The 72,089-nt window shown below is 31.1% G+C and overlaps 8 protein-coding genes across 11 annotated transcripts in view; 4 read left to right on the forward strand and 4 right to left on the reverse strand.

The window, feature by feature from the left end:
* LOC109341314 (vesicle-associated membrane protein 711-like) lies at window positions 3,015-5,620 on the forward strand. The gene is made up of 4 exons (XM_019579194.1): window positions 3,015-3,371; window positions 3,454-3,644; window positions 3,758-3,921; window positions 5,172-5,620. The coding sequence occupies exons 1-4, from the start codon at window positions 3,155-3,157 to the stop codon at window positions 5,260-5,262; spliced, it is 663 nt and encodes a 220-aa protein (XP_019434739.1). The 5' UTR covers window positions 3,015-3,154; the 3' UTR covers window positions 5,263-5,620.
* LOC109341320 (vesicle transport protein GOT1-like) lies at window positions 6,320-9,551 on the reverse strand. 2 transcript variants are annotated; one of them, XM_019579207.1, is made up of 7 exons: window positions 9,425-9,551; window positions 8,969-9,037; window positions 7,747-7,838; window positions 7,558-7,638; window positions 7,364-7,461; window positions 7,203-7,284; window positions 6,320-6,712 (listed from the first exon to the last, which is right to left on the reverse strand). In XM_019579207.1, the coding sequence occupies exons 2-7, from the start codon at window positions 8,997-8,999 to the stop codon at window positions 6,674-6,676; spliced, it is 423 nt and encodes a 140-aa protein (XP_019434752.1). In that variant the 5' UTR covers window positions 9,000-9,037; window positions 9,425-9,551; the 3' UTR covers window positions 6,320-6,673. The 2 variants fall into 2 exon arrangements, with proteins under 2 accessions (XP_019434752.1, XP_019434762.1); XM_019579217.1 differs by lacking the exon at window positions 9,425-9,551 and adding an exon at window positions 9,139-9,167.
* On the forward strand, window positions 11,149-11,595 carry LOC109328416. The gene is made up of 3 exons (XM_019561877.1): window positions 11,149-11,209; window positions 11,306-11,384; window positions 11,493-11,595. Exons 1-3 carry the CDS (start codon window positions 11,149-11,151, stop codon window positions 11,593-11,595), a joined length of 243 nt encoding a protein of 80 aa, XP_019417422.1.
* On the forward strand, window positions 13,516-19,586 carry LOC109341330 (protein SMG7-like). Of its 2 annotated transcripts, none has more exons than XM_019579235.1 (8): window positions 13,516-13,625; window positions 14,278-14,374; window positions 14,929-15,531; window positions 15,658-15,780; window positions 16,258-16,496; window positions 16,590-18,508; window positions 18,604-18,739; window positions 19,015-19,586. In XM_019579235.1, the coding sequence occupies exons 2-6, from the start codon at window positions 14,303-14,305 to the stop codon at window positions 18,484-18,486; spliced, it is 2,934 nt and encodes a 977-aa protein (XP_019434780.1). In that variant the 5' UTR covers window positions 13,516-13,625; window positions 14,278-14,302; the 3' UTR covers window positions 18,487-18,508; window positions 18,604-18,739; window positions 19,015-19,586. The 2 variants fall into 2 exon arrangements, with proteins under 2 accessions (XP_019434780.1, XP_019434772.1); XM_019579227.1 differs by having other exon boundaries at window positions 13,517-13,625; window positions 18,613-18,739.
* LOC109328424 (AT-hook motif nuclear-localized protein 28-like) lies at window positions 25,782-26,807 on the reverse strand. The gene has a single exon (XM_019561890.1). It carries the CDS (start codon window positions 26,805-26,807, stop codon window positions 25,782-25,784), a length of 1,026 nt encoding a protein of 341 aa, XP_019417435.1.
* Window positions 34,581-37,195, reverse strand: LOC109341340 (protein LATERAL ROOT PRIMORDIUM 1-like). Its single transcript, XM_019579246.1, has 2 exons — window positions 35,475-37,195; window positions 34,581-35,126 (listed from the first exon to the last, which is right to left on the reverse strand). Exons 1-2 carry the CDS (start codon window positions 36,154-36,156, stop codon window positions 34,777-34,779), a joined length of 1,032 nt encoding a protein of 343 aa, XP_019434791.1. The 5' UTR covers window positions 36,157-37,195; the 3' UTR covers window positions 34,581-34,776.
* On the reverse strand, window positions 58,527-59,520 carry LOC109329293. Its single transcript, XM_019562974.1, has one exon. It carries the CDS (start codon window positions 59,449-59,451, stop codon window positions 58,786-58,788), a length of 666 nt encoding a protein of 221 aa, XP_019418519.1. The 5' UTR covers window positions 59,452-59,520; the 3' UTR covers window positions 58,527-58,785.
* Window positions 68,318-72,089, forward strand: part of LOC109341373 (homeobox-DDT domain protein RLT1-like) — a 4,787-nt gene continuing 1,015 nt past the window's right edge. The window contains exons 1-6 of one of the 2 annotated variants that reach the window (XM_019579281.1): window positions 68,318-68,615; window positions 69,696-69,800; window positions 69,887-70,546; window positions 71,088-71,167; window positions 71,331-71,813; window positions 71,917-72,000. In XM_019579281.1, the coding sequence (XP_019434826.1) occupies window positions 68,609-68,615; window positions 69,696-69,800; window positions 69,887-70,546; window positions 71,088-71,167; window positions 71,331-71,813; window positions 71,917-72,000 (1,419 nt within the window). In that variant the 5' untranslated portion in view covers window positions 68,318-68,608. Of the gene's footprint in view, window positions 68,616-68,748; window positions 68,854-69,695; window positions 69,801-69,886; window positions 70,547-71,087; window positions 71,168-71,330; window positions 71,814-71,916; window positions 72,001-72,089 lie in introns of those variants that run through there. The other variant, XM_019579277.1, reaches the window with a different exon arrangement.

A 72,089-nucleotide genomic window follows, 5' to 3' on the forward strand; every position in this document is an offset into this window, starting at 1 on the left:
AATTATCTACCATTGATTTGTTAATCATCGCTGACTTTTAAACAAAAGTAATATAAATCAATGGTGGATAATGGATTGATAGTATAAAAGAATTTACATTATCAGTGTACAGATTTTAAACTCTTAGATCAATGAGAACTTGTATTATTATTCCAACTCTAACATTTTTATTTAATTTTTGACATTCTGATATTATTTTTCTATGAACCATTTCTTACACTTGTTTTTCGCTTCTTATTATTCTAATCACACTTTCTTCTTATATTTCTATATCAAGAAACAAAGTAAGGCAGAGAAACAGTAACCTAATAATATTAAAATAGTAAAGTGGCTCTTTACATGCTCAAAGAATATTCACGACCAAAGAAAGGGTTTCCAATTTGAAATTGACTTGTTCACTATTTTTCATGAGAAAATGCGTGAAACCTACTAACAATAAAGTCATATTGTAATGTAGTGAGATTCTAAAGGTATAGTCATCATGAAATGCAATGTTTGTTCATATAACTATCTTATTATTTTAATATTCTCATACTAGAAAGTAAGTGGTGGCTATGTGCCCCTTTTATAGAATTTTAACTTTACATTCCCACGATGTGGCCCTATGAGGATATATTATTATATCCTATGATACATGCTTTGTATGGTTTAAGGGAGAAAATAAAAAAAGAGTATGAGGAGAGATAAATAAACGAAAAAAATGAGTTAATTATGAGAATTGTTTGGTATGAAAGAATTAGGAGAAAGAGAAATATATTTATATTAAATAGACAATTTTATCCCTTATAAATAATATTAAGCATATAATAAAGATAAGAGTATTATAATAAATGTAATAATTTTTTCTAAGCCTTTCTTCTCACTTTATAGAAGAAACAAAAAGTTAATAGATTCCACAACTTTTATTTTCTTTCTCTTCATACTCTCCTCTTACAAATGAGGGGAAAAAATACATTCTCTTCAAACTTTCTCTTTCCATTATGTTTCTCCTCTACCAAAGTCACCCTAACTATGTCTATTACTTCTCTACCTTTAGTTGTATATTTTTTATATAAAAGATAACTTTATCTCTTTAAGTATATTTATTATTTGATATGTGTTTTATTTCCTTTTTTTTATAAGTTTTTATTTTAAAATATATTATAAAAAATAAAATAAAACAAATATAATGAGTAAATTTAAGGAAATAAATTATCTCATAATATAAAACATACTTTATTCACTAATTTAAAATAAATGTAATTAGTTAAAAGAACTATTCCTAAAACATAACAACTTCTCTCAAGTAAGATTGTGCTTTTAGTACTCTGTAAGAACTTCAAAAGGTTCATGGTTTAATCTTAAGCGCGACACTTGTTAGAAGAAATGATTACATATTATAATTCCAACAAGAATTAGTTTCTTATACATAGAGTGAGTAAGACGATACTATTAATAATACTAACAAAAAAAAATTACAACAATTTCTTTCTTCCTCGAAGTTGATATCCTCTATCTTTTATTGACTAGTCATGACCTACTCAATAATTTTAAAATTTTGGAATTTAAAGAAACAGAAAACATAAGATGTAATTTAATTTTTTTAATAAATGTATAATATTTGTAAAATTTATATTAATAATGTAAATGTTTTTTACATTGTTAATGAATTAATTATTATTTATGTGTTAACTATAATTGGCTTTTGTACGAAAATGAATAAATCAATAATAAATAATATGCTAACAACATAAAAAATTTACAATGTGAGTGTATAGATTTTAAATTCATCTTATAGATATCCCTCTCATAACAATATAAAACAAGGAGTGTGACCTGTCATAAGTTTTTTAAATTCATCTTGAAGAATTTTGTTAGTTTTTTTTTATAACACATTAACCCTCCTAGTATCATAAGACTCTCCTTGCATTCAAAAAGTGATAAAATTACTTTTGGCTAAGTATGTACTTGAAGGAAGGGTAGCTTTTTATTACAAAAATAATGATTATTTTCTTCTTATTTATTAGCAATAGTTAGAGATGGATTATAGTTTTCTACGTGTATCCTCACATTGGAGGTAATTATGTATGAATCGGGAACATTCACAGATATGTGAGAATAATTCTCCCAATGAATATTTTTTCATCCACAACCTTACTTAATGAAAATCAAACATGTATTAGTTGAACTAATATTCGTCGGATTATAGTGCTAATACATATTAATTTTAATATTTATATACTTTTTTTACCATAGATATCCTCGCACTGGAGGCAATCATGTATGAGCCAAAAACATTCACATGTACGTGGGGCTAACTCTCTCAGCAGATATTTTTTCATGCACAAGACTTGAATCTGAGTAAGAAAAATCAAACATATACCACTTGAACCAACGTCCGTTAATTACTTTTATGTATACTTTTATTTAAGAGCAATTAACAATTGGAAGTGTAAAAAAATATTACACCCAAATTTAAATTGGGAGTTTGATATACCAATTGACTAGTACACAGAAGTGGGCTGAGGATGGCCCAAAACAATAAAAAGTCGTTTCCAAACTACTTATTAACAATAATTTATTACACTCCAAGTATAATAGTTATTTATTTTATTACATATTGACTTTTGAGGATAATACATTTTAAAACAATTAATGTATTCTATTAATAAAGAAATATTAATTTAGCCAAACAATATAATAATGAACTATTTTTTTTGGGTACATATATACTAATGAACTATGATACTATTAAGTTTGGGTTTTTGATATTTCTGTTGTTCAGCTTGATTTAAAGGAAGGATATTAACGTTTTTTATTAAGAAAAAATAGTTTAGATAAATAATATAATAAAGCATTATTCACTTGGATTTAAAACAAAGAGTTTAATGGTTTTGAGTATTAAAAAATATTTTATTATGAGATCAAATGAAATTTGAAAAGATTTGCAATTTCTCACCTTTCTCTAATATAAAAATATAATTATAACAAACAATTTAAAATAATGATAATAATAAAAAAGACAATGATGGATGAAGAAGGAGTAGATATAATATAAGGTTGATTATTATTGTTTCGTTTGACATTGGATTTGATTATAATTCAAATATTATCTCTCTTCACAATTCACAATTTCACATCACTTCAATTATTCGAAAATAATATATAATAATTAATGGGTATTTTGTATGCTCTGGTTGCTCGTGGAACGGTGGTTCTGGCGGAGTTCTCCGCCACTTCTTCCAACGCAAACACCATCGCTAAACAGATCCTCGATAAGATCCCTGGCACCAACGATACTCACGTTTCTTATTCTCAAGATCGTTACATTTTTCATGTTAAACGCACCGATGGCCTCACCGTTTTATGTATGGCTGATGATAACGCTGGAAGTAATTTTCTTCAACCCTAATTTATGCAATTTTTCGTAATTCTTATGATAGATCTGTGTCATTGATTTGTTTGATTTGATAGGAAGGGTTCCGTTTGCGTTTTTGGAAGAGATTCATCAGAGATTTGTTAGGACTTATGGTCGTGCTGTTCTTTCTGCTCAGCCTTATGGAATGAATGATGAGTTTTCTAGGGTTTTGAATCAGCAAATTGAGTATTTCTCTAATGATCCTAATGCTGATAGAATTCATCGTCTCAAAGGTGAAATGTCTCAGGTACCCTTTCAATTCGTTTTTTTCTAATTTTTTAGTCTTAGTTCAACATTTTTGTATGTTATGCTTGGTACAATTAGGTTTTCTGAAATGTATTTGGTTTTCTTTGTTTGGAGGTACGAAATGTGATGATTGAAAATATTGACAAAGTTTTAGATAGAGGTGATAGATTGGAATTGCTGGTGGACAAAACTGCTAATATGCAAGGAAATACCTTTCGCTTTAGGAAGCAAGCTCGCCGTTTCAGGAGCACTGTGTGGTGGAGAAATGTCAAGCTTACGTATGTTCTCGGTCTAAAGAGCAATCTTATTAGTCTGTTTTTTTTACTATTAGAGTGAATCTGAAAGCTTTTTCCATCCTTTTATTTATGGCATGCTAATTCCATTTGAATCCTTGACATTAAGCTTGGGTGCGTGGGGATTAGGGCAGAGGTTCTAAATTGAACTGTTTGGTAAAAACTTCTCAACAACAATAACCAAGCCTTTTCCAACTAGGTGGGGTTGGGCAAATGGATCAAACATGGCCACAATGTTCTATTGTACTTTATGTCTATAGACAAACCATTAACCTCTAAATCCTCTTTATAGCCTCATCATTAGTTTTTCATGTTTGTAAAACTTCCCAGTGGCTAGAAAAAATCAATAACACCACATAAATCTCCTCTACTTTGGCCTGACCTCTACATTATTGAGATTGCAGTGTCTTGTTCATGGTTGTCAAACTCGTGAGTTTACCTAAACTCAAGGTAAACTCAACCTGTGAACTCATATCAGTTTAACTATTTAAGAAATGTATACAAGCTTCAACTCGGGGAAGATTAGGTTGAGGACAACCAAGTAGAGACGAGACCCAGAGAAGAAATTGGTAAAGCCCAGAGAAAAGGCTAAGGAAAAGAGCTTCAAGACTTTGGGTTTTCTGGACCCTAGTTTCATATTGGTAAAAAGAGGTATTTTTACGATTAGTCGTGAAAAATTATCTTTGGAAACAACCTCTTCACTTGTGGCAACAAGACTACATACATTTACCCTTCTTAGACCCACTAGGTGGGAGACTCATGCCAGGGGCACCCTTTTTAGTTATGAAACATCATCTTTTTAGGTGTTTTGGTCACGAAACAATGCTGTTTTGGGTGTTTAAAGAATGTAAATTGAGTGGGTGAGTGAATTTGTAAATTCTGTGGTGAACTCATGAGTTTACCCGAGTTCATTCAGGTCCGAGTTTCCATACACTTTGGTTCATATCACCACCTAATATCTTAAGCTTGTATGATTTTTGAGATAAAACTAGAGTTCAACTACTGTTTGTTTATGATTTATATATCATAAATGTAAGTAAAGTGTTTGTCTGGCTGTAGTTCAACAAATATGAGTTGTCATTTGATAGTGATTATCTCTTCTAGTTTTAAAATAATTCAGAGTAGTGAACAACAAACTTGTTGCCTTCAACTTCCTAATTCATCGATCGTTGCTATAGTCAAGATGGTCAATATTTTGGGTTTTAGAGCACTGACATAACGCTTGTATTTTGCAGGATTGCACTTATAGTCATCCTACTTGTGATAGTTTATGTTGTGTTGGCTTTTGTTTGTCATGGGCCTGCACTACCATCTTGCCTAAAGTGAAGGATCTGCAAGAGATTTTATATTACTTGGTTGTCGTCTTCAGCTTGCAAAGGTCACTTCTTTTTCATCTTCCCTTGTTATGCAGATTCCCATTTGTTCAACTTCAATTGTTGGGCTATCTACAATGTGTGCTTGTGAATTCCTTGCAGTAAACTGGAAGTGTTTTGGATTGTATTTATTGTTCATTATGAAGCTTGAGGTAAAGAATTGTGTATTGTGCCTTTTATTGTATTCTCTCATACCACCCCTAAAATTGACTGAGATTTGAATTTATGTAAATTATTACATCACACTTGGATGTTGTCATGATATTTCCTTCCCCTCTTGATCATGAGGGGGAAGGTTAAATTTTTTAATTTCACGTTAATCCCTTCTATAGCGTATGAAGGGTTATTTAAACCTACCTAGTTATCAAATCAGTTCATGTCAGGTGTTTATTTCTTATTTATGGTAAATGAAAATAACACACGATAGTAGTAGTATAATAGACTTTCATTCAATAGGGAATTCAATCATGTAGAGGAGGGTGCAAGTGCAAAATTCTTTTTTTCTGGTACTAATAAGAGTATTCACTCACCCTTTGGATAATAAATTAATCTCTTTCAAGATGCGTAACTAACCTTTCCATTAAGTACAAAGTTATAATACTCGATAAGATCAATTAAGCAAATTACCATTTCTATTTTATGAGCATGTCAATTGTACATAATGAAGTTTACGGTTGTTTCAAATTTGCATAAATATAATTGTTCATGCCATGCTACCCATCTTGTCACCTTAATAAAAAGATTCTATTTTTTATTTTGTTTAAAGCAACAATGTTGAATTATACACCCAACTGATAACCAAAATATAACTAGCAAAATATATGAGCAACAAAGGTAGACTGATTTTTTTAAAAAAAATGGACATCAGTCTCAGAATCGGATAAGGCTACAAGATCCCAAAAGAACCAAAATGATATACGGGAATTCAGGACCAGAAATTTGTACTTCAATAAATTAAATACAGGAAAAGAATAAAAAAATTAAAGCAGTTTCATATTGCTGCATTAACATCACCAAAAAAAATCATTACACTCCTAATATGTGTGTCCAAATGCCACCATGATATTATTCTGCAGTGAAGCTTCCCAAAGGTGTCTGATTGGAACAGTAATGTAAACTGAGTAGCAGAACATGCAACACCCAAGATCAATTGATTTTCCCACTAACCATTAGAATCAAAATAAGTAGTAAATGACTATTCATTTTCCTTTGCACTAAATATGACTATCATGATCAAATGAAAACCATTTTCAACCATCAGAATGCAAACCCATTTCGGAGTTACTTCTCGAAACGATAGTATTTTCTTTACATATACAAATGCGCTCGCTAGCAGCTGCGTAATGCTTCCACGGATTCGTGTGTTACACGGGCACTCTCCTGCCTCTATAGCTGTCAAACAACTGCAAGTGGACAGAAAATTAGCAAGCTCAGCTTGGAATTCAGCATATTGTGTACATCAATATGAAAGCCTCCAACTTCTACAAAAGAGTGGGAAAACTTTTGCATCACATCATTCAACATTCTCTTAGGTAGAACTAACTACTAGCATCAGATTTTTCGTTCACTGTCCTACCAGGTCAAAAGTTGTATAAGAATACAAGTATTAGGACCTCTTCCTCAGGTATCAGGGAACTGGTGCATCATTTGTACCTCCACATAGGTCTTACTGAACAAGTGAAAATGTTTCTAACTAAAAGCTCTTTTTCCAGCTTCAGTAATATGAGACTATATTTTACATGCTATGTAATGGTTGGTTTTACTCGGAGTTCTTTGTCATTATATTTTACATCTATCAATGAAATTCAAGATACTGCAATCAACCAGAGCAAGTAATGATTTCTTCATGGAAGACATGAATGCGGGTAAAGTCATTTCATGACAAATACATACCGATCGAACAAATGGCTGTTGAAACAACCAACCAAGAACAGGAACCTTCTGTATGAAAACAGACAGTGTAGGCCAGAAACCACTGCACAGCATAACCCATTGTTAGTTTTAAGGATATAAACATGTGTAAAAACCAGAGTTTCATTCAAATTCCGTTACACCTGAAAAGCACGATGAATCCATAAGCCTCAATGATCATGCCTAGAATAGGCCATCCAATGATGAGAATAAAGAATCCAATACCAAATGAGATTGTTCCCTTCAAGAAAAGGTAAAAGGTGAGAGGGAAATATTTACCATAAAGAGAGCACAATACACTAAACGAAAGAGACAGTAAAACATGTAACAAATTTACCTTGAAATTACTTCGTTTCATGAAGAACTGCGTAGTCGATTTCAGCCCAATGGTTAAGGACACTCCAGAAACAAACAGGATCTGATTTGAGCCACATAAAGATAACATGGTGTCAGAAAAGATGCTATTAAGCATAACCAAATAAGAAACAACTACTTAAGCAAGAAGCCTCTAATAGCTGAAACTTACATTTCCCATGGCTAGTAATCCCTTATCAAAGAAGAAGATAATCCCAAGGAAAGAGAAAAATACACCAAAGCCAGTTAATCCTAATCCAATCTCTGTATAATGGGCCAACAACATACATTAAATATAATAAGGAAATAAATAGTACATAAGTTGACAAATTGGACAGAAGTATATACCAACTATGTAATGTGAAAAATAATTAATACGCACTTCAACCAAACAATACTTCTGCCGACCAGAATGACAGAACAACACAAAGGCAGTAAAACATGAAATCTCTATCATATTATTATGCAAATCTAACAGTATATACATTTTAACTCCCAAGAAAACTTTGTTCTTCCAAGAACCTCTAGAAAATATCTGTTGGAAAGCCATGGTGTACAATGCAAAAAGTAATTCCATTATAGGTAGATTTCAATTAGTTCTATTAGGTAATGTTATTACTTTTACAGAATCAATGTCACTACAGTACTCGGTAAAACCACTATCATTATTGAGACTGTTACTTTTGACAACAGAGTTGGATTATTACTTAAGTTATAAAAATGACTAACATGTCTACTATGCCTAGCTTCTTGCTTAAAAGCTTCGGCAGGAAATTATGTTCTTATTTCCTCTAAGTTCCCTTCGCATCAATTTGAACTGAGGCACACAGCATGCTCCACATCTTGACAATACATACAAGGCACAAATTGTCACATGGTTGAAAGAACCTTGCTGGACCAAGGCTACACAGAGAGGTGTTAACCACATACTCAACAAATTTAATGACTGTGGCAATGACAAAAATAGATGGCATCATTACGTGCACACATCTTATAAATTGAACCACCAATTTCTTTGAATGATGAAAAAAAAAAATAGGGCGACCCAATGCACGAGGCTTCCCACCTAGTAGGGACTTGAAGGATAGATGTAAGCAGTCTTACCTCAGCAAGCGGAGAGATAGTTTCGAGGATTTGAACATTTGACATCTTTGTCACTAAGCAACAATCTTAATGTTGCGCCGAGGCTAACCCTCAAGTGACCATCGAGAAATAAGCAAGGTAGGAAAAAGGAAAGTAGTATATGTAGCTATAGCTAACTGTGAATATATATTCTCAGACATGAGCACTAGAGACAAGTAAGATCTCTTTTCTATTATACAAAAAATAAATACGGTAGATCACTTATATAAATTAGCATTGATCTAAGAACAAAAATATCATATTCCACTTACTCTTTCTATCATTCATCTCAAACGAAACCATTTTACCAACAACTCAGATGCTCAATCACCTTGCTTTCTCTGAATCAAACGAAAAATAAAGAAACTCGGTTAATAAAACTAATAAGCATCATATTCTCTGTGCAGAAATTGATTCAAACATCATAACACAACATCACCACCTTAGAAAATCAAAATCCAATAAAATATCCTGGTAGAAGCAACTAGTAACAATTCAATACAGAAAATATATTAATCTCGAAGTTAACAACAGAGTAAGTGAATTGTAAAGATAAACGTTCAGAATATCTCGATTAGTGATCCAACTAAATAGCGCTAATAAATATCTCGATTAAAATCGAAGAAATAAAAACGAAACAAAAATGAGAATTAGTGAAATTATGAAGGGGAAAACAGAAGCAGAAAGTAGAATTGGTGAAAGGAATGATAGATCGTAAGAAAACGAACCTTAGTGTGTTAGGTTTCGCAAAATAATTCGGATCTGGTTTGGGGAAATTGAAAATGGCGAAATGGAAAGTGAGGTTTAACCGAAACTGTTGTGTTTATCTCTTAGATTCTAGTTTCCTCCTTTTATACGCAAAACAAATTTATATGTTGCATTGCTTGGGGCTCATACATTTAAGTGATTTTAAATGAATGCATTCCACATTGAAGGCAGCGTGTCGCTGTATCTTTGAAGTCGAAAGTTCGATTCCTGATAACAATATATATTGCGACTGACCATCACAAATGTCAAAAGGGTGTGTGAAGGATACCTTTAGTACTATCAAAACTAACTAAACTAGTAAACAAACCCAAAAATGATAATATCTTTTATCTCGATATATGATAATTAATTAAATATATTAGTTACTTAACTTTTTTTCCATTGTGTCTAAGATTTCAGTTGCTAAAATTTGATAAAAATGAAACAGTAATCAGAGAACTTATAATTTAGTAAAGGTACTTAAGGGAGTTGGTATATAGATTTCAAAAAATTTATTTTCAAATAATAGGCTACTTTTACTAGTTGTTCATGAAATTGCTCTTTGAGACAATAAGTTATAAGCTATTGAATTGGGAATAAGCTTGTCATACAAAAATTAATGAGAGGTTATTATTTTTTATAGTGAGGATAGTAGGTTTTAAAAGCAGATTTGTGGAAAACTGTTAAGTACATTTCCAAAAACTAAAAAAATATTTCTTTATGTTTGCTTTTTAATTTTTCACCAAATAATATTATTTGCCCCAATTAATTAGTTAGTTGTTAGATAAATAAATAGAAATAAATGATATTTAATCATAATAGTTCACAGAGATGTTTTTTAGATGATTAACAAATTTGAGTAAGTTTCACATATATTTTTGTAACAATTCCTATTGGATCACTTAAGTATAAAATTACAAGCTTTCAATTACAGTATTATGGCTTTTAATTAATCTCATACACACAAACTAGAATCTTAAAACTACATGGTATTTTTTTTCCTGAAATAAAGATTCTCTATCCATATTTGTGTCCTTAATGGTGTCCCCACTAATTAAAATGTGTCATTTAATTAAATAAAAAATTATAAAAATTAGGCATGGTAGTCTCTTTTCATTTTGCCAAACATACACTCTCTTGAGAGAAAAAAAGATTATAATTATGCGATTTTAAAATATAGTGGTGGCTTCTATTATTGTTGAGTGGCTTAATAAGCACATGTTTGTAGCTCCATATCGAATCTAGTTTGTTTAGAGTTATGATCCTCTCATCCATGCACCTACATATGAGGAATAGAACTTGAAGTCCTAACTTGCATGTATTTTTTTTGTTTCCCATATGTATTCTCACACTTAAAGCAATTATGTCCGAGTCGGGAACATTCACATGTCTGACTTGCATGTATGGTAGCATGTAATGTGAACAATTCCAAGATGTATTGATCCAATAGCATAGATATAATGTTAGATCCCATTCAATCTTACCAAACCACTCTTGGTATGGTTTTAGGGCAAGAATTGTGTCTTTTGCCCTAAACCTCTTCCACATGTTTGGTACCATACCCAAATGACATTGAACAATATGTGATTTTTGTTAGGCATAACCCATTGTTAGTTTTAAGGATATAAACATGTGTAAAAACCAGAGTTTCATTCAAATTCCGTTACACCTGAAAAGCACGATGAATCCATAAGCCTCAATGATCATGCCTAGAATAGGCCATCCAATGATGAGAATAAAGAATCCAATACCAAATGAGATTGTTCCCTTCAAGAAAAGGTAAAAGGTGAGAGGGAAATATTTACCATAAAGAGAGCACAATACACTAAACGAAAGAGACAGTAAAACATGTAACAAATTTACCTTGAAATTACTTCGTTTCATGAAGAACTGCGTAGTCGATTTCAGCCCAATGGTTAAGGACACTCCAGAAACAAACAGGATCTGATTTGAGCAACAGAGAGATATCAGAATGTCGGAAAATATGCTATTGAGCAGAACCAAATAAGAAGTGACTACTTAAGGAAGAAACCTCTAATAGCTGAAACTTACATTTCCCATAGCTAGCAATCCCTTGTCAAAGAAGAAGATAAGCCCAAGGAATGAGAAAAATACACCAAAGCCAGTTAATCCTAATCCAATCTCTGTATAACGGGATGATAGCGAACATTAAATATAATAATGAAATAACATGTCTTGAAAACTAAACTTCTGCATATCAGAATGACAGAACAAGAAGAAAAGGCACTAAAACATGTCTTGAAATTTATATCATGTTATAAATATGCAAACCTAGTGTACAATGTGAAAAGCAATTCCACTAAAGGTGGATTTCAATTAGTTCCATTAGGTGATGTTATTACTTCTACAGAATCAATTTCACTACAGTAATAGGTAAAACCAATATCTTAAATGAGATTGTTACTTTTGACAACAGAATTGGATTATAACTAAGTTATGAAATGACTAACATGTTTACTATGCCTATCTTGTTGCTTAAAGACTTCGGTCGGAAATTATGTTCTTATTCCTTCTAAGTTCCCTTTGCATCAATTTGAACCGAGGCACACAGCGTGCCCTGCATCTTCGCAATACATAAATGGCACACGAGGTGATATGGTTGAAGGAACCTTACTGGACTAAGGCTGAACAGAGGTGTTAATACTTAATCACCTACATAACAAATTTAATGACTGAAATAACAAAAAAACAGATGGTGTCATTAAGTACAAACTTTTTATAAACTCAACCATCAATTTCTTTGAAAGATGAAAACATTTATATACAGTTTCTTTAAAAAAAATCTTTCACATCCTTTCTAGTTTAATTCCTGTAGTTGATCATCAAGAAAACCCCGGAAATACGCAAGGTAGAGAAAAGGAAGGCACAAATAAAAAGTTGCAAGACCTTCACTAGATTAAAACCAGATACATTTTCAACCAAATAACTCAATATGATAAGTAGTTTATGGAACTATAGCTATCTGTGAAATAATATATCTTCAAACATAAGCACTAAAGACAAGTAAGAACACTTCTCTATCATAAAAAAAAGACAGTAAAACACTTCATATGATATCATTATCATTGATCTAAGAAAAATATCACATTCCACTTACTCTTTCTATCATTCATCTCAAACGAAACCATTTTGCCAATGATTCAGATGTTCAAGCACCTTGCCTACTCTGAAATAACAACAACCAAGTCTTAGTCTCATCGGGTTAATAAACGAATGAGACTCATATTCTCGGAAACATATAAACAAATAATCAAACTTAGTTAATAAACTAATGAGAATCATATTCAGTGTGAATAATTGAATTCAAATATCATACTGCAACATCATCACTTGTGAAAAAAATCATGGAAGAAGCAACTAGTAAGAATTCAGTAAAGAAAATATACTCATCTCCAACTGCACAAAGAAAGTGAATTCTAAACATACCCTATTACTAAAACCATTGTCACATTTCTAAAGTTGTGATCTTTTACAAAATTGACATTGTTACTAAATAATCCTTAAAATCTAAGAACAAGCTCACTGAATAAGAAAAGAAAATTGAAATTAATGATATTTATTATATAATGGAAACAGATTCGGGAAAAGAAAAAAACGAACCTTGGAAAAATAATTGAGATCTTGTTTGTTAGTGAGAAATTGATGAATTGAATGATGATGTTGTTCCATTGCCAAATGGAAAATACAAGTTTTTATTTAATATGCTTTTGAGTCTTGAGAAATTATAAGTCAATGACTCATTTATTTGATTAAAAATAATAAATGTGACTTTTAACCTTTAACTTGTAATCGTTATTTATTGATAGATTATAATATATTGATTTTTTTTGGCCAAACTAATCTATATTTGTGAGGTACTAGTTTATACTTTAGTGTTGAACTTATTTTTATATGATTAGTTAATTTAAGAGAATAAAGTATACTTTGATTTTAGGATATAAATTATATTATTCATCCATTAAAATTATGATAATAGAAATTGAGTGTATAAAAACGGCGTCGTTTGACATTGACGGCATGCATAGAAAGAAAACACATAATCCTTATTGCACCCCAAACCCAATACACAAAACACAATTCTTTTTCCCTCTTTATTCTCAATTCCCAAAACCCTAACCATTTATCTTCTCAATCCCTTTCTCTCTCTATCTCATCACACAGGTCAATTCTTCTCTTTCTCAATTTTTGTTTCTCGTTTTTTCAATTTCTTTTTCGTTTTTTTGTTGATTGATTTAACGGATCTGATCTTGTTTGTTTAATTGTATATTTGGTAATGTGATTTTTCGTCAAATTTTGTGTTTTTTATTTTTATTTTCTCTTTCAATTTTGCTTTCCTCGCAGGATTTTAGATTGGGAATAAACGGCAATTTTGGTTCCAAGGAAACAATTTTGTTGTGTATTTCAGATAATTTTTTTCTTTGTTTGGTTCAACATGATCTCTGAAATTGATTTTGATGAAGTAGACCTTTCAAGTATGGACCCAGTATTTTTTTCATGATAAATAAGCACAAGATGTAATATGAGAGAGAATGATGACTGTTTCTTTTGTCCTCTCCATAATCTTCATTAAGGGGCCAAATTGGCTTAAGTTTATTTTTTAAGGAGTACTAGTTATGAATTTCATTGTCAATGGGTATGGGTACAACTGAATTTGATAGGTAGGGCAGCGTTTTTAGGCTAATGATTGGTATATATCCATATTGTGCAACACAGATAGCACTTTTTTGTGAGGGGTGGATCCATCCTTTGGGCCTCTTTAGAAGAAAAAACTTTTTTAAATTCTCCATTAACTCGGCAGTTTTTGTCAATGCAGGGTTTAGTCAATGACCATTTGATGAATGATGATTGTAGAAAAGGATAAAATGTCTGCTCCTTCATCACGAGAGCGTGCACAACGCCTTTATGAGAAGGTACACATCTTTCCCTCTTTGTGGACCACTGATAATGTGATTAGGAACAATAGCTTATCTGTGTAAATCATTCACAATATGCCAAGTTTAATGTATAACAGAAATTTGTTCACCGTTACTTAACTTGATTGTGCTTTCTTGGTATGATACTATGATGTATATTTATATAGGAAGTTAAATTTTGAAGATGTAATTTTCTGGTGTCTAGAGAGGTTCATTCATGGTAATGTGTTTTATTCATTGATCTTAATTTTTCTTCTGATGGGGAAGTTAATTCCATTATATCATACTGGGTTGGTGGGTTTACACTCTTCTGGTTCCATTTTGGAATTTGTGCTAGATCTTGGTATCAGTGCCCTCTGGTGTAAACTATTGTTGCCAAGAACTGCTGTATATTTTCGTTTATAGGGAGCTTTAGTTATAAGAATTATAATTTGCTGTTCTCTGCCATGGCAAACCATATAGAATACATGACCTGTTATTTTGTGAACAGCACTTTGACTTGTCTTTCTAACCTGTTTTCGTAACATATCATTATTTGTTTTCTGATTTAGAACCTTGAATTGGAGAATAAGCGTCGGAGATCTGCTCAGGCTCAGGTCCCATCAGATCCAAATGCTTGGTCGCAGATGCGTGAGAATTATGAAGCAATAATTCTTGAGGATCATGCTTTTTCCGAGCAGCATAGTATTGAGTATGCTCTTTGGCAGTTACATCATAAGAGGATCGAGGAATTGAGGGCATACTTACATGCTGCTCTCACTTCTGCAAGCTCCAAATCATCTCAGGGAGGGAAAGTTCCTGTAAGACCTGATCGGATAACTAAAATAAAGCTGCAATTTAAGACATTCCTTTCAGAAGCAACTGGATTCTACCACGGTCTTATTATGAAAATCAGAGCTAAGTATGGGCTTCCTCTTGGTTACTTCGAGGATTCGGAGAATCGGATTGTGATGGAGAAAGATGGAAAGAAATCTGGCGAAATGAAGAAAGGTTTGATATCTTGTCATCGTTGTCTGATATACTTGGGTGATCTCGCTCGCTACAAAGGATTGTATGGTAAGGGCGATTCAATAAAGCGTGAGTTCGCAGCAGCTTCTAGCTACTATTTACAAGCTGCATCTCTTTGGCCTTCAAGTGGGAATCCCCATCACCAGGTTTTTATTTATTTTGATATTCTGCATCTTTTGTTGTTTTGCTTTTAGCTGCTTGACATCTCACATGTGTAATTGTGGTTCATAGCTATTACTCCATTTTGGATTTGATCATTCTGTTCTTTTCAGCTTGCGTTATTGGCTTCATATTCTGGGGATGAATTGGGAACAATCTATCGTTACTTTCGAAGTCTGGCTGTGGATAGTCCATTTACAACTGCCAGAGATAATTTGATAGTTGCATTTGAGAAGGTAATACAAACATAAATTTGATGTTGAAATGCTAAACATATTTCTTATTTAGAAGTCTCAATTGTTTTTTATGCATTATCTTGTTCTTTTTGTGTGTGTTATTCAACCTTGTTTCTTTATTATTGCTTGCAAACTGAAGTGCAATTGTGATGCTCATGTTAAGTCATTTCTAGTTTTCTGCTACTACTACTAGTGTTGATACTGAAAGCTAAAATCATTAAAAGTTTGCAAGTTGTGAATTTTTGACTGGCTTGCAAGTTTGTCATCGTGCATTGGTTTGTATGTAATGTGGGCATGTGTGAGATTGATATTGTGCATGTATTTATAATATGTAATCATATTTGGCATTGGTCCTTTTGGAATGAATAATATGTCCCTGAGCTTGATTTTTGCTTCTTTTCTCGCTGTCGTGTGTAGTGTTGATATCAGCAATACTTAGTTGTTCCCTAACTACCTATTTTTATAATACATTGACAGAATCGTCAAAGTTACTCCCAGCTCTGTGGTGATGTTAAAGCTCTTGCGGCCAAGGAATCTTCTGGTCAATTAACCAGCAAAGGAAGGGGGAAAGTGGAAGCAAAATTTGCAACAGGGGGTACTGGTGTGGAAGCCTGTCCTAGAAAGGAAGGAGCATCCAACATGGATATACAAGAGACTTTCAAATCCTTCTGTACCTGTTTTGTCCGTCTAAATGGAATCTTATTCACTCGTACAAGGCATATATTCTTATTGAACACTTTGTTTTTTTATGCATTGCACCATTAAGGATTAATATGTTGACTTTGTTTTTCATTTTTCCATGTTTGTAGCCTTGAAACCTTCAGCGAAGTTCTCTCTCTTGTTAGCACTGGCATCTGTAAGCTTCTGTCTTCAGGGCAAGATGAAGAGCTGAATTTTGGAATGGATACTCTTGAGAATGAACTTGCCATTGTTAAACTGGTTTCAATTACCATATTTACAGTTCATAGTGTGAATAAGGAATCTGAAAGTCAAACTTATGCAGAAATTGTGCAGCGTGCTGTTCTACTTCAGAATGCATTCACTGCTGCTTTTGAGTTGATGGGTTTCATAATCGAGAGGTGTGTTCAGCTGCAGGACCCTTCTTCTAGTTATTTTTTACCTGGCATTTTGGTTTTTGTAGAGTGGTTGGCATGTCATCCAGATTTTGCTGCTGGCAATGATATGGACGAGAATCAGGCAACTGTTAGATCAAAATTTTGGGTCCATTGTATATCCTTCTTGAATAAGCTACTTTCAGTTGGGCCTACCTCTATTGAGGACAATGAAGATGAGACTTGCTTTAATAATATGAGCTGGTATGATGAAGAAGAAACTGAAAACCGGCTTGCTTTATGGGAGGACATTGAGTTACGTGGATTTGTTCCCCTTCTTCCTGCACAAACCATCTTGGATTTTTCAAGGAAGCATTTCCTTGGAAGTGGTGGTGAAAAGGAAATAAAAGCTCGTGTCAAAAGGGTTCTAGCTGCTGGAAAAGCTCTAGCAAATGTTGTTAGGATTGATCAGAAAATGATATATTTTGACTCAAAGGGAAAGAAATTTACTATTGGTGTTGAGAAGCCTCAAGTCTCAGATGATTTTGTCTTTGCCTCCTATTCAGGCATACCTGACGCAGAAGAATTGTTGAAAGAAAATACAGCAGACAAGAACGAAGTAGGAATTGTTCAGCCAGACAAAGACCAGCATATGGAAGAAGAGGATGATGATGAGGTTATTGTTTTTAAACCTATTGTAGCTGCGAAACAATCTGATGTAGTGGCTGTCTCATCATGGGCACCCTATGAAGGCTTGGAGTCAGTACCAACAGCCTCTGGAGGGGATATGAAATTTCATATAAACTCTGCCTCCAACCCTCTCAACAATGTGCACCATCAAACTTATTTGCCTCCTGTTAGTGGTATGTTGCCTCAACACCTGCAATCAGTTCAGCCACATTCTTTGAGGTGGTTAGATGAGGAAACCTCTCTAGCCAAAAGTTTAGAAAGTCTCAGATTCTCCGGTAATGGGCACGTAATGAAACCTGACCAGTCACTACAAGAAGCTGTAGCAATCCACAACTATACTGCACTTCCAGTTCCTACCCAGCAACCTGGTGCCAGTGTGCTTCACAGTCTCTCCAAAGCTGAAGACTTTGTGATATCATCCAAAGTTGATGCTGTCATACCATCTGGGGTTATTAGTGATAATTATGTTAACGTGTCATCAGCGATGCAAGTTGGTTTGAAAAAATCTCCAGTGAGCCGACCTTCTAGGTACCTTGGACCCCCTCCTGGTTTCAGTTGTGTTCCTCTTAAACAAGATATTGAACCAGCTGTTTCAGATTTGATTAGGGCAAATTCAAATATGGATGATTACAGTTGGTTGGATGGGTATCAGCTGCCTTCATCAACCAAAGGTTTAGGCCCCAATGGTTCTCTTGCTTACCCTCAGTCGAATCCTCATCAAATCAGTAACAATGGCTTGAGTGTGACAGACAACTTTCCCTTTCCTGGAAAAAATGTCCCATCCACACTTCAGGTGGAGAAACAGAATGGTTGGCAAGATTATCAGAGTTCCGAGCTGTTAAAAACACACCATGATCAGCAGCTGCAGCCACAGAAACAGGCCACAGCTGGAAATCAGCATTTTACTACACTGCCTAAGCAATTTCAAGGACAGCCAATCTGGACAGGTCGTTACTTTGTGTGATGTCTGTATTGGAGTATTGCTGGTATGATCTCGTCTGGATTTTTTGCTCTTTGTTCGATGAATACCTTTTAATTTGTTGATTTTTTGGGATCACTAACACATTTATCTATTTGGGGGTTATTGTAGGATTATTACGGATGTGCTTCATGAACCCTTTGCTACCCATTCAAACTCCAACTCTTAAGCAGTGTCATTGAATGTTAATGGAGTTTATTTGGCTTAGACTCGTTGCAGCAACTTGCTGCTACAAAGGGTGGGTTCCAAACTATTCTTCGTAATGATGATATCTATTCCTTAGATTCATCTTGAATTTTGGACAATTTTGTATGCCCCCCTTGTCCAATTTCTTTCAGGTCATCGATTTACCATCTTATTGAAAAACCTGTTTTAGCCTGGCCTCTCCTACTATTTTCTTAGTGTTGATAAGTCTTGGGAATAGTGGCTGCTGTTCTTTACTTCTGAATTGGTGATTGATTTGTGTTCACTGGTGAATTTACTCTAGCAGAATTTGCTTGTAAATTATTGCAGATTTTGTTGAGCTAACCAGTTCGGAATGGAGGAAGATAAGCAAGCATCTTTACAGTTCAAAGTTCTTAGGAATGACTTGTCTGGTTTGTGGTGGATAGAAGGTGGTAGACAATATTATCCAGTCATCTTGGAGATTGTATCTTCTGGGGTTGTTGGTAGCATCACTCTGGTTTGTTCACATGTGTAGTGAAAATGTCATAAATGTGCATCTTTATGAATTGTTACACATCATCAAGCTTCTGGTGATGCATTGTGCTAGCACTTTTTTCTACCTCAGCTTCAGATTAGTTTGGAAGGTTGGCGTAGTTACAAAGTCGTTGTCTGAAGTATTTGATAATGGTAATATGAACCTGATTAAGTTTCCTATGTGTTACTGCATATGTGAGACCATATGCGGCTAACTTTCTCTTGTTTCCAAAGTGGAGGCTAACTAAATAAATAGCCCATATTGAATGTTTGATTTGTGGCTATGTCTTAGACTGTGTGAATGATTTATTCCATCTATAGTTGGATTTAGTACTTTATGTTGAGCTATTCTGAACCATCTTTTGCATGTTACTTTCGAATTTGCACTTCTTTGCCCTGTTATGTTTACATGTCGTTTACTTTGATGCCTTGAGTGAGAAGAGTAAACATTCATCTTTAGATCACATAAAAAGGTTCAGTATATGCAATAGAAAAAGGTTCGATATGCATCACTAGTTTTAATTGAGTAATGTAGGGTAATAAGAAAAAGAAATGAACATCGAATTTCTTTTGAAGACAATACAATTGTAACGTCCATTATTCATTTTCTGGAGCAACATAGACAAGCCATATCACATTTCTTATGTCCTTGTACTTTGGTTTTGTTTTGGGAATGAACATAAGGTTTCTTTCGGGAGCTTATCTGTTGTCTCACTTTTTATACGATTTTATATAACATTAACTGTAATTGGTTGAAAAAATTATGTAAATTATAATTATAATTATTAAATATTGTTTTGTTTGACATGACCAACTGGCCAATCTTGCTACTACCTAGCTGGGAAATCCAATTCAATATTCATGTGTTGTTTAATAATCATAATCATAATAATATATATCATATTTATATTATGACATAGTAAAATGAATATTTAAGAATGTGGTGTTATTGGATTTCGGTTGTCTTACATCATTAATTTATATGTCATATTATCGATACTTTAACTCTTTAAGCATGGACAAATAATAATATACATCATTTGTGACCTAATCGTTTCCTTTGCTTCCAGATCTAGTAGGGCTTTTATTGTATTGGATTATTATCATGAGTGACGATGGAAAAAATAAAAAATAAAAATAAAGATGTTTGGTATATATGTAAACATTCAAAATGATTTGTCAATAAAATTTAGCATAATTAATAGATAATTGTGTTGTTTTAAAATTGTATTGGGGGCTCTCTTCAATGTATGCATGTAAAATGCTTTATTGATAGAAAAAGATGTATACAGTGTAAGGGTTTTTTACATGTCATTGCATCTTTTACCATTCATTTTCAATTGTTATCGACTTTTCATAAAAATAATTCAAATAGAGGGTGAAAGATACATTGATTGTATAAATCTTTATTATATCATTTTAGTTGTATTAAATAGTTTAGTAGCTAAACTTATCAAGCAATTTTATTATAATTAGTTAACCTATCACTTTTAATTTTATATCCTAATGATTAAGCTTTCAGCGAGTACGTTATCTAGTAATTTCAAACAGAGCATTTATCCATATATATTACAGATTTACTTTGCATATTTATATTATGATATGTTTTACATTAAAATATTTTTTTGTCAAAAGCAACCCAATGCAGTTCTAAATCGACAATGACTTTTGTACCCAAAAAAATCGACAATGACTTTAACTTATCTATTGCATATTTATATTATGATATGTTTTCCTTTACATTAATTCCTCCCCTCAACAAACAATCTAATGCATTTCCAAATCGACACTGGCTTTCATTTATCTATATTTATACTAATATATGAAGTAAAAATTCTAGGTAATTAATTAAAAATATTGTTTATTTGAACTTTTAGTAAAAAGATAAGTGGACAATATAAATATTACGATAGACTAATTCGATTTACATTAAAAATCATAATATTAACTTATGTTATTTAACAAATTTATATTGTAAGTTTAAAAATATTATCATACATAATTAAAAAGTTTCATTATTGCAAATATTAAATAAGTTGAAAACATCATCAACTAACGTAAGTTTTATATTTTAATTACAACAAAAATGTAATAATATTAAAACTCAGTTAATCAAGTAAGATTTTGCTAGAAATTAAGTTAACAATTGAAAACATAATTATAAACAAGTTAAAGGCATTTCATCTTTTTTTATCTAAAAACAAGATCGATTTAGTTGTTATAAAAAATATATTTTATGATTGACTTTATCGATCCAACCGATCTAATTGTTTGTGTTATCTATAGTTATCCAATTTACGGTTAGATATCTAATTTTTTAGATGAGAAATTTGATTCGACCAGATATCCAATTTATATTTAAACCGGTCGGACCAAGTTTGATGATATGATTTCTTCATGCCATATTTTACCCTTATTAACCTATTATCACTAATAATAAATTTTATATGTTATATTAATATATAAGAATACATTTATTGAATTAAAAAAACAGGATGACAGTCACGAAGTTGTGACTTGTGAGTCAAAATACTGGTATACTTATTTTTATTTTCCCATATTTTAGCCTTAGTAATTTATATTTTCTTCTTATGTCCTATTTTTATTATCTCTCAAAAATTAAATCAAACACTATCAATAATAATAATAAATTATGTATTATAATTTTTAATATTTGATCTATATCTATAAAACATTTAATTTAATTTATTTATAATATATAATAATTATTTTTGAATTAAGAAATGAGTGAAAAGGATACAGCTCAAAACATTACTAACTTATAATTAAAACCATGAAATTAAAGTATTCAATACCTTTGAATTATCTATTATTTTTTATTCAAGTAATAGATATAAACAATGAATTTTTTATTATTATTAACATGTGCTCATTACCAAGTTAAAAATTAGAAAAATCTACAAAACCTCCTAAACTTTATTTATTTGGTACTACATACATTTTTGTAGTGACATATAGACTTATTTCTACTTGTGTGAGTATAATGAAAATGATTTTTTTTAACCTATTAGTAATTTAAAATCATAATATTTACTTACAAAAAATATAAAATTTATAGAGATTATGTAGACTTTTCTCTAGAAAAAAATGCATGCATTCAATATATGAATTCATATTCTAGTATATAGTTTGGTTACTCTAATCATAAATGATTTTTAAATGGTAACAACTTCACAAAATTTATTAAGGAATTGATATTTCCCTTTGAAAATATTGATTAATATATTAAATAAACAAATTTACAATTTTTAAAATAAATCTTTGGTTTCTTAATCAGATCCTTTTATAACAAAATAATAGTACAAATATTTAATATATTGAAAGTATAAAAAAGGTATATATTATTTCATATTTGAAATAGTTAAAAACATTTACAAGATATTTTAAAGGAAATATCCATAAATGATAATTTAATATATTCAAAAGTCAAAAGCTATTTACTATTTTATTCTTGAAACAATTAGAAATATTTATTAATGATATTGATTTGAAGGAAATATTTATTAACAATAATTTAATATTATTCAAAACTCAAATTCTAATTGTTATTTCATTCTTAAAATAGTTAAAAGTACTTATAAATGATATTTCTTTTAAAAAAGCTAATTTGATATATTAAAAACTCAGAATCTATTTAATATTTTATTCTTGAAATGTTTAAAAATATTTATTACTGAAATTCTTTAGGCAATTATTTTCAACAATAATTTAATATATTCAAAAATCAAAAGCTAATTATTATTTCATTCTTGAAATAGATAATACTATTTATAAATGACATTTATTTGAAGGAAATATTTATAAATGATATTAGAAATGAAAAAGTCTCTTTACGATTTTTAAAATTTTAAATATGAGTGACATTGACATGTTGGAAGATAAATTATATGAATAATTTAATGAGGGGATCCATTTGATAAGAACCAAAATGAAGCTCATTCCATATGAACCAATGGAGTGCTCTTATAGTATTGCTCAATTTTAATCGAAGTTTAGCTCCTCTCCAATATTATAGAATAGAAATTAAATTAAATTTTTTTATTAAAAAATAACTTAAAAGGAATAGAGGATTAGGGATAGAGTTATATTCTTCCATATCATATCATGTATGTCTAGTCATAAAATGTTCAGATCATATTTCTTTGTCATTTTCTAATAGAAACTATAGTTTTCTCTTTAGTTAAAAAAATAGATTTGAAAATAAAAAGACTGAGAATACTTTACACTATTTTTTAGATATTGATGAAACAAGAAAAAAAATGTAAATTTTAATACATTTTCTTCTTATTTTTTCCTTAAACAAACAAAATGTAAAAATGATGTAAGCATTTTTATGTATAAATATCATGATTGTTCTTTAATCACATATACATGACGTAGTGGCAACTCACATGCATTATCATCTCCTACTATATAAACATACGTATTAATAGAAGGGAATAAAGTATCTTCTGGTATGTGGAGAGAAATTATTTTCTCACATCCACTTATTATTTGACATTTATGATTTTTTATATTTATTTGTTTATTTTAAAATTAAATAAAAAATTGCTATGTGTCATTGTCTAACTGGTGTAAGGAGAAAAATTATCTATCCTCATTTATCATTGACTAGAATGTCATTTTGGTCATTAAAAATTATATGGCCACCAACTTAGTACATCAATAATATTTTCCATCAACTAAAATTCTGAAAAAGTTAAATGAGTATCATGTTAGTTTATGAGACTAATATAATGAACGATGTAGTATCCATTTGACTCTTTTAGAAATTTAGTTGGTGAAAAATATTTTTGAGAAACTAAATTAGTAATCACTAAATCTTTCAAGAACCAAAATGATGTTTTAGTATTTATTATTTACTATATATTTGATTTTTTTTTTTTACTTTTCCCACGGTCATGATTAAGTTTGTTAGTTTTTGTTTAACTGAGGGGGTCTTTTAAATAAGGGGTAGTTTTGAATTGTGTCCATAATATTTTTTTTTTTGATAAATTTGATAGTAATAATTACTTTTATCTAATTTTATTTAAATATGTGAAATGCTTAAGATGACTTATAAATAAAGATGAGGAAATACGTTATTAATATAACTTAAAAAAATTGTAGGCCATCATTGGTTGACTTGGATCTGTGCTCACTATATTGAAGTTCGAAAGTTAGAGGACACCTAATTTTGATCGGCAATTATTATTATGTTAGTATTTTTGTTGTGTGTAAGACTTGAACTTTCAATCACTCTCACTTACACTCTTGACTCTAACTATCAGATCACCTTATAACTTTTTTTATTTATTAAAAGTATATTGATCACTTCAATTTTGCTTTACAGGATGCAAACACATTGAGAAAAAAATAGAAAAATGGGAAGCACAGATGACACAAGATATTGAGATAATCTAATTTTTGGGATATGACAAAATTCTAAAAATAATATGATACAACAAACTTATGGTACAATATATAAATTTGGTAAAAGAAAACTAACATGAAAACACAATAAAATTTCCCCGGCACAAAAACGACGAATAATATTTTTTAAATTAATACTAGTCCTTATAGAAGTAATAAAATGCTAATATTTTTTTTATTTTTCTATTTTCATTGCATAATATTCAAAATATGCAAATGAAACTGATATATAATATGAATAAGAGAATGTATATGTTAGTCTTGGCACATGGATAATGCTCTTGTCTTGTGATATTGAGGCATGTAAATCATGGACATGATCTCTCTACTTGTTGGGGTGAATTTGTGATTTCTGGCATATTTTATCAAGAGTTTACAATCTGTATTACTTTTATTTGAGAGTCAATAGTGGTTAACAAATCAATGGTTGATAATTTACTGACAGTGTAAAAAACATTTACACTATCAGTATATACATATTAAATCATTCTCTTAATTTCTTTCATATCCCACTATGTTAACACCTGATACACCAAGCCTATTTCTTTAATGAATAAGAGCATTTGAGAATAATAATGAAATGTACTTGTTTTTTTTGTTCTTGTAAGTGTATCTCCAATAGGTGTGTGATTGTTCATCCTAACAAATATTATTATCGGAAATCAAATTCTTGATATTTTGATCATCTTAATAATTTAGTATAACCTTATATCACTATATTAACACCTTGTTGGTAAAATATATTTGGTTGATAGACCATAAAAATGAGAAAAATAACGAGATGAAGACAATCAACTTTTCAACTATATTTTTTATATTATTAAAAACCAAGGGAAAGAACTGATAGTTCTACAACACTGTAGCATATAACTTACTCGATAACATAAAGCTTTGAAAATTGTAAAATTGCTATATGATCTAGAACTTATAATCTCAACCATATATAAATTATCTTTCTTGAAAAACAAAATATTATTCCTATGAAATTATATTACTGGAGAGATGGTCGGGAAATAGATTATATCTTCTGACCAATCACATATTACCACATGAATAAAATAAAAAATTTAAAAATAAAAAATAATATTCTGATTGATCCGAGATAGACAACAAGATATTATTAGACACATGTGTGTACTTAGCAATTATTACTGCAGATGATTGAGGTGGTTCCACTGCAACATGTTCATGTTTGCAACATGCATTTGCCTATTCAATTGACCAACTGAATTAGAAACACCAAAACCAGACATGTTAGGCATCATGAGAATCCCATTGTTGTTGATGTTGCTGTTAGGAACAATGTTAGCACCACCTGAATGGCCACCATTAATTATACCAGCATACCCATTAATATTATTATTATTCTCATCATTTTCTTTCTCACCTTCTTCATCACCTTCATCAACAACATTTTCATTGATCAATGAAAGCCTATGAAACTCAGGTTTCTTGAAAACAATGGCCATCACAACCACAACACTAGCAGCCATAACTCTCCCTCCAATAACACCACCAAACACTTGTCCCTGAGGCCCTGCAACACAGATTCCAAAGGAAGAACAAGGAGGAAAAGAAGGGTGATTAGGTGATGCCAAAGAAGGGAAACGAACACCAATATAAGACCCAGTTAAGGATATTATACGAAAGGTTCCATGAATAGGGAAAACAGATGCACATGACACATGGTGACGAAGGGTAATATCAGTGACAGAACCAGAGCCACTAAGGACTGAGATATCAACACGGTGGTGACGTGCAAAGTTGATGAGACCCTCAATTACATCTTTTCCTATAGGAATTTCAATAACAACTGATTTCATAGCATGTTCACTTTCTTGTCTGATAATAATAGGTGCTTTGGGCTTATTCTTAGACCCAGATGGTCTTCCCCTAGGTCTCTTTGAAGGTGTTACCAACCCATATTGTGGTTGGTTATTGTTCATGTTTTCTCTTTGGAGGAGATAGTAGTTGGAAGTAGTATCAGATGGTGGTGGTAGGTTATTGTTGTTGTTGTTGAAATGGTTAGAGAGGGAGGGTTGTCCTATTATTGCACCACTTCCGGTGATGGAGCCACCACCATGGAGGGTGGCAAAGCTTCCTGGGCTATGGTCAGAGGAGATGGCATCATCAGAAGTTTGGGAAAGAGAGGGTACAAGAGAATTATGTGCCATTGTTGGGGGATTTTCAAAGAAGAATAGAGTGTCACAATGTGAAGATTTATGTTTGCATTAGGGTTCTTTTTATATGAGTTTTGAGCTTTGAGTCAATATTGTGGGTTTGGTGAAGGTTCTGGTCCACAAGGGTGTAAATAAAAAAAATTACTTTAAATTTCTCAAAATTTATATAGATGATGATTATTGAATTGGTAAAATTATATTAATTATTACATTTTAGTACTATAATGTGGATATTCCCATGAACAATATTACTTCTAATAGAGAATATATGTGGCTAGATAAAATATAATTTCAAATCTTATATTTGTGAGAGTTCACCCCCTGCTTATTACTTGGTTTTACTCGTTTACTCTTATTAGTTTATTCTTTTGTAATAAACTATTAAATTTTTTTTATAAATATTGCAAGCAGTTTTTTGTTATTATATTGGTCAACGATGTGCAAATTTGTAACTGAAAACATGCATCATTTGATTAAAGGTTTAAAAATATACTATTTGAATACAATGATTAATTATGGTATTTCACTGTTAATTGAATACAATGATTAATTATGGTATTTCACTGTTAATTCAATAATACGCGTTGATAACAATTAATGTAAAAAAAGGATTGCCAAAAACATGTAAAAATAACAAACACACTTTCACAGTTGTTTGATTATATAAATGTATTCCAATCCTATGTAAATTATTTTGCTTTCATTACATCAATTAAAAGTGAGAACATATTTTGTCCCACAATATATTATGTATTCTGAATTATAATTGGTGAAAAAATATTTAATAACTAAAATTTTAACTAAATATAATTTTACAATCAATTATGACGAACAATGATCATTTGTCCAAAAAAAAGAATTTGTCCAACAATATATCACTAAATAATATAAAATATTAGTTTATATTTTTTATAATTTTATTTTTCAATTAAATAACATATTTTGATTGGTTTAAGACACGATTAAAAATACTGGGACTGAAGATCTTGATTCCAATTATAACTGGTAATTTAGAGTGAGACATATCACAGAAAGAAAAGTACACAAAACATGTTGGTCAACTTTTTGTGTACGTGAATGGGCGTGATTATATATGGACATGATGTTTGAAGGTAAATAATGAGAATGTTTTGTCGAAATATGTTAGTTTAAATCATTTCCAAGCAATGCTATGCTCAAATTTTCAATTCTCATTCAAATCTATAAATATGTATTTATTTTTTTCCATCAAAAGTGTTCTACCACCGAGGACAGCTAATACTTTTTTGGAACGTAGAATTAATGAAGTGATTTTTGACTCCACCAACTTTATTATTAAATAATATTAATTTGGTTATTGAAAGTTTTTATATTAATTCATTGATTTCCTTATCTATCTCTTAAATGCATATACATGTATAACAATACTTACTAATTGAATGATAACATATTAAATATGAGTCTTCAATTATGAAATTGATATAGGAGGACCTTATGTGATCAACTTTGACATTTCATCATTCATATTTAATTATCATTTATTTAACACTTAAATATGAATAACCTCTCTCACTACTAGTAACATCTATAAAAAAGTACTATTGGTTTGAAATTTCCAAAATCATCTTTTAAGATAGAAAGTTTAGGGCAACAAGAAGATATATAGCACCTTAGGGTGAGCAAGATTCGATTCGTAGATCTGTCTCAATCCGATGAGTTAGGGATGAGACCCACTTATCCAAATAAATAAAAAAAGACAGACCCGATTAAAAGGGACATACCTGTCATAAAAAAAGATGTGTTCAGGTCTATGTCTGGGTAACCCGGCTCGTCCATATCAAGAATAGTTGATAAATATCTACCAATACTCATTATGTTTAGCTCACATAACTCAAATATCTACAAGCCCGCAACATATCCACACAACTTATCATATGATCATTATTCCTTATCTTTTTTTTCATTGCTTAATTATCCTGGATATTGAAGGACTCATGCAACGAAAGTAAAGGACATTGCGACGCTAAAGAGTCAGTTAAAAGTTAGTTATTGTATTCATTTTTGTGTGAAATTTTGTAGTTTATATACTGATGTATGTGAGAGGCGAGTTTTAGTTGAGTTTATATATAGATTGTGATAATTTTGATTGTGCATGTTTAAAGATTTGAGGGAAAAAATCTATATTTGTCATTTTGTCTTTTTCCAACCCGGACTCGTCCCTATCTTGACCCATCTTATTTTGGATTTGTCCCTCACGCGTCCCTGAATAACTAGGGACAGTTTAAGATTCAAAAATTGACCCAATCAATATTTAGGAATAAGTGACGAACATGCTTAGCTCGTTCCAACTCGTTTCACACTCACCCCTATATTACGTGATAATATGAGAATAAGAAAAACAATAAGAATTTGTAATTTGATACATGATAGCAAACTATAGAAGAAGAAAAAACATTTTTATGCATTTTATTGGTATTGTAGGAACTGGAATATAATAAATGCAAATTAATATGACCATTAATGAGGACTTTTGGAGTTATGAAATGAGAAATCTTCCAAGTCTCATATTGAATGGAGGAGAGAGTTTGAAATGTTTTATAATTCTTAAATTTCTCTTTGGGGTATGCTCCAAAGAGTACAATGGGTTTTAGGATGAGAAAGAACTCACACAAACAAAACTCATTCCAACACATTCGCGCACACCACACTACTATCGCCGTGCGGCTCGGTTTAGGCTCAACGTTCATTTTAATAAATAAATAAATAAAATCTTTTTTTATATTTTTGGACGTATGGCTGACCAAGTCAATGCCCCTGTGGCACACGTGGGGGAGAGAAATTAGGTCAAGAGGGGAGAACCCGGTCAATGGGAGAAAGATCCGGGTGGGGCTCCTTCCTGAACAATTGAGCATCATTTCCTCGAGAACAGAGAGTTGTGTTGTATTATCCTAGGGACAATGCTACAAAACGTCTTAAAGAGAGCGACATGATCTTGAATCAACCAATAAGTATTTTTTCGTGTCATTTTAATTGTTTTCATATTTCTGATGGTATATCATCACTTTTTTTGGTTATGAGCTAATCTTTTACGGGCTGTGTGACAGCCCCTCTCAACATGTGTTACTCCCAGGAATGGAACACTTGACATTTTGGTCTTTCTAAGAATCTAATGGATCTTTATACCATTAGATCAACACTGTGTTGGTAATGATTAATCGATTTGACAGTCTTGGAAAGAAAGATGGGGTTGGGTTAAGGGTTGAAAAATCATGGAATTTATATATTTATATTTAATGGGATAAGTAAATATCTATAAAAACAATTGTATTTATGTAAACTTTCGCTTATACAATATTCAATTTATTATTTTAATTCAACTTAAAACTCCATACTCAAAATTCCCAAAATTATATTTGAATCAATTATTAGGGTCACATATTGAAAAACAAAACAGACCCATATTAGCTATTACATGTTTGTATATCAATATTTCACATGTAATCATATTAATTAAAATCAGTTAAAATGATCAGAAATTATCACGCCGACCAGTTATCAATTACATTCTAGTGGTTAAACTTGTATGTGTTCATTTCAAATTACAATTTTTTTGAAATGCATTAACTTTTACCAAAATATTGTTATGGAAAATAATCACACCATCATGAGTGTAATATATACGCATTAACAATGTAAAAATTTACGCATAATTATCGTATTATCCACAATCGATCATGTGTAGAAGTATGTAAAGTGGAGTTCATAATGCTATGTCAACACAACCAAACCTGGACCATGATAAACAGATCCCAACAGGACCAGATCAAGCTATCATCATTCAACCTCACACAACATGTGTAGTTGTAATTGTAACTCTCCTTTCAGTTTGTTATTTCCTTTTCAACATGTGTCTTTTATTCAATCAGATTGTTTAGTTTTCTGATTGAACTTTCTTTCCTTTCTTGCACTGGTATATAAGAAAGTTGCTTGTGTTCATGTGGTGCCAAGATAAGGAAGAAACATATTGTAAACAATTCAGTACAATGTTCAATAAACTCATCAGGAATTTTTCTATTCTTAGCAATAGTGTGTCTAACTTAATTTCAATTTTATTGTTAATAATTTAATATTTTATGTATGTATGGACTAATTTCACCAATATTTAAAGTTTAAGGATTAATAGAAAGAAAAAATAGTTTACGATGTCTACTTATAGGACACATAAAATTTAAGGAGGTTTTGTGAACTATTGCCAAATAATAATAATATAAAAACTCACAATTTCAGTATGCATCTTTTTCTCCACACAACCATTCCGCACATACGACCATCTAGGCCATGATAATAACAGACCCATTTTTTAAATATAGTTAAATATTTTTATTTCCCTTTTTTATTTTATTAATATGTTTATTGTTATAAATCATATAATAGGTTTACTATATTTCATATTTCTACTTAAGTTCATTCAATACATATGATAATAAGATAAAAACTTTAGTATTCATTATAATTTAAAATTTATAAATCAATACTTTGTTTTAATTTTTGTATTATATTTCAAATAGCCTTAAAAAAATAGTTTTGTTGGTAAAAATTGTCACATAAAATTGTAAGAACTTGTCAATTTTCATAAAAAAAATCTATAAAATTTGTTTTATTAAAACTAACGCCCATAAGTTTTATCTGCATAGTGCTTCAGAAATGTCATGACCGATCGCCCTTATGCTAAGTGGCATAGAGATCCCATGTGAATCTAAGTAATGACATTTTTTTAGTACAAATAAGTATATACTCTCACTATTTTGATTAAGGAACTAATCCATTATGGAATTTGTGGTTATTATCTCTCTCAACAAATATTACTCCTAGGAATTGAACCTATGACCTTTTGGTCACCCTACAAATATAACATATCTTTACACCACTAAATCAACACATTGTTTATATAGGAGCATTTGAATTTGATGGATACATATATAGGAGCACATTTGTTTATGTATCAATTATATATTTTGTGCAGGTTTCATTGTCCTTGCTTACCATATATGGAGACAGTGCCAAGTACCCATATATAATATATGATAGAAATATGGCACTCTACCGAAAAACGTGGCATTGAAAATAGTCCACTTTTTAATATAATGATGTCAAAGCAATTTTGTTAGTTGGACCAAATGCTCACAATAATTAGTGCAGACTGAGAATTTTTGCTTAGGAAATGAAAGAATTTTTGTTCAACATGGAACTTGGCAAAGGAAAATTTGTCAGACATGACAAGAACCTTTGCAGCCTTATATTCAAGAAATCGATTATATGAATCGGACAACATTATAATAAAAAATAATATATAATAACAAAGTAATAGTCTTATATGTGGTAACTATGACAAAAAGTTAAGATCATCCACCCTTGAATAATTGTAGAGCTGTGAGTTCGTAAATGACAAATAATTTAGAACCCAATAGATTTTTACTTGCAAACATCTATTGATTTTTAAAACTTGTGTAATTCACTACCATCTTTGAGAACGAACTAGAATTACTAAAATACCCGCACTCCCTCAATAGTTTAGTCTAAATTAGTATGCAAAGAAACCTTTAATAAATAACAATACTTCCACAACATCATCCACACATGTTAGATTCGAATCGAATGTTAATGAATATAATCTCTAAACAAAAACAGAACCCCAACTCTCATTAACGATTCTTATTCACCAAGAAATGAACAATGCAAACAATAATATCAATAATTAATTAAATATGATAGTAGTTGAAAAACAATCAAGAATATCATGAACATAGCCAATGTTAACATCTAAAAAAATGAGGTGTGCTACATTATAAAAGAAAGAAATGCCATTTTTGGTGTGCTACATTATAAGGAATATGTGAAGAAAATTAACTAGACAAAGCATCAAATACATATGCATATCCAAGAAATAACATGCCATATATTATTAGAAGAAAAGCCCACAAAATAAAACACATAAACCTGTGATTAATTTTATAAAAGAAAAAAAACATCATCACAACACGACAAAAGAGTTATTATAATTCAGCACAATAGAAAGCAAAAGGAGCATAACAAAAATTGCTTGAAAAACATTGCTATTCAAGCAGGTGCACAAATTTCAAGTCTACTTTATTGTGAGAAATTCAAGTGGAATTGCACCAACTACGAGCACATGATCCAATCATAAGAGATTAAGAGCATATGATCCAATCATTCACATTGGACAACAAAACAAATGGTGTTGCAAAGAATCACAATTAACATATACTCTCAAATCTCAGTAATGCAAAATACATTGCATGAACCAAATATGATAAATGTCGCACAGTTACATGACAAATACATGCATTATTAGGACAAAAACAAATTGATCAAATTTCTAATAAAACCCAGACAACTCAATGATTTGCTTTCACAATGAAATGATAGGCAATGTTGGGCAGATTAACATTATTAGACAACTCATATTTCACAAAACAAAGTGAGAAAGATGAACAAAACATATTTAAAAGTGATTTTGCATGCTCAATACATATCAACTGTAAAACATAATAAGTAACCAGATATTTTAATATAACAAAGCTTGATCCTCCAATTAATAGAGTCATCAAATAAATCTCAGAGACTTTAAAATGAGATAATGTAGAGTAAAATTATATACAGGAAATTTTAACTATGGGGCAAATTCTACACTTTCAAGGACATTGGGTGACAAAAGAACATTAATATTTTATTAATCTGCTAAAAGATACAAAAGCATACCTCAAACAATGCTATGGTTCAAAAACTTCACCGAAGGAGGATACTGTTAAAAACACCACAAGACAAGCAGAATATTTAAAAAAAACAAAGTTGCATTATAATTCCCATGACAAAGTCCACCAGCAAATAAAATAAGTTAAGAAAACTTATAGGAGGGTGCAGGTGCAGGAAAAAAGATAATCCAATATATGCAATGAATGATTGAATGGAGACAATCCTTCAATTATTTAACAATATGATCAGAAATGGTAAACAAGCATTTAGCAAAAACAGAATAAGAGACACATCTAAACCTTTCCCTGGAATAAAGTATATAAAAAGCCAAGCAACCGGCCATATATAACAAGAATTATATCATTATCAAACACACAAAGCAACATCTAGGAAATTAACATTCTAAATTGCAATATCACAGATATCAATGCAATAATATTAAACAAATAGTAGTTCAAATTATTTGACGGAGCAATTTGCAAAGGAAAGCAATATGTAATAAAATAAAATAAAGAACTTAGCTTCATATATTGCTGGATAAAGTAAAGCATCATGGATAACAAAAAATGGTGCAGAAAGAAACACTAATCAGCCATGATTTTGAATAGAAACATTGCAAACAAGGTTTTAAATGTTAGATTAGATATATGGTCAGGCAAAGGTTACTTTCAGAATTCCAAACAAGAAATAAAGGAAATAAGAGTACTTTGTCTTCATGAATTCTGAAACTTTGCAGAGACTGATTACGCATAAGAGATAGTATGACCAATAAAGTAGCATGAAAAAGACAGCCATATAACGATGGTGACGTTACAACTACTACTCAAGCTTAGGTCTAAAGCACAATGTATTAGTAAAACTAACATTTATTAAGTCTACACAGTTCAAAACATGATCTACCCACCTTTTGGTTTCCTTGTTTAGCTAATTTGGTACAGGAACTTTTCTCTAATAGATAGATGATGAGGCACCATTGTCAATCAATCATCATCTCATGTAATGACAAATAGGGAGAGAAAGAAAGAATAGAACCAAAAATTAAGTTGAGATTTTGCAGAAAGGGTGACATACAATAAGATACAAAGCATAAAATAAATTATTAGCCTTAACCCCCCACTGAAATAATAGCAAAAGAAGAGAGTTCAGCCTACAAAGTTTACCTCCCCAAGCCCATGTATATTAATAAAACCTTGAATTGGGAAGGACTAACTCAATTTATTGGATTACCATAGGTTGAACCTCCAAGTAACCCTCCACCATAAACAACAGAAGGATCCATCATTGGGGATGAAGATGAAACCCCATTTCTTCCTGAACCACCGCCACCATTTCCATTTCCACCACTACCACCACCCAAATGCAGTTCCGAGAGATTGGGATAAACATCTCTATTTTCAACCCCTTGATCATAGAGAAACCCTTTAAACACATGGCCACCAATCCTTACTACAGCTTGATAAGCATACTCATCATCTCCATCTTCCACTGCCGTCACTTTAACACACTTGAAAACTGCAGGTGCACGAATCTGACCAGGCAACGGCTCCTTGATACCACCATCTGCATGATGCAATAAACCAATCACAACCCCAGCAACCTTCTAATAATGAACAACCTATGCATCCTTGAAATTCTAAAAACTAAGAAGACGGAACAAAGTTTGTAGTATTCCAAGTCCGAACCACATAATAAATCTTCATCATTTTGTTAAAAAAATAACTGCCCACCAATGAAATGCTGAATAGGTCCAAATCAAAATACGTAACAAAATGAAGGGTACCAAAAAAATTCTGCAGATATGTGAATACTACCCTCCAATGAAGTGCTGCATATATAATAAAAAAGTAAAGGTACCAAAAAATCTATGCACATTTCTGAAATGCGTGTTTGAAACTCCAAAGCACAAACCTTGATGACTAGAACTAGTGTCGAAACTCCTAGGAGGGGTGGTGTTAGAAGTGGAAGTATGGGAATTAGTTGTATGTGAAGAAATAAGTTTAGGTTTCTTAGCACCAGAAGTTGAAGCAGTAGAACAACCACCACCACCAGTAACTGATTGCATAAGCTGTCGTTCTCTCCGGCGTGCAGCGGGAACCCACGTGCTCTTCACGTGCGTAGGGCAATCAAAACCTCTACTCTTACAACAAGTCCTACACCTTTGGTTACAACAATCTTTCTTCGCTTGATTCCCACAATCTTGACACGTCGTTGTTCCACCACTATTTGTTCCCGAAACTGTTATTCCGCCACCACCTCCGCTGCCACCGCTCTGGACATAATTTTCATGACAAACATTCACGTTGTGGTTTTTCAAGTAATGGTGAGGTTGCTGATCTTGCCAAAACTGAATTCCCTGAATTCCCCCGCTGCTCCCACGATTTCTATTACTCATCATAGTTTCATTGTCAAGACAAGGTGTTGCAGCGAGGAGCGGGACGATTCCAACGCCGAGTGCAGTGGCGGGGTTGGAACTACTATTGATGGAATGATGAGGAGGGTGGTGGTCGGAGTAATGTGGTTGTTCATGGTGGTGGTGGAAGGTAGAAGCGGGTGTTACAACAAAGAGGTCACGGAGGCCAACCATGCCCATTTCTGTCGGTGCCAGGTTGTAATTGATTGGTCTAATGGTGGCGCTGGAGTAAATTCCTCCGGTTGTTGGACCGGTAGCATTGAAACCGAGGGATAGGTCGTCTGGTGGGGCAGCGACAGAGCGGTTAGCGGCGGAGGAAGTAGCTGCCCAGTCTGCAAAAGCACCACCACCACCAGAATCTGAAGCTAACCTCCTTGTAGTAGCCACAACTGTAATTATTTTATTAATATCTCTGAAGACCAATAATTAGGGTTAGTCTCACAGTTATTTGTGTTAAAAGATAATCTATAATTCTATATGAATATAGAATATTGTTATAGATCTTGTGATGAGGTGTGAATGGAAGGTAAATCTATGTGTGTATCTAATGTGGGTGTTATTGATGAAGGGTCTTTCTCTTACTACATCTATCTCTCTGCAAAGATAACAGAGAGAAATCCAAGGGAGAGAGATATTGTTTGTTAGAGGTGGGGTGGACTTGGATTTTCGCTTCTCTCTTTCTTTCTTATCTTATGCTTCTGCTACTGCTGTATCTGCTTCTGATTCTTCTGCTGCTGCTTCTGTTGTTGCTGCAATTGTGGCTACTGCTACTGTCACTTTGGCTTTATCCACAACAACGAAAAAGGGTTTTGTGTTTTTAGGAGAGAGAGATATGAGTTTTATTTCTGGAGGAGTTGCAGAAGTTGAACAGTGAATAAGAAATTTTGCTATAACGACTTTTCATTCTTAAATGAGTGAATGAATGAATGAATGCATTTTGTTATTGTTGTTTCCTACTCTTCTCTTTCATCACCATCATCTTCTTCTTCCTTCTTCCTTCTTCCTTCTTCCTTGGTTTCTTCTTAACTCAGCTTTTTCCGTTTTGAAGTATCTAACTCTCAACTAAAAAACTAAACTACTTTCGTTTGTTTTTGTTCTATAATTTGGCTTCCTTACTAGAAAGCGAAATAGAAGGTAGGTTCCTATCTAATCACGCACTCTATCTCTCTCTCTCTCTCCAATTATGAAAGTGATAAAAGAGTTAAGAGAGAGAAGTGAAGAAGAGTTTTGTTCTCTAGTTTTTGTAATTTTATGGACCCGATAAACTCACCTCAGCGCGTCGTCTATCTCCGGCGCGTGCTACATTTCTTATCTCAATTTAATTATCCACTTAATATTTTTAAGTTAATTATCAATGTGTGTTAACTGTTAAGTAACCTTTTATCTGTATTGTATTAGGCTACGCGGATTAATAGTAAGATTTTTGTCAAAGATAATTTAAAATAAAATACATTATTTTGATTAGTAATTTCTCTTCATCAATGTGCATCATGTCCCAAATACCATTTAATGAAGTAGAATTTTTCAAATTAAACTAGCAAGTTATTCATGTATTCGCACGAGACAATATTTTTTTGCTATATGATTAAGAACACATATTTCTCATGCATTCGACCTGATAAAACACATATTTCCTAAACAATTGTTGGTTTCATGCATCGTAGGTAATTGTGCACATTTTAAAATGATGATAATATTTGTATAATCATATTTTAAGTAAATGGTAGTTTGAAATTCTTGTTTATATGTTTGCCAATTTTATAGTATCAGTTCCAGAGTCTTTTCAGTCACAATTTGCAAAAATGAGAAGGTTATACCTTCTGCACTTGGTTGAAAAATTTACATGGAATTTTCCTATCAAGCATGATTTTAGAATAACATCTAAACATGTTCTCTTCACATGATAACTTAAAGTGACTACTTTTTCCCAATTAGGTTGAAACAATAATTTCTTTTATTTAAATGGGTAATTTTTTTGTAATAATTTTACATTGATCCTGTTTATCTTGAAATATATCATAAAATATTTTAACCCAATAGCTTCTAACTTATTTGATTCATTGATTTAGTTATAACTAAGTTTGTACATAGTTTTAATGCATTAAGTTGATTTAGTTACATATGAAATAGATTTACCATGCAGATTATTATTTGATTTCAAGCTCGGGTCAGTTGAGTGGGGTAAAAAAGCATATTTAACGAAGTGATTATTTTTTAAAAATTGACTTTTCCCTTTTTAGTTACTTAAAATGCGCCTTAATGTGATGACTAATAGAACTCACATATGCAAAACTTGGGAAGCCTCATAAAATGTTAGAGATAGTTAGTTAGTTGGTTTTATAATTGGCAAGTTTTCAAAATTTAGTTTTGTTAGTTAGGCATTGGCTTACTATAGATAGCTTGTGTATCATATTGGTTGAGTAATCAATACATGAATCATTACTGAATTCTTATACTCACTCTCTTATCTCTAAATCTACTATTTTCTCTAATTCTAACCTTTCTCTCCCAATCTCAACCTTATTGTTTTTTTCTTCATCCTTCTTCCATCTCAATCTTCTTGTTCACGACAAAAGGGGAACTTGTTCTTCTCCAACAAATTGGTATCAGAGCTCAAGGGAGATCCTTCGCACTCTATCCCCTCCAATTTCCTTCTTCTGCTTTCTTTAAATGGGGCACACAAGCACAAGTTTTCCAGCTAGCCTACCTGTCCTCGATGGCAAAAATTGGAATAGATGGAGCATTCAAATGAGGGCAATCATAGGGTTTCAAGAAATCTCAGAAATTGCTGAGCTTGGTTACCCACAACTCGAGGCAGAGGCAGATTCAACATAACAACAAAGATTGGCACACAAGGAGAACAAAAGGAAGGATTGCAAAGCCATGTGTCTTCTACATCAGTGTGTTGATGAAGCACACTTTGAGAAGATTACTTCAGCACAATCTTCACAAGAGGCATGGCAAATTTTAGAGAAATGTAACAAGAGAGCATGACAATTGAAGAAGGTTAGACTTCAAACCATGAGGCGCCAATATGAATTGATGCAGATGGAGTTGAATGAGAAGGTTGCCCAGTTCTTCAACAGGATCAAGTCATTGTTGAAAAGATCCTGATAACTCTTACCCCAAATTTTGATCATATAGTTGTTGCTATTGAAGAATCAAAGAGACTTGAAGCTGGAAGATCTTCAGGGCTCCCTCGAGGCTCATGAGCAAAGACTCATTGAGAGATCAACTAATAAAGTCAGTCAAGCATTGTAAGCTCAGACTTACAAGAAGGGAAGATACTTTGGTAAGAATAGTGAAAGAAACCGAGGAAGAGGGAAAGACTATAGGGGGAAGAACTCTGGCAACTCTAGACTTCAAGATCAAGAAAGAACTGATCTTGACCAAGCATCAACTTATTCAAAAAGATGAGGTGGTAGCAATTGGAGATGAGGAAAGAAGAAAGTAGACAGAAAAAGAGTGAAGTGCTTCAATTGTAGTAAATTGGGCCACATCTCTTCTGAATGTCAAGCACAACCAAGATACTCTGATGCTCACAATAGACAGCACCATGATGAAGCTCACATGGTGAACGAAGATAATGGCTATGTTGATGATGATTCGCCCATCTTGCTAATGATGACAACAAGCCAAGGTAACAACAGTGAAGAAATTTGGTATATGGACTATGGGTGCTCCAATCATATGACACGACATAGAGAGTGGCTTGTCAATTTTGATTCTAGCTATAAGAGCAAGGTAAAGTTTGCTGATAGTAGAACTATCCAAGTAGAATTGATTGGATATGTTGTGATCAAGAGAAAATATGACAGGAATGCTTTGATTTCTGAAGTACTTTTTGTGCCAAATATGAGTCACAACTTGATCAGCCTTGGTCACCTATTAGAAAATGGGTTCTCTATGAGTATGCAGGATGGTCAACTTGAAATCTTTGACTCAACCAGGAAGAAAATCATAAGTGTCCATCTCACTCAAAACAGAACATTTCAGGTAAACCTCAATACCATTGAATCCCAATGCCTTGATACTGAAACTCTGAGTGAAGATGTATGGCTATGGCACATGAGACTTGGTCATTTGAATTTCAAAGACCTTAGCTTTATGAAAACAAAGGAGATGGTTCTTGGTTTGCATTCAATTCAGATACCAAATAGGATATGTGACAGTTGCAAGATCAGCAAGCAACCAAGATCATCCTTTAGCAAATTCACTGCTTCAAGAGCCAACAATCTCTTACACATTGTGTATTCTGATGTTTATGGTCCTTTTGAGACTATCTCACTTGGGGGAAATAGATATTTTGTCACATTTGTTGATGACTTTAGCAGAAAAATTTGGATATACTTGATTAAGCTTAAGAGTGATGTATTTGATATATTCAAGACCTTCAAAAGTATGGCTGAAAAACAATTAGAAAGATCAATTAAAGTGCTGAGAACTGATGAAAGAGGTGAATTTACTTCCAAAGAATTCGAGTTGTTTTGCACTGAGAATGGAATTATGCTTGAGGTGACTGCACCTTATACTCCTCAACACAATGGAGTAGTTGAAAGAAGGAATAGAACCATTCTTAACATAGTTAGAAGCATGCTGAAATCTAGGAACCTAACAAATGGCTTATGGGGTGAGGCTCCAACAACAACAGCATATGTCCTTAATCATTGTCCAACAAAGAAACTTGAATCTAAGGTTCCTGAGGAAGTCTGGTATGGCAGGAAGCCTTCAGTTACACACTTCAGAATTTTTGGATCAGTTTGCTATAGACATACCCCTCATCAGAAAAGAGGAAAGTTGGATGACAAGAGTGAGAGCTCTTGATCTTTGTGGGCTATCACTCAACGGGATCCTATAAGTTATTCAATCTTAAGACTAATCAAGTCTTGTTCAACAGGAATGTGCACTTCAATGAGTCAAGCACTTGGACTGAAAACAGAAGATAACAGAACCTGTAGTTCAAAGTCCTTTGGAATGGAATCCTAGTGACTTCATGCCATCTGAAACTATGAATTTAAGTGATATTGAGTCTCAGTCAGAAGCTGGAACCAATGATTATGATGCAAGCAGGCCCTATAGGATGAGAAACCTACCAGCAAGGCTAAGAGGTTGTGAAATCCTACCTGATGATGTGATCATAGAAGAATGTGAGCTAGTTCAGTATCTTGCACTATTTACAGACACTGAACCCATCACATTTGAGGAAGCTTTTAATAGCAAAGTATGGAAGGAAGCCATGGAGGAATAATTAAGGTTCATTGTTAAAAATGAGACTTGGGAGTTGGTTCAACTTCCAAATGATCAAAAACTGATTTCAGTAAGATGGGGCTTCAAGACAAAACTCAAACCAGATGGCTCCATTGGCAAACACAAAGCAAGATTGTTAGCAAAGGGCTTTATGCAAAAGGAAGTTGTGGATTTCTCTGAGGTCTTTGCTCCTGTGGCCAGACTTGAAACGGTTAGATTGATAGTGGCTTTATCAACCAAGAATAATTGGGAGATGTGGCAACTTGATGTGAAATTTGCCTTTCTAAATGGCTCACTTAATGAAAAAGTCTACATAAAACAACCCCTTGGTTTTGCTATAAGAGACGGTGAGGAAAAAGTCTATAGACTGAAAAAGACTTTGTATGGGTTAAGACAAGCTCCAAGAGTTTGGAATAGAAGAATTGATGCATTCTTCTTAAAGGCAGGGTTCAGAAAGTGTGATGTTGAGCATGGTGTCTATGTGAAGTGTACAAACAACAATAATGTTCTTATCATCTATTTGTAAGTGGGTAATCTCTTAATTACTAGAAGCAATTCATATGGAGTTGAATTGATCAAGCAGAGCCTGAAATCAGAATTCGAAATGTCTGATCTAGGTAGGCTATCCTACTTCCTAGGTATAGAGTTCAGACAAATTGATGAAGGAACCTTTATGCATCAAAGAAAGTATACACAAGATGTTCTAAAGAAATTCAACATGGTTAATTGAAATTCAGCTGAGACACTAGCAGAACCTAACCTAAAATTGGACAAAAGTGACATTGAACCCGTTATAGATGGCACTGAGTTTAGACAGATTGTTGGTTGTTTGAGATTTATTTGTCACACCAGACCTGAAATCTCATTCCATGTTGGATTGGTAAGTAGAATTATGAGTGATCCAAGGAAGCCTCATCTTGTAGCAGCCAAAAGAATCCTAAGATACCTTAATGGTACACTTGATTTTGGAATTTTATTCTCCAATAAATGAGGGAAATGCAGGTTGCAACTCTCTGCATACTCTGATTCAGATTGGTCTAGGGATTTGATTGAGATAAAAAGCACTATGGGTTATGTGTTTATGTTGTGTGGCTCACCAGTGTCGTGGTGCTTAAAGAAGCAGGAAATTGTTGCTCTCTCTACATGTGAAGTTGAGTATGTTTCATCTTGTCATGCTGCTTGTCAAGCCTTGTGGTTGAGCTCATTACTTGAAGTGTTGATGGTTGGGTTTGAAGGCAGTGTGGAGCTTGTTGTTGATAACAAATCAACCATTAATTTGGCAAAGAATCTAGTTGGTCATGGTAGAAGCAAGCATATAGAAGAGAAGTATCACTTCCTTAGAGACCAAGTAGAAAAAGGCAAGATTTGTTTGAAGTATTGTAAAACTGATTTGCAAATTGCTGATGTGATGACAAAATTGGTTAAGGTTGATAGATTTAGGATGCTAAGAAGGTTATTGTGTGTGATATGTTTGTAACAAGTGGTTTAGAATTAAGGGGGAGTGTTAGAGATAGTTAGTTAGTTGGTGTCTATAATTGGCAAGTTTTCAAAAGTTAGTTTTGTTAGTTAGGCATTGGCTTACTATAAATAGTTGGTGTATCATATTGGTTAGGTAATCAATATATGAATCATTGCTGAATTCTTACACTCACTCTCTTATCTCTAAATCTACTATTTTCTCTAATTCTAACATTTCTCTCCGAATCTCAACCTTACTGTTTTTCTCTTCGTCCTTCTTCCTTCTCAATCTTCTTGTTCACGACAAGAGGGAAACTTGTTCTTCTCCAACAATAAGGACATCACATATATAAACAAAATCTTAAGTAATTGGTTCTTCTAACCACCTATATATTCTCTCATTAATCTTATCTTACTTAATGTGTAACCTACCCTCAAATTTAAATAGTTTGTAATCTCTTTCACATATAACACGTCACATTTAGAGATAAATGTATTATGTTTGTCGGTGTTATGATTTATGATTAAATTTTAATCAAAATTAAACTTTTAATGTGTTAGCAAGATTTATTTAATTATTTTCATATACATACATTTTCATGTAAGTTTTTCTTTTGGTGCATAATATCTTACCAAAAAGTTTATTCTAATATCACTATTTCGAGATAGAACCTATTGCTCTTCTTATACATCAATGTCTCAGCTGAATGATTATCTATATATCAAAATGAGTTTCATTTTTGCTGACCTTTTTTCATTCACTATTAAAATATCAAACATGTGATGTCAACAATAAAACACTAACCAATTGGTGTATAAAAAATCACTTATATATTATACAACTTTGTATACCTAATCCATTTTTATACGTTTATAATAAATAATAAAGTTCTTATGCGGTTAAGGAGCCAAAAGTATGTATCTTTTATAATGAAATACAAAATAAAATGAATAAAAATTCATTCACTTAGTTTTCTAATTCAACATAAATATTTCTAGTCTCTTAAAGTGGACGAATAAACAATATGATGGAGCATAAGGCCTTGTTGTCCATAATAACCAAAATTTAAGAATTCAATTTATATAAACGATATTTATTTGAAAGGAGAACTACACAATTTAAAATAAATTAATTTTTTATTCAAAATAGTAAAAAATACCATAGAGAATAAGAATTGCGATAACAAAATCACAAAAAGAAATTAATTGGGAAATATTTTAGTGAAGCGCAAGACGTGTACGTTAACACCTATATATCTGAGAAAATGAGACAAAATAGCGCGTGTAGGTGATGCGAGTGGCACTTATGTCATTTTTTGTTGTTATTAAATTTTGAGGAAAAAGAAACTATTAATAGCGTTGCGTAGCTTTCAGCTATACACTGTAGTCTATAATCTAATGTGTCGTTCATATCTTTTTCCTTTTTTCCTTTTTACCTAGGCATCTAATGTGTATTAAATGGAGTTTATAAGTGGGGTGATGTATGTATACTTCAACTTCATCATTCACTTCACCCAACTAGTTGTGATTTGATATTTATTTTGAAAATTGTAATTAGCATTGTTGATGCATCGGGGAGAAGGGGAGCACATCTGCTGTCCCACAAAAAGTGCCACTCCATGTACTATTACTTGTGATTGATCGAAAAAATATATTTAAATTAAAATTTTAATAATTAATTATTTTTTGACCAATCACAAGTAGTGGCACATTAAGTAGTACACTATTGTGAGACAGCAAATGTCCAAGTGTGAATGAGTAAACTAGAATCTCAATAGTTTTGCCATGAGAGAGGATTTTAGAGAAAGCATCTTTAAGCTTGAAAATTAGTTTTTTTTGGTAAAAGAAGTTTGAAATTTATCAACTTAACTTTATCTTTTACTACTAAAAACACTTCAAAGTTAAAACCCAAATAAATGATCACATAACTGGAAGTATCTTTCTCATAAAATATTTCATTCCATGCACCATAAAATTTGTGATTGGTTGAACAAAATGTATTTGCATTAAAAAAGTAATTATTAATTAGTTTTTTAACCAAAAAAAACAACATCTAACTCATGTAGTATCATAATTTATAGAAAGCCAGATGTACACCAAACCTGAAACATGGTGGAGGAAAGCAACCCCTCAATAATCACTTCTAAGCAAATGAATCAAAGCAAAGGAACTATCTAAAATATGGTAATCTCACATTTTATGGTACATTATATACTATGATTGGTTAAAAAATATTTAAATAAAAATATAATTATTAAGTATTTTTTTAATCAATCACAATTCATTACATATAGAGTGACACAAATTATAGGATAGAAGATATGTTCCACACAAGAATTGGTTTCCACCTAAGTGTGAGTCAGAATAACTCTCCAAAATATTCAACCGAGTTCAGTTTCAAAAGAGTGGTTTTAATGAGAGAAATTCGTTTTTATTTTTAAGAAACTATTATGTTTGATAATTTTAAAATTAACCTCATTTATAATTTATCAACACGATTGAAATCAGACAAATTGTGTAAAGTTAATATAATTGGAGCCTGAAAAAAAGTCACTTCAGATTTGTACTCTAATATAAATTTAATTAAACATATAGAATAATGTCAATATGTAAGAAAAGTATATATTTTTGCCACAAAATGTGGAATTTCCTTTAACACGGGCAGACAACTCAGCCATAAATCCGGTGAATGAAAGTAAACGAAACAAAACCATGAGCATATAAATTAAATTTACTTAAACCCATTTCGCAGTTCTTTTTTTTTACACAACCTTAATAGTATAGTAATACGGTGAACAAAGCATAAGGTTTTTTTGTTTCCGAGTATATCTTTACATTGAAGACAATCTTGTTCGAACTACAAATATTCACAGATACATACAGCTAAAATACCCTCGGTGAATATTTTTCTATCCCCCAACACTCAAACTCTATACCTTTACGTTAAAAAGTGAGTACTAACAAACCTATCTTTTAACATAATTGGATAACATTATGAAGCTCAAGTACCCAACATATTATCAATCCTCCGTATGTGCATAGATCTAGATAAAAGAGAGAGAGGGATGAAGCGGGTAATTGAGCTATACCCTTCTTAACCTGGTTCATATCTTATACTTCCGAGTAAATTAGAGGGATACATTTACTCCATAATTAAATTTAAAAATTTATTCTATATTTTAGCGGTTAATATTATAAAATTTAGTAAGTAGATCTAAATATTAAATTTCCTTAGAATATGACTAAGATGTATAATAAATTTAAGAGTAAATTATACTAAAACTCTTTCAGGTTTAGCAAAATTATACAAACCACCTTTTCCTTTTCTACACCTATACAAACCCTTAATTTTTATATTTTCGTTATATTGACCATCCATGCATGAGAAATAAGTGTAATCTTTTAAACAAAAAAATATTATAAATGCAATTAAGTTAATCAAAATATGTTAATTGTGGAGACAAATCTAAATAATATACAAATCAATGTATCTTTATTATTTTTTGTTACAAAATGCATCAACAATTATAAAGAGATATTGTTTAAATTCCTCTTATATTATATCGTAACGAACCGATAATAATAAAGAGGTGTTGACTCATATATTATTTGGACTTATGTCTACAATATATTATGTTTTGTTTAACTAAATTGTATTTATCACATTTTTGTTTAAAATATTACACTTCTTTTTCATGCATAGGTGATCGGTATAATAAAGGTATAACAATTAGAGAATTTGTATATGTGCAAAAAATAAAAGATGATTTGTATAATTTTACTAAAACTCATGAAATGTTAATGTAATTTACTCTAAATTTAAAAACAAATGACTAAGATTTCCCTTGTAGTAACTATAAAAATATCCTAATGCCGTTACAGAAAAAGGTTTCCCCTTTTGCTTTTTTGTGGTAAGCTCATGTAGTGGTCACTTCCAAGATTGATTAGCATGTTAACATGTTGCTAATAGAAGATGGTTCAGGATGAGAAGAAATGGAAGCATCAGAATATTGGTTGGGCACGTGAAAGAGAGAAAGATATACATGTCTCTTCATGAACTATTTCTGAAATAGAAATTTGTTGTTATAAATCATGTCTTAAATCTTATATTAATCAAATGAAAATATATGTATCATTTAAAAAATTAAATATTTGTAATTTTTTATGTTTTTATTTTAACATATATATCATTTTCCCCTTGGGGCCACGAGTTAAATTTTCTTTCTCTTCTTTCTTCACATCAGTCACTTCTCTCAAGGTTCATTCAATTCATTCCCCTCTTTTTTCGAAGCATAATACAAACCCCATCAAAAATCAATTCATACATTATAATAATGATGCATATGAAATGCAAATCAACATCATCCCCTCTTATCTTTTTTCTCATTTGGTTTAAAAGTCTCTAATTAGTAATATTTATGTTGCTTTTCTTTGCAAATATTATTGCACTGACACACAAAAGCACCTTCTTTAGGACTAGTTTGGTTTCTTCTTTTTCACTTTCTCATTGGTTCTTCGCATTGCCCATCAGATTATCATATTTATGATACATCACGTTCATAGATCTAAAAATTTGAAATTCCTTTTGAAAGTAAAAGTTAATTTGCAGAAAATGAAATAAAACATGCATTGATCACATGAATTAGACATTTAATATAAATATATAATACAAGTAAATAAGGAGGTTTAATATCCTACTCAAGTTATAAGTGTCGTTAGCTAAATGAATTAGACATTTAAATTGTCTTCTATTCTTGAACTTGATTAATATAACAATGTATGTAAAATTCTATTCTAAAATTGATTTTTAGAAATTACAGTCTTGTTGTAAGTAAATAGATAAAGAGAAGCTATTATTTTGTAATACTAACTTCAGACTATATAAAATAAAAACATAATTAGTTTTAGATGTTCACCAATCCAACCCCAAGATCATAGCTTTAAGCTATTATGCAACTACACTAAATTTAAATGAAGAAAAAAAATGGATATCATTCCATGTGTTATAAATTTGTGATCGGCAAAAAATATATATTAATTTTTTCATTATAAGAAAAATAATTTATAATTAACTTTATTTATTTTAATCCGTTACAAGGCTTTAGGATGAATTAGTAACGTGAATATTATAAAATATTTGACCCCTTCTAAACCTTTGTTGGTGTCATGCATTTCAATCCAAGCTTTTTCTTGTCTTCTTTTGTAAGCTGAATACATAAAAAACGCTAGTTAGATGCTCTTAAAAGATTTATATTTTAGTAAACAATATGCATGGGGCCATTGGTGACCCTACTTAACAAGTGGTTTTGATCATAATACATAATCATATAGAGCAGCATTTTGTTATATTTGTTTAATCAGAAAGGGCAAAAGTGCATCACATTATAACCATAAATGTATTAATTGAGTAGGTGGGTTTTAATTTCTACCGACCAAATTCTTTTTGGTAGATGCATGATCACTCCTTAGCTCCTATCCAACCAAATCTAAAAGGCATAAGCATTAGCACCAAAGGACCTGTTTTTCACTTCCATGCATAGTAGTACCAATTAACTATGGCCCACTTCCATTTATTTTCGAACAATGATTTCATATTCAATAGTGTATTCGTAATTATACTTAAATTGCCCTTTCGTCTTACTTGAAAACGAGTGATCAAATCAGCATATAAATATGGATCAAATGAGTTGTTAATGATAACTAAGTTTGTTTCTTATTTGAAAATTGTAAATATTTTTGTGTGAATATTATTGTTTTCTATATCAAGCGTGTCTCTCTTATTGTGTAAAATATTAAATTTAGTAATTAATGCATAAAATTCATAAAAGTAAGTTTTGCGTTACTCAACAAAGCTATTCCACACACATGAAAAAGTTATTTAAAATCCTAATATTACACCTAAGAAACCTTGCTAATCATGTTTGGATGTGTGGGGGTTGTTCACAGAAAATAAATTTAACTGAAACTTTATTTTCTATTTTCACTCAAATTATTTCAACAAATAAGGTTATTTTATAATGAGATCATTTATTATATATAAAATTTTGAAGAAAAAAAATCCTATAAATGGAACCAAAAACAGAAATCAAATAAAAAAACTAATGATTTTATGAGCTGCTTGGTTCCATACAAGGTGGTAGCACAAAAAACCAAGTAGCAAGTAGGTCATTAGACATGATGGGATCTGCTGTCCACAACCATGTCCTCAACCATATATCTGACCAATCATAATGAAGCAAAACTGATAAAATTATGAATATTTAATTTTTTTTAATTGACGTGACATAATATGATTGGTCTGACACATGGTTTAGGACATAGTTTTGGACATGGCTTGGGACAGAGATCCTTCTCTCATTATACCTACAACCAAAGGGCATAACCGCATAAAGATCTCGTTGGGTGTCAAGTTTCAAGTTAAAGCCTCTAACTTTAAACACTTCATTAGGGCAACTATCATTGGAAGTCGCTAAAAATTGGCCATATCTAGAGAATAGGTAAATGTGCTCACGTGGTTAAACCTTGTAGCATTGCAATGCCGTAGCCTAACACTATCCTTTGTTTATACTACATATTTTTTTAACATTAGTTTCCTCACTTTTTTGTAATACAATTCTGCTACACAACGTCCATAACATTCACATATAATAAGTTGTTTTTAATATTGATACACTTAATTTTTGCAAAACTAGCACTACAGTCTATAGTTCGTATTAAAATGAGATGCTGCATATACTAAGTTAATAAATAAGCAAAGAAGAAAGCAACATATAAATATAAATAATATGAAAAGAGGTTAAAGCAAGGGAGAGCGGTGATGGAGGTGGTGAGTCACATCAAACGTAAGGTTCAAAAATGTCAATAAGTGTCTCATCACCGTCCAATCCTAATGCACCATTGACCATTAAACAGTTCTCCATAATTTCTGAATGAATGAAAGAAATGAAAGGAAAGTAGTCTATTAAGCATGAATCCACTCAGGAACCCAATATCTCCACCTCCTCGGCATTTGTGAAATATTCTTCATCACCAAGAATAGAATAAAGGAAATGGATCCTCTCCAGTACTGAGATCGAGATAAAATGCAGAAATCGGAAAAAAATTATGAGTGGACCAACTTTAAGATAGTAGCAAAAATACTGAGATCAATATAATCATCAAAATATACCTTTAATATCCTTTAACTAATTAACCTAAGATATCCATTAAAAAAACAATTTTATTACAGCTGATAAATACATTTTGTAGTAGATTATTTTAACAACTTTGCATATCTAGGTTTTTGTCCGGGTATTGTAATGTGAATTTTACCGAAGATTGATCAGACATACTGTGGGCATTGCTCATCCATAAATTCCTTCCTTTTAGGGATCAGACATACTGTAGCCACCCTGCATGCATCTTCTTCAATATTATAATATAATGCTATTCCAAATAATTTAGTTTGCATGTGTCAAATATTGGCAATCCAAGACAAATAAAATAATGTTACTAGTAATAATAATGATAATATTTTTTGGTACTATTAAGAGTATATTATTATCTTTTTTATAAGTAATTAATTCCTTCCATATTGCATGACTCCCCCATCATAGGAATCGATCTTTTGATATTTTGGTCATCTTGAGAATCCAACAGGACCATACATAACTATAATAATGCAATGTTCGTCTATCATGTTAACTAGTACATCATAAAAAATTAATTAAACAAGTTTCATATAGAAATAAAATTATAATTAGTACAAGTTTTCTGTCATCATCCCCATGATATATATTCTCCAATTATTCCACCTTGAATTGGTGCTTGGAAGCTAACATTGCTAGATAGAATGGGTTCAAACGTATGTATCAATTGCGGTTAATCAAACACATCCATTTCTACATTTGTATCTTATTGCAAGTCTTGTTGCATTAGTGAGGACCATGAGGTTTTGAAGCCTCTAAAAATAGAGACAAGATCATCTTATTTAAGGAAAATACATAATAGTAATAGAAAAAAATTATGATATGGCACTTTTATACTTAAATATAAATCCTAACTCGATTACTTGTTTATTTAATATTGAAGATATTTCTTATACCCCATGGCTTCTATCCATGTATTTTAATCAACCTTAATTAGTCTTATCTTTACTTCTTCATTTATGTGTCACATGACTTCTAAAACAACAAATCAATAATAACCATACAGAAAATCAATTATACTTAACACCTCCGTGTGTTATGTACAATTATGGAGGCATATATGACTAAAAGTGTCATTATCCTAAGTATTGCTTTCATCCCTTTCAATTCCCTGGCGTGCATGCCTTAACTTTCTTGTCCATTCTTCTCTTTTCCTTCACGTTTCTGATGTGCATTTATAAGAGTTTTGTTTTGTACATCAAATACAACTAAAATTGATTTAGTTTTATACCCTATATATTAAAACAGAATTGTTACACTTCATATAATATTAGGGTATGAATCCGTTTATTTACAAGAATAATGGAAGAATAGCTATATATTCTCTCGCAGTATTATTGTAAGAAGTTTAGGTTTAGTTGTTTAATTCTTGGAATGTAATATGCAAAGCTGAAAATTAGTTACTCTCGAAAAAAAAATGATGATGTGTTAATTGTGTACAAAATAATAATGTAAGAATGTAATATTATTTTTTACACAATTCAGTACATCATCATAGTTTATACTTATTTGGTTTTAACACGTGTGCTTGTATATATTTTTAAAAGTAAACTATGACGAGAATCTCTAAGTTTTAGTAAAATTATACAAATAATCTCTTAATTTTTTGTACCTACAAAAAACATCTAATTTTTATAAATACATTACACTAACCACTCTTACATAATAAGTAAGTGTGATATTTTAAACAGAAAATGATGGTAAATGTAACTAAGTTAAACAAAATATGATATATTACAGAGACAAGTTTAAATAGTATACGAGTCAAAACATTTTTATTATTTTTGGTTCATTATATAAATAACTCTATGGAGATATTGCTTAAACCATACTATTGTATTATACTATAATGAACAAAAAATAATAACAGTATTTTGATTCATGTTATTTGTACTTCTTTCCATAATATACTATTATTTGTTTAATTTAATTATACTTATCATTTTATTTTTTGTTTAAAAAATTATACTTATTTTTCACATAGATGTAATCAATGTAATGTATGTATGTATAAAAATCTAGGGTTTTTTTATGTGTAGAAAAAATAGAGAAGTGATTTAAATTTAGCTTCAGTTGTTTAATTCTACTCTTTCTCTTGTCTTGGTCATTTTTTAATACTTCCCACTTTCTTAGTAGGATTTGATTCAAGTGTTTAACGTAAAATAATTATATATGGCCAAATTGTTCTTGTTTCATCGACTAATAATTAGATGTTGACTGAACCTACATGGTACTCCAGTGCACATCATAGTTGCATCCTATAATCATATGTGAGGGCAATTGAATTGATCATTTGGTTCATTTAATTATAATATGGTGTGTTCTTGGTAATGTGCAGATAAAAAATTAAAGCAAATAGTTTTTGTAATATTTTAATGGTATCATTTTCATATAATACACCATTCACTTTGTATTTTTAAGAGTCAATAATAATAAAACATGAATAATAGATAATGTGATGATAATATAAAAAACAATATATATATTTTTTCTCTATTTTTGTTTATTTCGTACCACTATATTTATGGTACGGGTCACCATTCTCATTTGAAATAATATAGACATTGGAAATTGGTAAATATTTGATTTTTCCCATAAATGATATATTTTGAAAGCAATTATTGATTTTTTTTAAGTCACTAGTATTTTATAAAAGATCATAGATTAAACCTTATTCTCATCGTTTTTCAAATTAACTTACTTTTGTTGACTACAAGGTTATTTTCATCATTAGTCATATGAAATACAAATCTGTACCCATAGTTTATTTTTTGGTTCCTTAATATGCAAGCTTGTTATTTTTTTATTTTCTCTCTAAAATGATAAAATGCATTTTTAGCATATTCTAAATGACTTAACGATTTATATTATACATTTATTTTATGAGTTTAAAATCTGTGCACTGACAGTGTAAAGTATTTTACACTGTCAGCACATCATTTATCATTAATTTGTATTACTTTTGTTTGAGAGTCAATGTTGATTAATAAATCAATGGTGGATGGTTGATTGACAGTGTAAAAAATATTTACACGTTTAGTATATACATATTAAATGCTTATTTTATATATAGAATAAAATATCTCTTCATACTATAAGATAATTTATATCTTGATTCTTTCACACATGTTTTATTTTTTCTTTTAAAATATATTTTAAAATGAAAATTTACAAGCAAAGTAAAATAAAACATATTTCAAACAATCAATCTATTATATATATTAGTAATGTATTCCTTGAAATATTAAAATTTAAATCTATTATATATATTAGTAATGTATTCCTCGAAGACAATAATGTATCTCCTCATATCAGAAGATAATTTATCTTCTCTAGTTAGTAAAAATGTGACATGTGTGTTGTTTTGTTTATTTTTAAAAAATACTTTTATAAAAAATGATAAAGCATGATACATGTCATGATTTTACTACCAATAGTACATATTTTATCTCGTTATATCAGGAGATACATCACTCTCTTCCTTGAAATATTAAAATTTAAAAGTTTTTCCTTGTACCTATTTGCGGCGCCTAAGATCCCTAAATTCTGGCTCTGCCATTGCCTTGTGCCAATTATAGTTAATATTCAACATATTTATACAGAAACCTTATGTCCATATATATCCTAACTTTTTTTCTACACTATCTTCCCACTTGCAAAAATATACACAACACATGAAGTTTGCAAGGAGTATATAGAAGCATGGGGTGACTTTACCGAGGGCAAAGGGCAGAGAGGCAAAAAGAAAGTGTGAAAAGTAGACACATAGAGAAAAAGAGAGAATTCCAAAATTAACTAGAGTAACTTCGAATCCAATAACAATGTGTGATTAGAAATACTAGAAGAGAATAAACATTGGTTTACCAAAGGTATAAATATGAACTAATCTCCATCGACATGTGTGATTGTCTCTCTAACAAATTTTGTTCACAGGAATTGATCATTTGATCTTTCACTCTATCAGAAATTCAATAAAGTTCTATATCACTAGACCAATGTCTTATCAACAATTAAATATTGGTTAAGTTAAAGTTGTAGTGGAAGCCACCTAAGTCCTAAAAACTATAGGTAGGTTATAGAGTATAGGGGTTGAGTAGGGTGTAAGGTAGCAATAGATACTAGCTAGGTGGGTAATAAGTGCTTTTTATATAATTTAATTTTGTATTATGCGCACATGACGAGGTGGTAGCTTTCTTTGCATCGAGCCCAGTAAAGTGTGACCACCACCATCACCATCCATATTAATCTGGGTACTTGTTGTTCTATGTTGCTCTTGTTCTTGTTCTTGTTTTTGTTTTTTCATTTTCTTTACCACGCGCTTTCTTTCTCTCTTTTTTAATCCTGTGGAGCCCACTCTCCAGATTCACTTGTCGTGCCATCACAGACATCCGTGCGGCGCGTGTGCTGTTTTTCTGGGTCTACTCACTCCACACTCAGATTTTCAACTTTAGGTAAATATAATTATTTATGAGAATTAAGAAACGATACTATTGTGATCACTTTTCAAATTATTTTCTGTTTCGAGTTAAAAGAAAAGGTTTTTAAGTTAGTACTATTCATTAACTTTTTGTTAGTTTTATAATTTTAAACTCATTTTATAATTACTCAATTCATATAACTATTATAGGTTCTTCTATTCTACACTATCTAAATTAAATTTGTGATTTTTTGATGAAAATTGGAAATTATGAAAAATAAGATTGGATAAGATCAAAACAGATTTTTGTATAGAATTTGAAAGCATATAGTGATTTGGATCTAATAAGTTGTTATAAATAAAAAATGTAATTGATAATTCGAAAAGTAATTTATGGAGTATTTCAATAAAAAAATATCTATTTAAACTAACAAAACCTGCTATTATAAAATCATACATTTTGTATTGAACTTTTTTAATTGTAATAATAAATAATGTATTGTTAACAGGCCATGAACCAGACTAATATTTTTAGTATTATTAATGATATTTTCCACTCTCTTAGTTAAGAAATTAATCTTTTTCGGATGTGTGACTATTTCTTTTAACAAATGTCACTGTTAAGATTTGAATTCTTAACTTTTTGATTATTCTAAAGATCAAATGGAGCCTTATGGTACTTGATCAATATATTGTTGGTGAGAGAAACGAATTGAAAGTATGCAAAAAAAATTTAAGTTAATTAAATGATCTTAGTAAGTTTTCCTCTTCTGCTAATGGGCCAGGCCAGTCTTGAGTTGCAATTTCATGACATGTTCAATTCCTAAAATGAGTTCTCAAAATCTTATTCCAAGTTACCCACATCCATCAATAAAACCTGACTAATTCACCAAACTAAATTAAATAGGTTCATAAAGTTGGTGTGTGTAATTACTAGTGATCTATTTATAAAAGAAATATATCATCCAATCTAGCAAATTAAGTCAACCCTTTCCCTCATTAACTAAATGCATTGCTTTGGTAGCACGTGAAGTTTCGATTAGGTAGATAAAATGCATAATAATAGGGTCCATTGTTTATCATTCGTATATTTTGTTTGTGTCAGCATAGAAACTGTTTATGCTTATTTAATTACTAGGAAGAAGAAAAAACATTAGGACATACACTACATATTTTAATGTAGACATAATACTTCGAGGTGCGAACATTTGCAGCATGACAAGATTGAATATCCAATTGAAATTGTTATGCTTGTAATTGTAATTATATCATTCAACATTCATTTTTAATTATCAACGGCTCTTCACAAAAAGTAATACAAATGAATGATATATGATATACTGAGTGCATATAAATCTTTACACATATTTACATTAAGAGTGTTATATTTATGCACTATCAGTATAAGATTTATATATAGTTACTATATCATTCACTATTAATTTGAATGACTTTTTTGAAAAGTCGATGATAATTAAATGTGAATGGCCGAGGTTGAAGTGACAGAGATGAAGTTGTTTGTTAGGGAGACAGGGCAAGTGTCTGGGCTGAAGTTGGGGCCGTATTAGAATGAATGGCATTGGGTCAAGGGAGGGCTACCATAAATATATAGATAGAGTGGTCCCTCATAAAAGACTGGGTTTGCTTTGCATGGGACATTAGAGTCACTAAAAGTTAGTCCCTACATAAGAATTAAGAAGAACCTCCTTCATTATTAATTCCTATTCCATTCTTCTTCCACACATGATCCCATTATCATATAATATTTCATTACTAATAATTTGTTTATATGATAAGATAAAAGGCAAATTAATAGACCAAAGTGAGTTGAACTTACCAACGGACGTTGGTTCAAGTGGTATATGTTTGATTCCCCTTAAGCAAAAAATGCCCGTTGCGAGAATACTTGTGGGAAACAAAAAAAAATGAGTTGAACTCTTGAAGGGACATGGGTATTGTTATTTTGCACTGTTTTTGGGAATGAAACAGGCTTTAACTGCACTCAACAGGTGCTAAACTGGCCCATGCAAACCTTTTCTATGATCATCACATTTTTTTAACCTCAAAATATTTAAATTTATTTTATGACTCCTCTTCTCATTTTTCTTAAAATTATCATGCTAAACATGGTAGTCCGTATCATATTTTCTTTAATAATTGTAATATCCTTCTTTTTGTTGGAAAAAAGTGACATATTCTACTCGATATCAAACAGTAATAATAATGCTTAAAACATGTTTACGCACATATATTTGATATCTACATAATTTTCATTCTCTACTTATAGTTAATCTCGTCTCATTTTTCTATATTATCACACTTGATATTACATAGATGTGAGGAGGTAATATAACTATAGGTGACATGTATAAAGTATTGTCTAATATCAAAATTCAGTACAATTATTGTTCAGTTTTTTAACTCAATTTGAATATCAGTGTTGTCAGCATTATGTGAGTTTTTTTTTAATCAATTCGGGATTTCCTGTTCATAATAAATAGTATCAGAACACTCCTGAATATTTGTAATGTTTTCTGCCAATTGGAAAGTCTAAGATGAGTGGTGTGGTTAATTAATAAATCTTGTATCAGACCGATAAAAAATAAATAAATATTGTATTAGAAAATATTGTGTAAATTGAACGCATTTAATTGGAGAAGAGACCCAGACTTAGTGTTTTAGGATTGAACTTAATATATGCACTAATAAGTGTTTTTTTTAATAATATAATCATTCATTATTTATATTGTTCTTTTGTATTAGGAAAGGATAGTCAGCAATGGAAGAAGAATGGTCGGTAGTAGGTGTCCGGCAGAATGCAAGAGATCAGATAGTTTGGTCAGATTATCGTCTAGACCCGCTTGGAGAGTACCTGAAAAGGCTCTCTGACGATCAAGTTAGTAAAATATTTTAGAGAGAGAAAAAAAGTACATAAAAGAGAAGTTAAAATAATAAGTGTAACAATAAATGAAAGAATGAAAATTAATTATACTCCTTGTGTGGGCTCCTTATTTATAGTGTCTGAGATTGTTGACATGACATCGGGTTATTGGTCAAAACCTAGTGGATACAACGTGATATGCTGGATTGTCTCTCTCTACTTGTAGGTTGTCGTTTGCCGAGTTGTCGGCGGCAGGTGGGGGTGCAAGCGGCGTAGCAGTTGGAATGTCAGACAGTACTTAGGGCGTGCATCACATTGATGATGGAGTCGGAGGCATTAATGGATTGTTAGAGACATTAATGGGGTGTCAAAAACATTAATGGGGTGTCAGAAGCATTTGTGACACTTTCAGCGAGTGTGGACCACACTGGGTGGGTAAGCACCAATGAAACTAAATGCAGCGCCTTACACGAGGCGGGGGAGAACACCGAAATTATTCGGGGCAGAACACATATGTTATTGATCCATCCTTAATTCATTTAAATCGAAGTAATACAAATGAAATAAATGATAATAAACCATGTAAAAAATTTGAAAGTAAAATATATATAGATATTACACTTTTTAAAGTTTTAGATCAATGTATGTGATGATAAACTTGCTTATTATTCATTACAAATCCTTCAACATTTGGAAGACCCAATCCTTTAAATCATTGGGGCCATATAGAGGGTGACTTGAAAGTAATGGATAAGATCATGAGAGATAATATATGGTGCCAAATATACCACACTAAAGAAATGGTCCAAGCTCATGTGTTAGGACAAGCCTACAAGTTTGAATGACAACATCAAAGTATGATAAGAACAAGAAGTTCAAGATTTGTACACTCACCAATATTTTTGAATGGACAAACTGATCGAGACAGAAGATATAGGTGAACTGAGATCTGCTAGACATATACTAAATTGAAAAGGTTTGTTTGTCAAGAATGATGTTTATGTGGAATATATTTTGATGATCCAAGAGCAAAACACTATAGGGATTTATATATAGGTTAGTATAAACTTTGATTCCTCTTATGGGAAAGCAAGCCCAATTGATAATATTTACAGTACATAAGTGCCCTTATTGGCATGAAAGGTGACCTATTTGGAGGCTCTTGCAGAGGACGAGTGCATTAAAACACTCATATTGGTGGACTTAAAGCTAGGATAAGACACCTTATCATATCTACCCTATTATTAATCATTATTCAACAATTTATTCATTACAGAAGATACATGGAATACTTCTAAATAGAAGGGTCTAAATTTTTTGGATGGATCTGCATTCAAATTTATGCTATGCCACTTGCTAATCAATAGTACAAACAATTTTATTCACATCTCATTTTTTTAACTAATTAAACATAACTTAATTAATAACAAATGCAAGTTTCAAGTTTCTTTTAATGTGTACATCAAGGAAGAAATATTTAACAATTAAACAATCAATTTCCACCATTTCATTTCCACAATTATAAACAAGGAAGAAGAGTAAATATGTGATCTATATATCAGTGTACAAATGTTATGTATACCTGTTTTCTGACATTTAACTAATATATATATGAACTATTATAATCTAGTAAAAAATTCTTCTGTCTTCTCCTTTTCTTTCCATTCTAAACCTATGAATCTGCATGGTGAGAACCTAAGCTTATATTCCGAAATGGTTTCAAGCTTAGGTGACCACAATTGATCCTTAGGTTTCACAAGCTGCTCATAATGTTTTTGCAACTCTGGAGTACTACAAAGGAAGCTATTACTACCAGGACTACCACCATTATTTTCTTCATTATCTCCTCCATTTATGAGCCTAATGAAGAATTCTGGCATGACCTTAATCAAAACCCTTCCATTAGAACCCTTCAAGTACTCAAAAGGGCATTCCCCAAACTTAATAGGGGACTTGTTATTAGCATATGAACCTAAAGCAGCAAGTGAAGAAGCTGAGAGAGTGTGATGAGATGAAAATAGATCAATAGGGATAACAAAATAGGTTTGACCAGGAATAAGAGCATCATCTATGGATAAAGAAGGAATAGGTTGACCAATGAAGAATGAATCTGCATGGCATAACATCTTATCTGGGAACTCAAACATAATCTCACCAGCTATGTGTTTTCCCATTAGAGATCTTGATGTTCCTTCCCAAAATATAAGTTTCACAGTTGATTTTGATGAAGTTGAAGATAATGTTTTTTTTGTGTGATGAAAACATGGAGTGATTACATTTCCCATATTGGAAGAGAGAAAAAGAGAGAAAAGTGGTTGTTATTGGTTAGAAGATGTGATTATTATGAAGAATATTAGAAGGGTAGGGTATATATATAGAGAGAGTGAATTGACTATGAGAAAAATAATAAAAAAGTAATTTTTGTTTTTATTGAGGAAAAGTTTGATGTGGTCGGTGGTCTGGTCAACCAAACCGGCTTTGAAAAGTTTTGGTCTCTCACTTATATAACATGTCTCTCCCGTGTTCAGTTCATAACAATAATTAAGAATAGGATTGGAGTTCATTATTCAGTATCCTCATACTAAGGTAAGGGATCTTATGTCTTTTAAAACTTCTTGTCTCATTTCCATATCCAATTAGAATTTGTCTCAATATACGTGAAGCAAAAATGTGTATACTAAGTTAAAACAAGTGATCCTTATCCCTTATATTATTATCTTTACCCGTGATTAAGGATTGAAACAGAGGTTGCTTTGGCTTAAACAACGTTCAACTCTTCTCCGATACTATACCTTTGTGTACTAGAATGTGAGAGGAGACATACTTTATAATTTATTTAATTAAAAATAATAGAAATTCCTCAGGGTTAAATTATTTTTAGTGCTACATGTTATAACTTGGGTTGTACTGAATTCTCGAACATATGAGAGAATCTCATATAAGGTAAATGAGTCTCTTTAATATATTGACTTACTTTATTTAAGTGCTTAAGATTATTTTATAGACCTAGACTCAATCTGGTTAAAAGTCTGGTCTTATATGTTAGAGTGACTTAAAGACATTCTATAATATAAGTAAGACATTTAAATAATTCATGACCTTTAGATATACTATGCCACAAATTTGACAAATCTAAAAGCCACTACCTAAAAGATCTATATATTATATAAAATAATTAATATAAATATATAATAAAATTATATAGGTTAGTTTATTATGCTTAATATATTTTTAAGAAGTTTTAGCATGTCATATTTATGTTAAATATATTTTTGGTGAAGCCTAAATTTGACATTTTTATTAGAAAAGATTAGTTTGATTTGTCATAGATCAGATATTAAGCTTCTCATATTGTAATATCTCTCCCCCTCTCGTATTAAAGGAGTGTCACCAACCCCTTAATTTGCAAAATCAGCTTATGAACGGAGATTTCAAGGCTTAACCCTTGACCAAGGTAACTAATTGTACGAGGGTTTTGAAATAAATGAGGTAAACTTGATAAAATTGTGTAAAAACTAACTTATTAACTAATTATACAAGTATTAATAAAATTAGTTAAAGTCAATTAATTTCTTTAATTTAATAATAAAATAAATAAATAAATAATTGTAATTGTTATTCATAATGTGTTATATGAAAAATTATTTCAATTAAAATTAAAATTGGTATTGTAAATCATAAATATTAATTAAGACTTAAGAGGCTAAATAAATACTATTTATTATACTAAAAATGACGAAACATTATACTCCATATAATTGGACTTTCGTTTGTACTTCAAATCATTGCATCTCGGCTTTTTAGTATCTACCTTATAAAAATAATAAAGAATAGAACTGTGTTGCAACGTGCCGTCTTTTATTTTTTTATAGGTGGGAAAATATATAAATTTGACCCTTATTTAATTTATTTTCGAGTGGATACATCGTGTACGCCCTGGTGGATGAACACTCATATTCACCCCTTCACTTTCCTACCTTTTTCCTCATATATATATATATACGATTTAACAATGATTAAAATATTATCGTTTTAGGGTGAAGATCTAGTCATTGTTATTTAGGCAAATTTTTGGTTTCAAACCTAAAAATAAAAAGCGTTCTCATTATATATGATTAAACTAAGTTCAAATTCTGCAGTCTGCAGATGATGTTATACGGTCCACCGTGTAGTGTAAACTGAAATATTAATTAAGGCTGAAAGCTACTAATTAATTGATGTAGGAGTTTTCATATATGGCCAAAACAAGGTGTTTGCATATTTATTCATCTTCTTTTATGCGAGATAGAGGCAGAGTATGAACGAACATTAGTTGGTGGAAAAAAGTCTTTTTAGTATTAGATGAGATATGTATTGGAGTGCTTGAACATGTAATTGGAAAGTTTTTCCGATGTTATATCATAGAGAGATTTGACAATACAAAGTAGAAGGATAAGAGTAAGACAGTAATATCAAGAGATAGAACGGAATATCTTTTTGGGGAAGTCCTCTATTTATAATGGATAGATGTGTCGAATATTTCCTTATAGTTGTTATTGACCTAGTCGACCAAATGGCTTTGTCGGGTCTGCCTCAATCAAGCAGAGATTACTTCCCCCGTGTTGGACGACTCTAGCAAGTCTTTACTATGTGGATAGTTGACTTATAGCTTGTGGTAGGCTATGTTGTCGTATTGTGGGTCTATATTGACAGAGAGTAGGTGTAATGTGTAGATGACATGCAGTTTGTGGTAGATGTCTGTGTTGTTCAGACGGTAGGACAGTCCTATGCAGGTGACGTAGCAGACGAATATCTAAAGTGCTCTTTGTATCTTTCTGGATTGTCCAATTGAATGGTCAAGATTCGAGAGTGTTCAAAATAGACTCATTTTGTTCGGTCTAAGATAGATAGTTGTCGCTCTTATCTGGCCGTGACATGTCTTTTTGGATTAGGAGTTGAATAATATATAGTTATAAAAAATAATAATTCGGATTATTTTTTACGAAATGGTAAAAAAATATTGAAAGATCATCTATAATAAACTTGGTTCCTCTTTGTTATTTCCATTTGGAGTATTAAAATAAAAAATAAAAATAAACACATAATATAACCCTTGAGATGCATGTATCTAATTTATCAATAAAAGTTGCCTTCTATTTGTTAACTAACCATAATATAATGGTTGCAAAACCTTATTATTATTTTTCTTCTTTTGATAGGGTGCAAACTGCAACCCATTATTTTCTATCCAATAGGCGTTATGGAATTAACTTAACAATTTTTTTACCAATCATATAATTTTGTTCTTGTTCTCGTATTAAAAAGGTTAATTAAGACGACTAATATTCTATAAAATTATATGTTTAATGAAGTTCTATTTATTTTTTTATAATATTTTTTTATTATAAAAGCATAAGGATCCTTGAACCCATTACCCATATATGAAGTCCTAATTCTTACAAGTACACACAAGAATAAGAAAAACGCATTACAAGTAAACAAATGATTCAAACCTAAAATATAGACTTTGTATTTCTTCACCACTTGACATTTAAGTAATGTTATAGAAATTTAAACATTATCCAACGACTAAAGTTAACTCCATTCGTTTTCATAATCAATCACATATTCTCCTAATTTCTTAATTTCATTATTAATAAACTTATTTGCTGATAAAAAAATAATCAATCACATGTTTACAAAATTAACAATCATATCCCTGTGAATTATATATACTAACATTATTGAACATAAACAACGAAATCATCCCTCCACAAAAATCTATTTATGTTTGAATTGGTTGACTAGGTTGATTTAATATATTAGCCCAATTAGTTATCATTCTTAATTAAAAGAAAAATATGGAAATATTTATTTAAAATCAGTAGGTATTCATTTCTTTCTGTTGGAATTTGTTGAAAAATGATATTTTGAAGTAATTTTTAATACACATTAGTGTGGTTATTTATGACGACTTTTAGGTTTGTGAAACTCAATAGTCCCACAATTTAGTTTGTTTATATAATTTAGCAATACCACGAAACTTATTAAGATGACGATCTGGTCGTGACTCAATATAATAAAAAAATATCATCGAGTAAGTCTGTGCAAGTTCCTTTCGTCATAGACAAATATATGATTATGAATCAAACCTAAATTGTCGGTTTATGACCAAGCTTAGGATATTCACGTGCCAATTTCCTACCTTTCTCTCAGCTACGTCTACTTGATTATCTAAAGCCAAATGACAGGTTAATTTGTTCACCATATTTGTATCTTCAAAAGGATGCACATAAAAGTAATGCAGTATAATAAATTTACTACACAAATAAATACAAAATTTACCATGCTTATGTATACTCTATATAGTATAAATTTACTATATTTAAGATCCAAATTAAGAACATAAAATATATTTGGGATAATGCATTGTTTGTGGCAAAAGAGAAAACTATATGCATAGCAAAGGAGTGTTTATGTTTGTGTTTGTATTCTATTTGTAATGAATGTTTGGGAAGAAAGTTTGGATAAATTCTATAAAATATGGTAGAATATTGCTTTAGCTTATTTATGCATATTGAGTGTTAGAAGCAACAATATAAATAATAGATTAAATGGATGTTAATCTAATTTCTAAAAATATATAAAGCTAGAAAATCATAAGTGAAATGCTCAAAAATAATTTAGAAATCATTCTTTAACCAATAAAAATTTCACAGAATTAAATAATTCCCTTTAGTTTTGGGGATGGGACTGAAATTATAAAAAGATAGTTTGTAAACTATTATTTTATTAAGAGAGGTGGTTGTGAACTTTTTTGGTACATAAAAAAACACTTATTTTTTCTCTCTCCTGATTTCAACACATGATAATTTTTTTTATCCAATCATTGTTTCTTTTAAAAGAAACTTGAAAGTTCCACGAAAGCTAAACATCTTTTTTATGGTAAAAGTTGGAAGGGATTTGTTGTCCCCAACCACGTCCCTGGTCAATCATAATGAAACAAAATTGATAAAGTTATGAATATTTTTTTTTTAACTGACGTGACATAATATGATTTGTCTGTGACAGAGTTTGAGACAAGAGATCCTTGTCCAAAATGGCCATTGACTCTTGCCAAGGTATAATTTTGTCTTGGGTAGTTGCAATATTATAAATAAATAAGAAAGAAACATAATGCTAATAGTCCTATAGTACAACTTGGGAATTTTGAATGTTAGTATTATATGACTGCGTGATAAATGAGCATACTTGCGAATTATATAGTATTTTGTTATTTTATCCTTACATCAATTCATTTGGATCAAATACTAACTATTAATATACAATATATTGAGGAAACTACTATATACATAATGTTATAAATGGTATTCTTTTATAATTTATTATTTTTTGTACGCCATTGAGATAACTACAAATTAATTATTTTTGCTAAGTAAGGTAAAAACAAAGAATTACTCAGTCAGACATCTAGTACTCTAGTAGGCTAATAATTGTGAATGTACTATTAATTAATACTTTTTATGTATTCACGTTGACATGGAGAAAACTAAGTTTTTTTATATATAAACTTAGATTTTGATAATCTTATAATATAAAAAGGTGTTCAACCTAATTTGATGTGTTTCTTTTGTGGTGTTGTATCTAAAAATATTGGGCCATGTCTTTTTTGGTTGTAATATTATTTAGAATTCAATGGCTAGATGGATGGATGTCCAACTCATAAATATAGTGTATCTCATTGAAAATTTCATGTATTTTATGAATTTCAGATGTCTATTTTAAAATAAAAAGTAGTGCATGTTTGGAACGATGATATGAGTCTCGATAACATTGTCAATAAACAAAATATTTACATTTATATGAATCTTGTATTCATGTTTAATAATCATTGAATTTTCAAAAAATAATACAAATAAGTGGTAGATGATATGTTGTCTGCGTATAAATTTTCACACCGATAATGCATAATTACTACAATATTTTTAAAATAGATAATTTGGACATATCGTTAAAATATTGATGTTTTTATGGTACTACCAAAAGTATTATATTACTATTTGAGTAAGGAACTAATCCATTTTGGATGCATAAATGTCTCACCCTACAAGTGTCGCTTATAGAAATTGAACATTTGACCTTGTTTTTCTTGGAATCTAGTGTGACCTTGTACTACTGAACCAACGCCTTGTTGGTTTTGGATAAATTGAATATATATATATATATATATAGGAAACAACATGTGGAATAAAATTTTATACACAATTAATACATCATTCAATATTAATTTGTATAATATTTCAGGTGTTTATTTTTAAAATAAAAAAGTAGTGCATGTTTGGAATGATGATATGGGTCTCGGTAACATTATCATTATGGTGTTGTACCTAAAAATGTAGGTCGTGTCTTTTTAGGTTGCAGTATTATTTGGAATTTAGTGGCTAGGTGGATGAGTGTTTAATTCATAAATATAGTGTTTCTTGTTGAAAACTTCATGTTTTTAAGGTATCTATTTCAAAATAAAAAGTAATGGAGGTTTGGAATGATGATATGGGTCTCGCTAACATCACTATGCCAGAATTGATTTCAACAACGCTTATGTGTTGAAGCTGTTAAATGTAAGGCATAAGAGAATTAACATCGTTTCTTCAATAAACGTTGTTAAATGTGTTATCTTTAACATCACTTATTGAAAAAAACGCTATTAAATGTGTTATCTTTAACAACGCTTATTGAAGCAAACACTGTTAAAAATTATACTTCATATATTTAACACCACTTCTTCATTAAATGATGTTAAATGTGTTATCTTTAATGACGCTTATCGAAAAAAGTGCTGTTAAATGTGTTATCTTTAACAACACTAATTGAAGCAAGCGACGCTTCATATATTTAACATCACTTATTCAATAAGCGCTGTTAAATGTTTGTTTTAGTGGGCGAGAATTTTTTCAAATTCAGAAACAAAATATCACACAATAGTATATATCACTCAGTTTAGTATTTCTCTTATTTTTCTTCTTCTCCATAAGTTACATTTTTCTCTCTTTTGTTTTTAGTTTCTCTTTTCAAGCAAGTTATCAATTTTTGTTTTTTCTCTTCAAGCATAAGGTAAATTGTTATCTTATTTTAGCTCATTTATTTCTCTATTCAGTAATAGTGTTATCTTTATTTATTGTGAAATTATGCAGCTATGATGTTCTAGGATTTTGGTTATGGTGAACATCGGAGGAGAAAGAATGAACGATTTGCGTAAGATCTTATTACTCATATGTTAAGGTTGAATGTAGTTGAAGTCGTTGGTGATTTAACAAATCTATTGTAAATGTGGTGGTGTTGGACATGTTTGTCATGTGTTTGGTAGAATGTTTGAGAGATATACAATATTATTTAGAAAGTAGACATTTAATAACGTTTGCTTCAGTGAGCACTCTAAAATGTCTACTTTCTACAGCGCTACAAAACAAAAACGTTGTTGAATATAACCTTATGTACTACTGTGCTAACATAGAAAGTGCCACAAAAACGTTGTTAAATAACAATTTTAAGCGTTGTTTTTTTGCTATTCTAGCGTAGTGCATGGTCATTATGATTGAATCAGAATGCTTCTATTTTTAGAAATGAGAATTTAAATATGTTGCATGTATTGGATTTAATTAACGTTAGTAGTTGACATTTGTTCAATAATATAAGTGAGTTTAATATTTCCTTGGTGTGTGTCACTTTTGTATTTGGGTAGAGTACCTCCAATACTCTCTTCTAATACATACTGACTCATAAAAAAATTAAATTCATTTTTACTTTTCTAATTAATGAGAAACAGTCCATGCAGAGTGGACAAAATATATTACACTTATAGAAATATAGTATTCATGTTTAAAAATAAGTGATTTTTAAAAAAATAATACAAATAAACGGTAAATAATATATTATCTGTATATAAATTTTCACATTAATAGTACATAATTATTAAATATTTTTAAAATGTGTAAGTTGGGCATATTATTAAAATATTGATGTTTTTATGGTACTACCAAAAGTATTATATTACTTTTAGGGTAATGAACTAATCCATTTTGAATGTGTAAATATCTCATCCTACAAGTGTGACTTATAAAAACTGAACATTTGACATTTGTTTCTTGGAATCTAGAGTGACCTTATACTAATAGATCAACGTCTTGTTAGTTGTGGATAAATTGAATATATATAGGAAACAACTAAAATTTTATACCCAATTAATACATCATTCAATATTCATTTGTATAATATTTATATTTAAAAGTTAATGATATAATAATAATATAAAAAATTCTTACACTTTTAGGGTCAACTTCTATTGTATCAGAGTGTGTCATCCTTCTTTTAATTAGTTGGAAAACACATATTTAAAATTAAAATTTAATAGTAAAAAAATTTCTAATCAATAAATGAAAAAATGACACATGAAGTGACATAATTTTTATAATACAACCTCCACTTTTAGTGCATATTTTTTCTCTTCATAATTTATGTGTACATTTTAATAGTAGTGATAATTTACAAAAAAAAAAAATATAAAATAAATAAAGTGGTGATAGTAGTGCATAACCTATTTTCTTCTATTAACTATATGTTAAAGTTAGATAAATACTGAGGTGTCATATATACCAACTATTTTTTTCTTTTAAGAGGTTCACTATAACTATTTTGTTTTCACATGCCATATTAAAGTCACCTTCAATAAAACATTTAACAACAAAGATTTAATATGTATGTACTGACAGTATAAGTATTTTTTACACTGTCAATGAATCATCTATCATTAATTTGTTAACTATCATTAACTCTAAAACAAAAGTAATACAAATCAACGGTAGATAATGGACTAACAGTGTAATTTAAACTCTAATAATAAAACTAGAAGAATGAAATATCTCATCAATTTTATGACAATATTTATATAGTTTAGATTATTATTGAGTCTAAAGTTTTAAAATCATAAAGGAGGGTGATGAATTAGAATATTAAGACGAGATGATTTGTGTGAAAAAAATGAAATGAGTGATGAATAATAAGTCAGGTTAAAGTTAAAAATATAGAAAATATTATTTTGGTATATAAAAAAAATATTGGATTATAAATAAAAATATTATGAAACTCATATTAAAACAAAAACAAAAACAAAAACAATTTTTTTGATGAACGTAAAAGTTGATTGGAACAAGCAAAATCCAGAATACAAATTGATCTTATGTTTGATGTTTCTTCTCTTGGTTTTCACCATTGATCCTATGTTCCTAAGCGCTATTAAGGGGTCAATTTCAAAACACATAAAATAACAATAAATATATTAATATTGCATTTTCTTTTGGTTTTGGCGTGAAAGGGTATCGCTTTTCTGAGAACCCACTTAGAAAATTTTGCACCTTTGGCCTCAAAACTTGCACAGAGACACGAGATTCATCATAATTCTTCATACCCATGGAAGGTATTGTGTTTTTTTCTCGTATTTCGCTCTTATTAGATATTTGGGTATTTTATTTAGTGATTGGTTTTTCTCTCTTCATATTAGTTTAATTTTGATGCATTTAAATTGAATGAATGGTTTGATGAAAACCCAGATTGTGATTTTTAGCATTACTGAGGAGGTTGTTGCAATGATGAATTTGGCACCAAGGGTTTCAATTTGGGGTCGAGGAAAATGAGTCAAACTGAAGGGAAATGGGGTTTGATTAATTTTCATCATTATCAAGTTCTATTTGATGCTTTCATCATACATTTTTATTTCAAATCCCCAATTTGGAACATTTTTTGTTTGATCTGTCAATGACATAAACCGGTTTCTCTATGTTTGGATCTGCTTTCTGAGAGGGGCGTGGTTTCGTTGTTTCTGTTGTTTATGTTCCTCCATTTGCATTGCTGTTGATTACAACAAACTATGGTTTCTTTATGAAAAGATTGAGATTAGAAATTTTATATTTTGATAACTTTTTTTTATGAGTTGAGATTATAAAACTTTAAAGGTACTGGGAAAAGAAAGGTTAAGTAATCATTAGCTAGAAATAAGCTTGTTGCAATTGGGTTTTGATGTACAGAAATCACAGTTTAAACTTTTACTTAAGAAATAGTACCATGGGTAGTATATAGTGAATGTAAATGTTAACTTTTCTCACTTATAAAAGTTTCAATATATGGTGAACATTTGCGTGACTGTGATTTTTAATGGAATGTATCCGTATCCTTTTCTAATTGCAAAATCATTTTCTTATAAACTTTCGATCCAACCAAGTAGGTTTTTTATTAGATATTTCGAGAAAACAGCTATCTGGCTCTTGTGAACATTTCTCATGAATAGCTTGACTTCAGTTGCTCATGTATCCATCCTTTTTCATGTTGTTATCACTGTTAAGCATATTTGTGATTTCATGACATGGGTATGGGTGGATCAGATTGAGTGGCTGATATGGCATAAGGTGTTTATTCACTTGATTGATTTTTGTATCTTCTCGCGTACATAAATTATTTTTTCCATTCTAACACATGCAACTTCCTGTGTGTTGGTGTTTAGCATCAAATGAATTACAATCAGAAGAAAATAAATATATGGAGAAAAATAGGAAAAGAAAGCTCAAAACACCGGCCCAGGTTGCAGGATTGGAGAACTTTTATAATGGTACGTATATTATTTTATCATATGGATGTTAGCACATGATGCTAAGTGCGATTTTTCTCAGGAGTTAATTCTTCCTTTGTTTCCAGAGCACAAATATCCCACAGAAGAAATGAAATTAGAAGTTGCTGAGGAGTTGGGGTTGACAGAAAAACAAGTATCTGGGTGGTTTTGCCACAGAAGGTTAAAAGATAAAAGATTGTTGAAAGATGAAGCAGTTGCTAATGGGCGACAAGATCGTTCGAGTGGTGTCATCCAGGATCGTGGCAGTGGACTTGGGCAAGATTCATGTGGAAGCAGTAAACATGGTGATTATAAGTATCTGGATCCCAAAGAGGTTGAGAGCCAAGGTCTACACAATAATGGTTTTTCAGCTGCGGATATAGCCTACGGACATAGGAACCATTATACAGAAAACATCAGCGGAATGGAGGACACTTCATCCGAGAGTAGCTCATATTTGCAAGATAGGTTGTTTCCTCAAGGCCAGGATCCATATGATATGGAATCTTCGAGATATTTAACACCTAATAGAGCTCTTCCACCCCTAAATCCCAAGAGTGCAATTAACATGAGACATAAACCATCAGGATATCTGAAAGTGAAGGGTGAGATAGAAAATGCTGCTATAACTGCCGTTAAGAAGCAATTTGGAAGGAGTTATCGAGAAGATGGTCCTCTACTTGGTGTAGAATTTGATCCACTTCCTCCAGGGGCATTTGAAGGCAAAAATGCGGATCCAGTTCATGGTATGTTGTAGCAATATTCTGTTCTCCCATTTCCAAAGTCTTATACTGTCTTCGTTTAGTTCTGTGAGACTAACATAGTAATATGCTGTTTAGTGTTGAAACATTATAAAGTTGCTTCTTTGGGCTAAAGGAACATGTAGCACATGTCACATTGTAATAGGCCGTGAGTGCTTACGGATAGAACTGGGTGCGACAGGGTTTTTACTAGAATAAACAAATAAATGTTTTTACTGTGAATCTGCATCATGGTTATTTGCTACTCATAGGGATGATTTAGATGCTTCTGAGGAATAAATGAATGCCTTCTTAATAATAAATTAATAATACCACCATGCCACTGCCAATTAATCTGATGAGATCAGTTTTATAGTCGACAATCGTTAAGAATACTTTTCACTTTACTGGAAATATTTCATCTTAGCTGAGATGTGAGGGTTTTATTTTCTCTCACATAATCCTAGGTATTGTTTCTAACTGCATCAAGTCATTTTAAGGATAGGTTGAGATTATTACCTTTCTAATCTATGGAATGCTATGGCAGAAACATATGGTGTTGCAAATCCTGTTCTTCCAAATTCTCCAGATATCTCCCCTGTAAAAAGGCAACCCGATCTTAGCTCTGTAAGTGGAATTTTCTAATGTATTCTTGTTGTGTTTTAACGAGTCAAGTAATTGAGCTCAGTTTGTTTAAACTATATAATGCATGTTTGAAAGATTGGTCAGCTACCTAATTATTTATGTTGCAACCTTATCTTACAACTCTCCTTTACTTGTGTATTTGCAGAGATATGATACGTATTATACTAAATTTAGTTCCCAAGATTCTCATATTGAAGGAGTTGACTTGGGTTCCTTGCATGACGGTTCTGGTTTCCAGGATAAACAAGATAAGAAAGCTCGGCAGAGTATAAAACAAAGGCAAACTTTTTACAGTAACAATCACTATCCTGGCAGGAACTCTTCCCTGGATCTGTATGAAGACGATAATGGAGAAGCATCTGCTTATCATAGCACTAAGAATCATAGAATGTTCATTACGCGTGGTGTTGAGGGAATGAGATCTGATTCTACTTCAAACCAGAGCGATCACTATGAAGAGAACCACATGATTAAACAAACAGACTTGCTGCCACATGGCTATGATAACTTCAATCTGAAGAATGTGCAAAGGAGTGGACATGTAAAATCTAAGCATTCAAATTCAGTCCGTAATTCTCAAATTCCTGTCGAAACTGAAGAAAGAGGGCTATCTACTAGGATGGCAAAGGTTCATTAATATATTTCCACTTCCTGTGTGTTCGATCTGTAACGATCAACCCATTCTGCTTACATATTGCTTAAAATGCTTATGTTTGGTTGTATATGTACAGGAAGAGATGTTTAAGGGGGGCAAGAAGGCAAAGAAGAAACATCGCGATGCAGATGAAGCAAGGATGCTTTCAAAAGAAATCACAGTGAGTTTTAGATGTGTAAACTAACTTGTCCATATACTATGTGATTATTTGATTTTCGGTTGAGCTTACTCCACTCATTCCATGCATGT

The sequence above is a fragment of the Lupinus angustifolius genome, chromosome LG02 (genome assembly GCF_001865875.1).
Source record: "Lupinus angustifolius cultivar Tanjil chromosome LG02, LupAngTanjil_v1.0, whole genome shotgun sequence".
Lineage (NCBI taxonomy): Eukaryota > Viridiplantae > Streptophyta > Magnoliopsida > Fabales > Fabaceae > Lupinus > Lupinus angustifolius.

Bases quoted from the DNA above. Each gene is read 5' to 3' on its own strand.
- LOC109341314 (XM_019579194.1), top strand. From the start codon at position 3,155: ATGGGTATTTTGTATGCTCTGGTTGCTCGTGGAACGGTGGTTCTGGCG. The intron at 3,372-3,453 runs GTAATTTTCTTC...TTGATTTGATAG, and splicing joins GGCTGATGATAACGCTGGAA to GAAGGGTTCCGTTTGCGTTT. The intron at 3,645-3,757 runs GTACCCTTTCAA...CTTTGTTTGGAG, and splicing joins TCAAAGGTGAAATGTCTCAG to GTACGAAATGTGATGATTGA.
- LOC109341330 (XM_019579235.1), top strand. From the start codon at position 14,303: ATGATGATTGTAGAAAAGGATAAAATGTCTGCTCCTTCATCACGAGAG. The intron at 14,375-14,928 runs GTACACATCTTT...TTTCTGATTTAG, and splicing joins CACAACGCCTTTATGAGAAG to AACCTTGAATTGGAGAATAA. The intron at 15,532-15,657 runs GTTTTTATTTAT...TGTTCTTTTCAG, and splicing joins GTGGGAATCCCCATCACCAG to CTTGCGTTATTGGCTTCATA.
- LOC109341320 (XM_019579207.1), bottom strand. From the start codon at position 8,999: ATGGTTTCGTTTGAGATGAATGATAGAAAGA. The intron at 7,639-7,746 runs GTAAGTTTCAGC...GGCTCAAATCAG, and splicing joins GATTACTAGCCATGGGAAAT to ATCCTGTTTGTTTCTGGAGT. The intron at 7,285-7,363 runs GTGTAACGGAAT...TATGCTGTGCAG, and splicing joins GGATTCATCGTGCTTTTCAG to TGGTTTCTGGCCTACACTGT.
- LOC109329293 (XM_019562974.1), bottom strand. From the start codon at position 59,451: ATGGGAAATGTAATCACTCCATGTTTTCATCACACAAAAAAAACATTA.
- LOC109328424 (XM_019561890.1), bottom strand. From the start codon at position 26,807: ATGGCACATAATTCTCTTGTACCCTCTCTTTCCCAAACTTCTGATGAT.
- LOC109328416 (XM_019561877.1), top strand. From the start codon at position 11,149: ATGCCTAGAATAGGCCATCCAATGATGAGAATAAAGAATCCAATACCA. The intron at 11,210-11,305 runs CCTTCAAGAAAA...GTAACAAATTTA, and splicing joins AATACCAAATGAGATTGTTC to CCTTGAAATTACTTCGTTTC. The intron at 11,385-11,492 runs GATCTGATTTGA...ATAGCTGAAACT, and splicing joins GACACTCCAGAAACAAACAG to TACATTTCCCATAGCTAGCA.
- LOC109341340 (XM_019579246.1), bottom strand. From the start codon at position 36,156: ATGGGCATGGTTGGCCTCCGTGACCTCTTTGTTGTAACACCCGCTTCT. The intron at 35,127-35,474 runs GTTTGTGCTTTG...TGCATCATGCAG, and splicing joins CACTAGTTCTAGTCATCAAG to ATGGTGGTATCAAGGAGCCG.